The 72,089-nt window shown below is 47.3% G+C and overlaps 1 protein-coding gene across 1 annotated transcript; it reads right to left on the bottom strand.

Annotated features, from left to right (window-relative positions):
• Positions 1-16,121: 16,121 nt before the first annotated feature.
• LOC144151542 (SEC14-like protein 2) lies at positions 16,122-65,788 on the bottom strand. Its single transcript, XM_077682641.1, has 11 exons — positions 65,505-65,788; positions 57,967-58,036; positions 57,379-57,422; positions 57,243-57,305; positions 54,913-55,006; positions 35,534-35,628; positions 32,797-32,875; positions 29,374-29,454; positions 27,920-28,006; positions 25,663-26,094; positions 16,122-16,651 (listed from the first exon to the last, which is right to left on the bottom strand). The coding sequence occupies exons 1-11, from the start codon at positions 65,556-65,558 to the stop codon at positions 16,557-16,559; spliced, it is 1,194 nt and encodes a 397-aa protein (XP_077538767.1). The 5' UTR covers positions 65,559-65,788; the 3' UTR covers positions 16,122-16,556.
• Between the last annotated feature and the right edge of the window lie 6,301 nt (positions 65,789-72,089).

Below are 72,089 nucleotides of genomic sequence, written 5' to 3'. Positions count from 1 at the left end.
TTTCGGAGATTGTTTCCACCGCAAAGGAGAAGGTCCAATCCTTCCAAATTAATAAGGATGGCTCTATCATACCATTATCTCTAACATACCACTATCGCCTGTATGAGTGTCGTCTGCTACGCTGTTTCCCCCGCCACTGCATCTTAATGACTTTGTTCACGAGAAACCGGAGTTATTTGAAGCGCATGAGTATATCAAATGCGCGTTTGATTTTTTCTTTCGGGTCACTTGCCCCGCACAGCGGGAGGAATGCCGCTGAAAAGATAAGTAAAAGTAGAACAGGGCCGGTTTTATGGCCGGAATGGCCTTAGGCCGCTGCGCGTTATAATGCGATAAATGAGAAATCTGATAAAAAAAATTGTGACCCACGCTGTTTATAAGCTTCCTCTGACGGTAGCGAAACGGGCAGCAAGATAAAAAAACCGGGGGGTGTGTTGCCCTGAGAACAGCGTAGCACACGACGCTCCACACAGTAGATAGTGCTATGCGCGTGCGCGTACTCTCGCCTATTTTGCCGGTAAACACCGTGATAAGGCGCTGACATGCAGATCGGTCGTCGCTCCCGCTATATTAAAAATATGGGAGGCTGTACATCATCCCTACTAAAGGTTCACTCTGCACTAATTAAGGCAAAGAATTGCATATTCAGCGCCAATTCTGCATGGGCTCTCGAACACCGCCGAGCAAAGACTTCAAAGAATGCTGGCTGGGAGTCTGCGTGTTTGCTTAAGTGTTCCTAGACTATCATCAAGTTCTCTGGTAATTGCTGAAGCTCGTAAACCTTCCTTCCCAGTGATGCGAACCGTAGAAACGCGTGCCGGCATTTTTTTTTATATCAACCCAGCGTGATCGCCACCATCTTAAACAAGGTTTTCTAGAAAGAAAAGGTTTTGTGATGCAGAGGACGTTAAAAGGCAATAAAGGCATTTTACCTATGTATGTCCTGCGTATCCTCCGATGCTTCTTTCAAGTCCTTTAATTGAGTTGTTTGTGCAGGCTCTAATTCCGAAAAGGGGATTTATCTGCAGCCGCCGTGCAGCAACTGGCTCTGTGTCAAATGTACATTGACTACCCCGGCTTCACTCGTGTCTACACAGATGGGTCTTGCCTATTAAACTCCTCTACGCGTGAATTTTCAATACCTACATTGCATTACAAACACAAAATTAGGCTGCCTCGTTAAACCTCGTCAACCACAGTGAAACTTTACGCTGTTCTGTTAGCACTGTGGTTCATCTGCAGTGCGGCATTTTCTGAAAACCGGTTGGTTCTCTCGGTCTCCCAAGCACCGCTAGCATCTATGAAAAACACTAGCAGCGCTTTCAATGATTCATTAGTATATGGAACTTTAAAAGCATTGGCTACAGCCTCTCACATGCACCATATGTTTTTCAATAGATTCCTGGCCACTGTAATATTCCCGGCAACGCGGCGGCAGATGTGGCAGCTCGCCAAGCACATCAATTTGCAACCACGGACAACTTGCCCCTGTACATTTCAGACTTGCGACATCTTCTAACGAGAGCTTGTGATAGCCTTTTTCCACTACGTGGCTTGCCGAACAGTCACAAAGCAGCCTGCTCTTTGAGGTTGATCCTTTATTGCGGTTCAAAGTTCCAATACCCACATCCAGTACAGACGCTTCTACACCGTCTGCCTATTGGCACTGCTTATACAAAACATTTTCTGCACAAAATTGGCAAAGTTCAAGGCGTATACTTTTTATGTGGTCATCCTGATGAGACTATCGTTCATGTCTATTCAGAATGCTCCCGTCATTACGCTATGAGCTCGGCGTTTTAAAAGTGTCCTCATGTCTTTAGACAATGTAGGCCGTTTAATCTTGCGAAAGTCCTTGGTCCGTGGTCAACACCGGGTCAGTAAAGGTGTTCGTTTCTTGCCCTTAAACTGTTCCTAGAGTCTAGTCACATTGTAGGATATTATTGGTTTTGAAATGGAGCTCTATCTTATCCCTTAGAGTTTACAAACACTACTAGTTACCATTACTCTTTATTGTGTTCGTCACTGTGCAGTCTCTTTTCCTCCTCAATCCGTAATGTATATCGTATTTTATCCTGTGCGTACTTTGTAGTTTGTATCAATTTGTGATTTTTTTTGCTTTTATACGGCCTCACTCTGATCCATTTCCTCCTCTTATCATTCGAACTTTTATCCACTCACTTGCTTCAAGGGACAAATTGCTGTATTCAGTGTCCTGTGCGCACTTTGCTGTAGCTTGTCCGCCTCTCTAAGACTATTTATACCTCAATGAACTTTGTAAAGACTTTATAAGAAGCGTTCACCTTTATAGAACTGTGCAATGACTAAAGGAGCGTTGCAAACTCATCATAAGAACATTTACCTTACGTGAGAAGGAGTATCCGGCGCTCATATATGGCGTCAACCTCTCCTTTTTTCATGTAATAATGAAAAAAAGAAGGCGGCTTGCGTAGGGTGCACATCATGCTTCGCTTTTTAACCTCATGCGCGATGGTCGCTCTTTGGATGCGCGGTTGACGAATTTTAATGCCGGGGATGGCCTGTCTAATAACTTAGCACTTTGGCAGCCGCTACCCAATGCCAACCGGGATCCGAAGTTGAGCCCGCCGTGCCCGCCGCATTCGTTGGGCACTCACCGGCGACTCGGATAGGAGCGCGCTACCAAAAATATAGAAAGAGCCTGAAGGCGCATGCACAGATAGGCGTGGTGGAAAAGTTCCATTCTACGCTTTAGCGCACCAACGCAACGCAGGCGATGAGGCGCGCTGTAGTGGACGGCTCCGGATTAATTTTGACCACCTGTGGATCTTTAACGGTGGTGGAAAAATGAAACGCGTTTGCTTTCAGCTGGGATTAGTGGCCTCCGCGGTTTATAACACCATGACGAAGATACGTCGATGAAGTGCTGCGGGGCGCAGTTACGGGTATAGTATTGGGTTAGGTTGTATACGAAGCAGTCGTCAGTAAATAATCTTAACTTTGCGTTATTATCGGTGGGAAAATCAGTTCGGTGAAGAGGAGCAGCAAAGGGGATAGACATGCGCCCTGAGGGACTCCGGATGCTACGCTGTAGGTGAGTGGCGGGTGATCTTATTGCATGTGGCCATTTGGAAAGTGTTCGAACTAGATTAATAGATTAGAAGGGATATCGAGGGTAGACAGTTTAAGCGGGAGTTAGTTCTGTGGAACATGATCTTTATGGAACATGATGTGTGAAACATGATGCTTTGAGAAATGTTACAATACGGCGTCGCCCTGCATGTTATTATCCATGCAGTGATATGTGTGTACACTCAGCTAGCTGAGTCTCACATGACAACCATATACTGGTGGAAACTATGTTGATGAGGGTGAGAGAAGTTAATTGATTAAAATTACGGTATTATACCTGACGCTACCATCTCTTCGAGGAGCATATATTTTTGCATAGGATGATATTAAAATATATGGCGCAATATTTAGAGGGGACTGAATGGTTACCTAATTTACGAAGCGACAGAATTTGGGATATTTTTCATTTGTCGGCAGTGATGCTGGAAATTGAAGATTGTTACGAAGTATCTGACTAAGGCCAGTGGTGTTTTTCTAGTCGCTTGCTCTTGATTTGATTAACACCGGCACAGGATGGCATTCACCTTGGGGGCAAAGCGCTCACAAAACAGGGACGCAGGAAGAAAGACGGCATGGTGCTGACTGGCATTAATGAAAGCGCATACAAATATACAATGAGTAAACCTCACGTGATATTTTCCTCTCACCTAAGATAAGGCCACGAAAGGAATTTCAACAGCGATTATACACAGTGAGAGGCACACCTGGCAAACAAAAGAAAAGCAAAAAAAAAATTGCAAGACCTGAAAGATCACTTCACTTTTTCCCAACGCAGGAGATGATATCTTTATGACTTGAATAGGCTGGAGATTTCTTCGTCTTCTCACGTTGGCCTAATCAACATTCCAGCGTAATTACTGCGTTTATCCGTTTGCACAATTCTTTTGTGGTGTTCCTCGCCTTTATACCTAACCCAGTAGCATATGACAAGCAGCAGGCGATCACTACTGAGTTCTTACGCGTCATTTAGAAGGTTCCCAGAGCAGCGTCTGTGTAACTTTTTTTCCTGGTGTTCATCGTACATGCGTGCTTTATCAATATGGGCCAACCCGAAGATAAACATGCGGCAAGAATACTCGATAAGGAAGGTGTGCCCCCGCCAACTGCACGTCAAGGACGGGGCAGTGGCCGCAGCCAAGGCGTCGATATATCTCGCGCCGGCTGTCGACGCCTGGAGCGTGGTTAGCGTTACGCAACTTCTCCGGTTGTTTGTATTTTCATCGCTTTTCAAGGAAAGCCCAGAAGTTAAGTAACTGGTTAGTAACAGGTTATGTAGTACAAAGTGGACTGAGAAGAAAAAAATTGGCCGCGTATCTGCTCCTTTCGTTGCAAATGCCGTCAAAAGACGATAGTCTTTATCGGCTTTTGCGAAGTAAATGCCTCCCTTCGCTTTCCCGATCACCTCTCATGTTCGTCCTCTTGCGTCGCGCTCCTCCCAAGGTAAATACGCCAAATGTTTGCTTAAATCATTTTAAATTTCCCGCGTTCCACTGCTCCAAACCGGGTGTCTCGATGCGAACGCTGCCGTACGGTGAAGACGAGCGTTCATCGAGGCGCCCTACTTCAACGTTTATAGAACCGCGTTTCCCTACTCCACGTGCGTTGCAAGCAGAACGTGAAACCTATCTAGTGAAACCTTGCGTAACTGTTGCCGGTTGATTTCTTAAAATGGCGCCAGAAGCTCTAGTGGCGCGGGCGACAGCAGGCGACGGCGGAGTGAATTCTTTTTTTGCAGTTGATGAAGTATTTAATTTCGCAAAAGTCAAGCATGTTTGATTTTTTATAAAAGAACACTGCAAATATCACTTCTGTATTGATTTGTTGTCTCATATTTGCGTAGTGTCTTGTTCTTCTTCAACAATGTTGACAAGTATGAGCATTACACCGGACATAGACGGGTAGATTTAGCTCTGACTATATAAGACTATTGCGCAGGCATTGTTTTGCTTTGGCCGGGTGGCTGAATCGAGGCACAGACAGACAGATGGACAAACAGACGGACAGACATACAGACAGACCAAAATTTCTGGGTTTAAGTAGCCCAAGAAAGACTATCGTCTTTAAAAGAAATGGCCTCCATCCCGCCCTGTAAATTGGATGTCCAGCGAAGCTGTTGTAAACCGCTACACATGTGATGGGGGAGGGTATGAAATGTCCCTGTCGTCTCGGAGGGTTTGTCGCTTGCGCTCGGCTTCTCTGGCGGCAAAGCCTGACGCGTGCGGTTTCCCTCGAATGATTTCAACCCCCTTTTTTCTAGATCAGCTGCAAACCTAATCTTTACCAGGAACACATGAAGGAAGAGGAGGGGGGGAGTCCTATTGTTCACAGTCCTCTTATCATCCATCATGCGTTTTCGATGCTTGTTTTGTGTTTTTTGCACAAATTTTGAGCTGTGTGTTTTGGAACATCTTGATGGCAGCGCACATACACGCGGAAACTAAGAAAAGAGACGACAAACCTGACTCAAAACTGATTTTTTATTAGAACAGACACACATTTAAATACTACATCCTAAACCAATGTGAGCACACGTCATAAATACGTCACAATCCATCGTGTTATTTCCAAAACGTGGCAGGCGCGAACAAACTGTGTCGATGCAGGCGCGTTTTATATTTACGCTAGAGAGCCATTTAGAAACTCAAACTCACCGTCATGTAAATGAATCGAAGGCACACTAACGCACCACACCCCTTTCTTCTTATATGCCTCGGTAATCTGGCATATGAATATGTCCCTGTGCAGAGATAGTATCACTGTTTCCTGGAACGCAGGCTCGCATTTGCACTCTGAAACGTGCTGAGCAACGCAACGCGAGTAGGTGCCCCTGCTAAAGACCGTTTATGTTCTAACAGCCTAACATTAATACACCTACTTGTCTGTCCAATATACACTTGACCACATGGAAATGGTATAAGGTAGACAACAAACGTTTTGCATGGTACAAAAGGAGACACGTGCTTTACCTCGCAACCCTTCCGTGTAGGTGCACAACCATGCGTCAACCCGCAGCCCATGCTTCCGGGTGTAAGTGCGCTACCATCAAGATGTTACAAATCCACTACCGACTAGCCCGGCTGTCACTTATTCTGTAGCTCTATGTTGTATGCCTGATCAGCCTGACGCATGCGCTCTGCGTCCTGGGCGAGAAATGCTGGCTCGTGCATCGGTTTTCTGCTTACAACGACACGAATTTTACCGACTAATGAGAGGCTAACGGCTTCGCTCTAAAAAAAAAACCAGCCTTGCAAAGCGACGCACAACTGCCTTCGGGGCGTTTCAAAGTCCCAAGGCGTCACGCAGGTCAGGTTATAGCAGACCGCCAAATTACCCTTGCTACGTAATTTAATACGATTACTCATTGCCTCATTCAAAAACCTCAATAAGTTGCTCATTTGCTCTGCTTTGTACAGTGTTCAGTAGAGGATCTTATCACTAAAAAATGGAAAATGAAAATGATGGATGGACGTTTCCCAGATGACCATGTCTTAATTTAGCGAAGTATTGCGGGATCGTCCTTCCTTTCTTGGTCATATGCATTAATGCGTGGCTCAGCGCCCGTGTTCTCTTCTTGCCTTGTCCGAATTAATAACCGATGCACTGTCTAACGTGCCCGAGCTATCCAGCATGCGCGTCATTGGGTAACGAGACAGTTTGCAGGAGATGAGCCGTGAGTGCCGAATATCCCAACGATCGGGGACGGAAGAGTTGACTTTTTGCTGTAACTTCAAATAATATAACTACATTGCTATTGCTCGAAAACGTTGCTGTGAAATTGTTTTTTTTTTTTTTAGAATTCCGGCAGATAAATGCAGGTCTCCTGATAGGTGAACACCTTTAGAATTAGTGGCTGGATCTAGTACAATGTCAATTATTGCTTATTGTAACCACCGGAAACGCCTTTCTTGTAGTCATGGGGCTACTGTCGCGCGCAATACATGACAAAAAGAGAGAGAGAGAGAGAGAGCAGACAACACCGATGACGCCTATAAGCACTCATTGGTTGCGAATGACAAGGATTGAAGTCCAAATGAACGCCTGAAACTCTTTCGAGAGCCTGGGACTCTCAGACACATAGTGGGCGGCTGCGACAAGTCTACCCTAGAGCCCCCTAACATCCACCTTTCTACAGAGCTTTGTGAGAGGGCCTTGGCCGGCACAGGCCTCGAAGATCAGCTGCGCCTATTCGAAAGGGCTGCCGACACGGCCCGAGCTCAAGGCATCCTGGAATGAGGACGCCTCTCTGAAGCATTTCCTTGATTTCATTAAAGTTTACTCTCTCTCTCTCTCTCTTTCTCTCTCTTGCGCCTCTATCGGTCGAAGTGCTTCGTCCTAGTGCCGCTTGAGACACTTTGCTTCCCGATCTGCTTCCGCCTTAACGCTCCGTCTCCTACGCGTTGCGCCGCTGCTCGCTCCCGCCACCTGGTATTGGGCAGTCTTGGGCAGTAACTAGTTACTAGTAACGCGTTACAGGTATCTAGTTACATTTTTCAGTAACGTGTAACTGTAACTAGTTACTTTTCAGTTAGAGTTACTTGTAGCTGTAACACTGTTTCTTGTTTACAGAGTAACTGCAACCGGATATATCGTTACAGTTACTTTTTCACAGAAAAGTATCCATTAGGAACTCCCATTAAAGGCCGACGTACAAATTGCACTTGTTCGTTTTTCGGACTTCTTTCTCTCCACCTTTCACTTTACGACAACACGGCAGCTCTCGCAGTATGGGAGAGGAGGTGGCTACGAAGATGGATTATCTTACCTGTGGAAGACCGAGGTCGCAGGTCGGTCTTAGGAGGTGATTTCTAAAACTATTCCTCCGTCTTGAGCGAGCAAAAACAAGAAAGAAAAGAAAGTGTAAAGTAGACCTCTGAAAAGAAGGAAGCTCTCGGATGCCAACTTTGGGAATAGCTCATCCCGAGTTAGAGTGAGATTTGCAAATAAATTCCCCGACACCAAGGGTTCATAAGCTAAATAATTTGATGCAACAAAATGAGGCGTACAGAACTATTGTTGTTGTTGGGCTTGGGTGCGCCCCTTTTAGGTTCCCTTCATCCGGGGTTTTACCACGCGCACTTTTGACTCCCCGCACTCCTTCGTGCGTTAATACTAAATAAACTCGATCATCTGTTTTGCGATCCATTACTTAGTGTTATACAGTAACGAAGAAGTACCGGCATTACTTTTTTTTACAATAGCTCTAACTGTAGCAAGTTACTTTTTAAAGTTCAGTAACCGGAACTGTAACAGAGTTACTTTTCTGGCTTTGGTAAGCGTAACTGTAACATTGTTACTTTTTGCTGGCAACGTTCCCATGACTTGTATTGGGAAAGTTGACGAAATTGGACAATTCCGCTGCCTGTCTATTCACTCGTTTTACTGCCTCCTTCCGCCCCCTCACTTCATCTTCCGAAGCCTCCTGGTTGGCTTCCTAAGCTGCAGCGACGAATTCTTATTGCGGCTCAAGGTCTCAGCTGGTCAGCCGGTCTACCCGCTGCTGTATATGTAGGGTTGGGAGTAAGAAAGGCTTTTACCACTTGGTTGATGAAGGCCTGATCCCCGCAAGCATTGATAATAGCGGCGAAAAAGGTGAGTTGAAAAGAGACGTGAATGCGAACGCTCCAGTTCCTTGGCCTAGAGACACATGCCACGCCTACACTGCCTGAATATTGGGGCTCTTCCAAAAACGGGTTCAGGAAGCCTTCAAACTATGGCGTCTGTATAATATCACCCGCAAGAGAAACAACAAATAGTCAACAAAAACAGGACACCAGACAGGTTTTGCTTCTGTTTCTTGGTGCCAACGGAGCGGAAAAGAGGCGCCTAAAGCTACGCTTGGCTTTGGCGTATACAGGACGCCTCTTCCTTAATTGCACTCCACACAGTTTTAGTCGGGCCCAGTGTTTGCGTACATGTCTCCGTTTCAAACATAATTAGGCGCTAACGTAGCGAAGTGGAATACTGCCCATGCGTGTTTCTAGCTACACACTTCGCCAGACGAGAGTAAAGACATGCTAATCCGCCACGCGCCCTTTACAAACGCTCACCGCTCAGCGTCGACCAGGGTTACCAGCGCCACACACACAAAGTAATTCCCGCAAGTCGGCATCGCCACAACGCTTCAGAGCAACAAATAAAAGCGACATTTAAATGAGTGACGAAGCCCAGCATTTTGCCTTGCGTGATGTACCTGGTCCGACCTGTAAAACTGAATTCTTGGCCTCACCCTTAACCCAGTTTTCACCATCGCCCGAATGATTTGTTGTTCTGGCGCATTGTGGTGAAGTTGTCCGGCAGTGAATTATTAGAGCAAAAGCCGTGTGACGTAACTCCTCATTCTGCGCCGGCTGGGAGAAGCGAGCGCTCAAAAAGGAGGGACATAAGCGGGTCACGTGAACTGTGCTCCTCTCAGCCGCTTCTGCGCGCCTTCTTAACGGATGCTTTTTCGTGCGCAGTGTGGTCAGAAAGACAGCCGCCGTACAACTTTGTGGACCGGCGGACATATGTCTTTTCTATGAAGCTAGCTTTGCCTGTAAAGGTGGATGCTAACTTCGTATGCATAATTGGAAAACAACGCAAACGGACAAATACACGAGGCGAGGGAGGATACAAACACGGCGCCTTTGCGCATTTGGCTTTGCCGCAAATATTCCCGTGAAGGACAAGATTTTCGCGACTTACGAACTCATAAAAGCTAAAACAGCGCAGTAAAAACGCTTCGCATGTTTATCTTGTGTATCTTTGTACTGAGACAATTGGAGGCTCAACGGTAGCTTCCGGATATTTGCTGCTAAATTGGGAAAACGCATTCGTCCTCAAGTTATGTTCGCACCGGCTGAAATGTCATCGTCCGATGTGTTGGGTTCGCGCAAATTCCACACTCGACCGGTCAGCCGGTCAGCCGGCATCGCTAAGTATTGAAAAGCAAGAACGGATGAAAGGCGAATTATTCTCGTGAAGACTGTTATGGGAAGGTAAAAGGGTTGAAAGTTGGGCGAGTTGGTTCTGCATATGCATCTCAAAAAACAAACTGCGCGCAAATTAACGGGGACAAGAACACATGAAGAAAGCACAAGCGCGGACTCGCAACTAGTGTACTATTACACACATCAAGGCCTTAAATGCCCAAGCGCCCAATCGACACGACCCCCGTGCGTCACAGTTTTCGGCGCACTCAGCCGCACGTACAGAAAACAGGAACAACAAAAACAGTTTGTTGTTTTTGTTGTTTTTGAGATGTTATAGGAAGGATTATGCTATGCTAAGTAACTGTGAGCGCAAGATTTTCTGAACAGGTATCATAACCGCGCCATTTTTTTCTCTTCCATGGCAATGACTGTGGAATGCGCGCGCGTATAGGTTTGTATTCTAATCTTCGCGCCTCAACTGTCGCAGGCTCTACGCAGAGGCGGCTGTCTTCCTTTGGTTCTGCTGAGGACTATCTGTGATGCCAAGGCGTGCGACACAAGTAACTATGTGAGTCCCTTGTTCAATAGTGACGCACACCAGTGTCGTCCACCCGAACGGAACTCTAAGCTCGCAACAGTAATAACGCTAAGGCCTTATATCCTGTTTAATATCAGGGTGTATTAGACTTACTGCAAATATCCAATGTTCGAGTAATATACCGCTTAAACACACCAGCGGTCCTTTTTCAGTTGTCCTCCCTTGAGAAAAAGACAGTACTCTATGTTCGCCTGGAATAGCTTCAGTTCGGTCCATCTACGGTGAAATTAAATCATATCTGCATTCAAGACACAATTCAAAACTTCCCAGGCTAAAAGCTGCGTTACACAGATTGACAGGGCTCAGGCAGCCTTTGTACACTTCGTACAGTGGTTTGTACATGAAGTATAAATACTACTTATTTATCGTGTCGAAAGTATAGCGCTGGCTTGATACACGGCGCTATGAATAGCCAGTCGTGTGAAAACCCGTTCAGAGTTAACCGGTTCATGCTAAGCAGGCGGAGCAGACCGGAAAGCAAGGCTATACTCAATGTGGCAGCTGTGTAGCATAGCGACGTGTTTAAGTAGTTTAGCTCTTTTCCGTGCTCCCTGCACGTTGGGGTGTTGAGAATGCCGGTGTGTTTGTATCCGAAATTGCAGGAAGAACGGTGTCTTCGTGTTTCGCGAAGAAGTTGCAACCTCCCTTTCCTGTTTTTTTCGGCGTGGCCGTCGATTTGCCCAGCACCCGGTTTCTCCATCGGCGGGCGTGGGAATGTGCTCGATGGTTGCCAGAAAGTGATTCTCAAATGGACGCTCGGTGCATACTTTTGCCCCGCGTTGTGCAAAGCTTTGCAGTTACCTCGCAATGCCAAGCTCCCTGCTACGTGCACCATTTATTTATTCTTACACACTTTGCAATGATTCCGATATCGGCAAAAGTGTTGCAAGCTGGGGAAGTTGGAACGGCATTCATGAGGGGAAGCCAGCGTGACTTAGCGCAGGGGGAACCAAGAAATACAGAGAGCCAGCGCCGTTCCTGTGTTTCTTTGCTCCGTAGGAGTTTCGTGCCGCTGGTTTCTACTCAAGCATTCAGATATGAGATCGAACATTCGTAAGCACGTACCTAGAAGCTGTGCTCTCGTTTAAAATAAGTCTCGTTATTTTAACAGCGGAGCTGTCGTAGGTCGAGCCTTTTCGTAAGTCTGCTGTAGGTCTTGCGTCACGCAGGCGGCCTCGCAGATAAAAACCGCTTCCCAGACACACCGATAGATGGCGCAGTGGTCTCGCAGGTCGGGTTCCTCTCCCTCTCGCTGTAGAATTGTAGAATTTGCTCAGCAACGACACCGGTGTTCTCGGGCGAGCACCTGATGGCGTTTGGCCGACTCAAGAGAACCACACCTTCAGTTCCAGCTGATTTCGCTCTAGGTGGAACAGGGATTCTTTTTTTTCTGATACTTTAGAGCGCTCTACGAATTTCATTAGAGCTGCGTTCCTACTTCCTTTAGACTACGTTGCCTATGGTACGTGTTTTAAGCTGTTGCTTGCCTACCTTCTTCACGTTATTTGTCTCTTAAGTAGCTGAACCTGTGTTCTGTATGCGCTGTATCATGTTTGGTCGACACCCAAAATTGATTTTATCTTGAAAAGCTATAACTTCCGATTTTTCGTACTCTGAAATTGTATTTAGGCTCTCTATGACTGTAGATATCCGTTCATGACTTCGTCGATTCTGCACACTAATACAACAACAGTCACGCTGCACTTGGGCCGTGTAATAAAAATTAGTGTTAAAGTCTTCTTTACTATCTTCATTTGTTGTTCTGTTACGTAAAACAGCTTGCATTATATAGGTAGATAATAGAGTGCAGCACCGATAATATAATTATGCAACTCGCTGCAGCAGACATTTTTAACACCGGAGGTGCCGGAAGCATAAAAGCTGGCAGCGCCACCCCTTGCATTCAGCGCACTATGACTTGTGGCGTCACAAATCGTGACTCGCGAAGAGAGATTGACGGAACTGGTTTAAGGGTTTTTCTGGGTAGAACAGCAGTATTCGTGAACCACATACGCGTAAAATAAACGTATCTGGTAGCTTTCATCGTACACGTTTTTATTTTAGTCACAAATTTCAGCTGAGTTAGAATTCAAAAACAGGCAACCTTCACGACAAAGTCCATGTTCCATCGTGTCGTACAAACCTACTTCAGAATTCGTTTGTCTCCAGTGCGCATGCAAGCTGGAACCGCCTTCTTCTGTCCGTAGCTGAAATGGGCAATGGATTGCTTTTTCTGCAGCCATAACCGACCTGTTTTCGTAACAAGCTGTTATTCGTAATGTTTAGTGCTCTTGGTACTTAGAAAAAACAGCGCCAAAATAGGATAGGATAGGATAGGATAGGATAGGATAGGATAGGATAGGATATCATGCATCAGCTAGCCCGTCTCACTTCACTTGTTGAGCTATTGTTCTTCTTTCGCTGTTTTTGTCTGTATTATTGTGTATTCACACTCGCCTCTGTAACGCCCTCAGGCCCTGAGGGCAACGCAAATGAATAAATAAATGAAAAACCTCACTTCCTCACACTGGCAAGCTTTTTTTTTCACGTTCAATTTCGGTCAGATGCTTTGTCTTTGCGGGAAAGTGTATTTAAATGACTTATTAACATTGAAGTGAGTATAACCGTCTGTCTTTGCCACCGCCGTTATTATTGTGTACGAGAGGCAGCGTCAAAAGTGGGGTGGTATTTGAAGCATCAGGAAGTCGACGAGCCTGGCTGTCAGCTTACTGTTGATTCTTCCTGGGGGGGAAAATCCGACTGCCACCTGCTCGTGGTCCCCCCTGCCAGCTGGCTGGGCAAAGGCGGTTTCGGCTGCCTAGCTTTGGTCGGTTGCTAACGGCAGCGGCGGGTGAGAGCCAGGACTCACCCGGGGATGCAAAACCCCAAGGGAGTGGCAGCGACTCCCTGGAACTGTATGGGCCAGTTCCTTGCACCAGAGCCGATGCTGGACGCGGAGGCAGGCACGGACAGTCTGGGTGGCTACCGAGGTTGGCTCTGGGATTCTGGCATAAAAGCGGTGAAAAAGGATCCCTTATTAAGGGTCCGCCGCAGTCACCCCACGCGGGCACGACTGCTCGCTGCCGACACGAAGGTTCCTGGACAACAGGATCCAGGGCCTTCGATAGGTGCTCATGATGGCCAATGTCTCTGGCCTTTAGTAGCGACCAGTCTAGGAGGCGCGCACTTGCTAGGACCGAGGAAAGAGGGATTGGCTCACTTCTTAGGGAAGCTTCTCGTCCTCAGTATCGGGAGTAGGGCTGGTCGTACTCTATAAGGATTACTCCTTCCACCTGATGACTGCTGCCCGTATGGGGAGGGTTCCCTGGTGGGTGAGTGGTTGGCATAGGAGCACATTAGAGGTCCACCGAAACCCTATAAGTTACATAGGCTTTCCTATGGAGATAGGTGATTGAGGTGCACATAGGGATCGACGGATGCATACAGGGTACAGTTACCCCGTCTGTTGGACAGTTAGCTTTACCAGTATCCGAAACCGTCGAGACGAGGGGGATTAGTACCTATGTAGGCTGGGCAGGTGTCTCTTGAGTACTCGGGGGACCTGGTGGGTGTTAGCCGGGGGCTGGTTGTGAAAGGGGTCCAGAGATTAGGTGTCGTCACTCCGACGCAGGTTCTCCCTGTTCTTCGATGTCGGGGCTCAGATGGTTGGAACCTATAGTGGGGTCCGCTGAATTCCAATGGGAACCGTCTGACGCCCATCCTGAGTTTTCAGGCCTATTTTAGGAGTCAGACATCTAAGGATTAGAACAAAAACTTCGCTGTCCCCATTCCCACCCACGTTCCCATAACCCATTCCTTATTACCACCATCCGCATCCCTCATCCCAACCTTTCCTGCTACCGTCCCAGGGGAGATCAGGGGAGTGAGTCTCCCCGGGCCCGCTCTCCTGGCTGTGGTGTCGCTGTGTAGCATTTTTCCCTTTTATTTTCCACTTCGGTGGGTATTTCCTTCTCTTCAAAACTCTAGTTGACCTCGGTCCAGTTTGTTTATTTTTAATTGGCGTCACCCGTGATGCGTATGTGGTACGGGTTGGGCTTTTATTTTATATTATAGCCCTTTAGCTTTATGTTGATTCTTCCTGCACCTTTTTCTTGATGTTAGCAGCTCACTGCTTGATAAACGTGTGGGCGGCGATTGGTCTTTCAAGGTTGTGACCCGCTTATCTATCTCGTGAAACATAGAACGGAAAGGGGCGAAAGGGGGAGGGCGGAATTCTGCTTATTGATGTAAAAAACGGCAAAGTACCATTTGCCATTGAAGACAAGCTAAAAGAGCTAAAAAACATTTTATCCTTCCGTTAAAACAAAACGTCGTTTAGCCTCTACTGTCCCCTTAGCAATATTGGTGTTTGAATTCGGTCTTTGGGGACGTTTCTCGGCTCACACTACTTAGTTGTTGCCACGTTATATGGATGTTAGCACCCTTGTAAGTATCCATGAGCAAATATTTTAAAAATATTCATGAAAGTGCTTCCTTCCAAGAATCGCATTGAAGGAAAGTTCCTTCTCACGTAATCTTTTGATAGCCTAACATTCCTGCTTATGACGACCTCATCTTTTCGGCGATATAACTAAATATCTAGCACAGGCCTAACAGGTTGTTTTTTAAGATATTGTCGAGTTGCCTTTGATTTGAAGCTAGATTCTCACACCGCACCGCCTGTAGGGGAAAAAAGGCGGCATGAGAGTTTACGCGTGGAATACGCAGGAAGGGTTACCAAAAAGCCATCGCCGTTTTTTCCTTTTTACGAGCATGTTGTTGCAGTTTCGTGGCAACTCAAACAGTTCGGAACCTGTTATGAGTGTTGTCGCTACTTCTTGGGCAGACGTGCCGTAAATGAAAGATATGATTCGAATGGTAGATGCAAAAATAGCCTTAGCCTCATTGTGTTTTTAAGCCTTATCTCCTTCCCGACAAGGCCACAGGGCAGGTAAAACAGTCTTATCTCTTGTGTCTTGATGAACTCAGGCATTAACAAAACAATAGTGCGAAAGGAAAGAGTTACGAGACCTCGTTCGCGGGGCCTCGTTCACTTAGCGTTGGTCTTTTACAGGCCTCACGCTTGTATGTGTCTTCCACGGCTGCTACTAACATTTTTGTACGCATGCCTACCTCTAAAACAGTATAATGCGATCCCTTGCACACGGCGGTGTTACTCAGGATTGCAAATAGTCTACTCGGCTGAAAACGCAATTTTTGAACATAATATAAACGTGTGTGTTGGATTTTTGATAATGTCCGAGGGTGTAAATGCTATATCAAAGGTTTTCGTGCCAGCTTTGCCTTTTTTATCAGATCAGTAGATTTAATGACTGCAATGATAATGTGATTGCCTCATAAGAAAGAGAAGCAAATCTACAGTGACCGTTCTTACCGGGTATCTTCAATGGAATACGAACGAACAAAATCGTCATTGTCTATATGTTTGGCACTTTCTCTTGAATGTTACAAAACAAGTAGCAAAAAGTTTCAGAATATCGACATCATGTTCTTGCCGTTTATTTGCCAGTTTTTTACAGTTTTTTTACAGTTATTGCGCGGAAACCCTTCGCATGTTTTTTAACAAGCGAGTTCACCTCTCGGCTTATACAAATTCGACGTCGTTTACGTGGGATGTTTGCTTACCGTGCGTTTTCCTATGACCCAGAAGGAAATGCACGGGCTCTGGAACTTTCAGTGGAGTGCCGTATTCATATTTGACTTGAGCAGCATCATCTCCTGCTAGGATTTGGCCCCGGGCACTAGCACATAGAATGTCAGATGCTTAAGATGGTGGCATGCAAGCCCGAGGCTGGAAGTCCTGCGCAGTAACAAGCCGAACAGCAACAGCGGCAACAAAAATGCAACAACAGAAGCAAGCGTGTCGCCGTAGTGGCCCTCGGTCGAATTCTGTAGCTGTCACCAACTGTCCTCAGCGATCAGCTGGCCGGTGGCGGTGGCTGTTCGACGTGCGCCTCATACGCCACCTCCTTGCTGGTGACCCAGCTGTACGAGTTATCAAACTGCAGAACATCTGAAAACCGAGAGAAAAAAACATATGCTGTGGTTAAACGCGGTGAACAAAAGTTTGTCGAGCGATAGCTCGGTTTTCGAGCAAAGAACACGCAGTGAACGCGCACACAATTAATTTCACTTCAATGTAAAACGCTAACGCTATTCTGCTCAGCCGGTGGTGTAGGTGCGATCGTGCAGAGAGTTCGGATGCCGTCAACGACTCCTTGTATTATTTTCTGATTATACGTGTCCTTTCCCCCTATCCCTCTCTCCGCACCCGTCCCCTTGGAACGCACGAGCGATTAGACGCTTTCACTTCGCAACCGCACGAGGCCTGGCTGGACCTTTGTTGAGCTTGAAGGTCAGACTGACGCTACAAGTAACGAGCCGCCTTCTGGGTTTGTACCGGGAGTAATAGAGCTTTCGCTCTAAAAACGAGCAACACTCATTAGAAAAGTACACACAAGCTTACTGGTCGTCTTCCCATCTAGAAACGATGTTTCTACTGGCTATGGCTACGACATAACGCACTGCGCACGTTGCGCTTCCGCTCTTTGTTGGCTAGAGATGACGTTCCTTACTTCGCGAGAGGTCGGGAAAAATGAATAATTTTTTCGATGCATTTATAATATCCGTGTAACTTTACTAATTGACAGCATTCTCATTTCCTAATTTGGTTTTTACAGTAGCCACAGAAAACCGCAACACCGGTGTCTGGTCCGCTTACTCCGGATTGATACACTTCAACGCTGCGCTGACCGGCTCGGCCCTCAACGACCAGCTTATGCTGATCGCCAGTTCTCGAGCTACGACGCAAGACTCTGGCGCCTTGGACAAGGGCGCCACCACCTCAGGAAACAAACAAACCTTTGCTCTACAGCAATAAAAGTTATTCGTCTCTGGCTTGATGCGCAAAGAAAGGGTCTCAGTTCGCTTAACGATCCGCAGCAGCCCACACGTATTGGAAACAGTGTTAGTGGGGAAAACATGCGTACGGAAGCAACCTAGCTAAAGACTCAGGAAAATCTTGGCAACGACCACTACATCGTCGCTATTGGGGTCGAATATGGGGTAGCCAAAGGAAAGTCCGGTAAAAAACTATAGCTCATCGACCGGGATGCATTCCGCGCGCTTAGAGGTGAAGAAGGAGGCCCACTAAGTGCGGAGGGCGGTACTTCAGAGGTCGACATACCAACATTGAGAGCTGGGCAGAACAACTTCGCGCAGACGATAAATGGGCCACTAGGGTTGTATCAGCAGAAGCAGAGCTCCAACAGGCCGACGCTATGTTGCTAGTACATATAAGGGAAGCTAAACACAGCTTGCGCACACCACTCCATAGTAAAAACTTTACCCAAACCTTTGGCGACGACTAGCAGCCCTCAACCGCAATATAGAAGCGTACACACAACAACTAACCCGTCAAAGTTGGCATAGCACATGCGATCGCATGGACTACGAAATAGGTCTTCCCAAAACCTGGAACATTCTGCGCTGTCTCATTGACCCCGAAAATATTGTTCTTACTTTCGGCGCTTCATTAAGAACTTCGCCGATGTTGCCCGACCACTAACGGGCCTACTGAAACAGAACGTTCCCTTTTCCCTCGTTCCCTCGTAACCCCCCCCCCCCCCCCCCCCTGCCATCCAAAACGACCGTCCCGGTCGAGGTCACAATTAATGAACCCGTGCGGTGAAGATGAAATGAGTATAAACAGTGAAGTCCTTGCCGCCACTGCACAGGCTGATCGGTCCATGAAGATGGGCCCCAGAACACCAGAACAGCGATGCCGCCGACGCCACGAAGGAATTAACCTCAAGCTCTTGGAATCGCGCCGGAGAACTGGACAGGGGAATGTCGTCGGCTTCTGGTCTGGTCGCGGCTAGTCAGGTCGGCTGGTCTCATCGGATCACGGACAGGGGACACCGGGCTGGGGAATGCGCAGGCCAATGGCTCACCGGGGCTGGGGCGGACCGGCGCGATCCTTGATCCTTGAGGTGGTCGCTTCAGAAACCGAGACGGGCGTAGCTGGAGGTCTACGAAGGGGATCAGAACCGCAACCTCCACCAAAGATGTCACGTGACAACGCGGAGACGGGCAGTCAGGAAGGAGGTGTATTTACAAAGGACGACGTAGCCACCAGGCGAAAGACGGGTTGATGGCGCAAAGCCAACGGGAGCTCGGTCTTCGTCTACCTCCTCTTCATTCCACTGGACATCGCCCAGCGTCTTTCCACTGGAGCACATACCCCGATAGGGAGAGATTGGCCTCATGGATATGCGGTTATGCCCCGTGTACGTTTCTCGGGAATCTGTCCGAAGTCTGTGACAATATGTACAGACACAACCTCAGCATACTTCACAAATTTCAGGGAACAAACACGGAATTGCTCAAAACCATTCATGACAGATACATTGGCGGCTGCACCCGCGAGGCACTTCCTCCCTACGTGGGTAATGACAATGCTCTCCTTGACCATCCCATCACTGTAAGGGAAGTTAGGAGAGCTATCTTGGTACTGCGCACTCACTCTGCTCCTGAACTGGACGGTATTACAAATAAAATGTTGAGACACCTAGATAACGAGTCCGTTAAAGCCCTCACACGACACATGAATGTATGCTGGGAGACTGCGCGACTACAAGCTCAATGGAAAACGGCCAAGGTCGTCATTACGCCTAAACCACGCAAAAAACTGCAGATCGGAAACCTTAGACCTAATCCCTTACTTCATGCGTAGGGAAACTATTAGAACACTTTGTCCTAAATCGAATACATGGAAGAAAATGGTCTCTTTCCCCACTTTATGATCGGGTTCCGCCCAAAACTGTCAACACGGGACATCATGCTCCGTCTCAAACAAGACGTTATCGACGGGGAACTCTGTTCCACTCTAGATACCAGAGCCGTATTAAGATTCGATTTAACTAAGGCATTTTAGAACATAAATCACTGGGCAACCCTCCACAACCCGGGCCTACTTGGCCTTGGTAAACGCGTATACAACTACGTTAGCAACTTTCTCTTTGGACGCACAGCTACTCTGGCCGTAGGGGGACTCCACTCACATGTGACTGAGCTTGGGAGCAGGGGGACTCCCCAGTGTTCAGTCCTGTCCCCACTTCTCTTTAACGTAACCATGATGGGGCTTCCCGAATACTAGAACGGATCGATGGCCTCCAATACAGCCTATACGGACGATGCCACGCTTTGGGCCAGCGGAGGCAGTGACGGGCACATTCAGGAAATCTTACAACAGGGCATTGAGGCTGTCGAGCTGTACGTAGGTCCCCGTGGCCTCAGATGCCCTCGCAAAAATCAGAATTGTTGCTCTGCAGGACTACTACTTGGCGAAGACGCACAGACCCAAACTCTCAGATGTGAAGATCTTCGCGAATGAAACGCAACCCATCCCCAAATTGTCCAGTATGCGGGTTCTCGGTATCCGAATACAGGTCATTGTACGTACCTCAGAGACCATCCCCACAGTAGAAAAAAGCGTCCATCAGACTACCCGGCTCGTATTGCGAATCGCTAACCGACATCACGATATGAAGGAGCGCAATCTCGTGCAATTTAAGCCTTCGTTCTCCGTGGGATGACGTACGTCACCCCTTTCCTACTCCACAAAAAGGACGAAGAACCTGAAATTGACGCCCTCATTAGAGGGGCCTACAAGCAGGCCCTACGCATCCCGATCACTCCTCCGACCGAACGTTTCGAGGCACTGGGCTTCACAGCGCCCTCAGTGAACTAATAGAGGCTCAAAGGCTAGATCAATGGGGCCGGCTCAGCTACAGCCAGACGGGTCGGCATATTCTCGGCTCCCTGAGGATCAACTACCCTCGAACCGGCACGCACAAGGTACTCTTGGCTGCCGAAGTGCGAGAACAAATTCACATTCCACCGATCCCTAAAAACATGCACCCGTTCACAATCTGCAATGCAGACAGGCAAAGGCGAAAGCCCTGCAAAAACGATTCGAAAATTTGGAGGACGTGGTATACGTGGACGCGGCCGATTACCCGGCTCACGATGCCATGACCCTGGTGGTAGTAAATCGGTAGGGTAAATCCATAAGCTCCGGGTCCGTCCGCACGAGCGAACCGGAGGCAGACAAAAAGGCGGCCATTGTCTTCGAAATGATGGTCTCCACAAAAATCAAATACGTAGTGAGCGACTAAGACTGCTATTATAAATTACGCAAGGCGGCGCATCTCCCCATAGGCGTCCGCAATTCTCAGGATTGGACTTAATATTCAGTGGTCCGGTAAGATATATCTAATACGGGCACCTGCACTCTCCGGCTTGGGCGGGAACGGATACGCGCACACCGCAGCTCGAGGAATTTCAATGCGAGCTGGTGATGACCACAGCGCTCATTCCTTCGCTGATACGCACCCTCACCTCTTTTCCTCTCCCAACTTCCCCTTGTGTGACGCGCCGGTCACGCTCTATGACTTGCTCTGCGAATGTCCGCGCGATCCTTTCCCACCTCTACCCTCCCCCACCCTCTGGGAACAGGCTCTGGGGTGCTCGGACCGCGACCTCCAAGAACTGGTCACCGGTCGTGCCCTCAACGTCGCGGCGGCCCTATGGGCCACCGCCACTCCCCCACCCTAAAACCAGAGTTCCAATAAAGTGGATTCTCTCTCTCTCTCTCGGGCAGGGATCGGCTAGTGTTTTTTAGAGACATCACTCATCACTACAGGCTAGAGAGGGCCTGCTTCCCCCTAGCTCATCCTACCCCCAGTAAATTTCAACCCGTGGCTTGACGAACTCCAACCCCAACCTGGTAGCGTACAGTCACTGCCACCCTGGGCAGTATTCTGAAAAGTGCCACCGGTGTAAGGACAGGGCAGACCTAGCACACATGCTGTGGGCCTGTCCGCAGGCGGCAACGTTAGCTCGCAAAATCGCTAGTGTAGAGCAATGGGAGGCAGTATTGCTCACCTCCGACCCAGCAGATCAAGTGTGCGCCATTCAGCTAGCCGAAGACACTGCCAGAGTTCAAGGGCTCTTGGCCGATGTCTAGGGTAACTGGTTGTCACGCAATAAAGTTATTTCTCTCTCTCTCCCCCTCCTCTCACTTCGCGGGACTCACTGAAGAGTCACCTTGGCACTGATTTATAATATCACCCGTGGAGGGTGAACACGTAGTGCGTCGGTTCATTAAGATATTGCAGTCACGTAAACAGGCCCGCCTCACTTCTTAAGGCACTTTCCAGTTCCCCCATAACACCCGCCTCCACCGAAGTCAGGGCGTTAAGTCATGATACACGAAGGTTCCTGGCAACTGCCCGCATGTCCGACCTTGACACAAAGACCATTTATCTCGAAAGCGGAGCCCGTCGTCTCCTGGCTGAGGAAAGTATCGAGTGATACCGTGCAATCACGCATGGCACTTAGGGAACACTTGGGCTACTGCCCTTTCGTCTCCGTACCGCTGCAAGGTATACCGATTCGAGCGATGAGGCCAGAGTAAGCGAACCATGAAAGCAAGCACGGCAATTTTGGAATCGCCTAGCGCGTGGCGACTGGAGGAATGAACACAAGCCTCTTATGCATTTATATGTGTACGCCACCCGCCATCATTGCGAAAGAATACAATCTACATTTGAGTGATCCGCGTTTGGGGGATTTATATTTTCCGGCTAAAAACAAAAATCAACACCCTTCAACGCTACCCCTTCTGAGTTTTTCTTCTTTTGCATTCCTTGCTTAAAAATAAGTCCCCAGGGAACGTCGCGTTTTAGCATCTAGCTGTTTACGCCATGAAGATCAGAGCTCTTTTTTTTTAACTGCAAGACGGGTTTTTTTTCCCGCAACACGGCTATCAAAACTGCATCATTTTTAGACTATCACCCTTCGCGGGACTTGCACGCAGTAGTTTGTAGGATGCCCTTTAAGTACACGTGCTAGCCTTCCACAAAGATCCTACCATAAATGTTGTTTTCACTGCTTAAAAAAAGTGTGCGTTGAAGGGACTAAAGAGCCGTGTGGGGAAAGTAGCAAGCTTAGAAATTATTTTACAACGCTGAAGCGTAACTCAAAGAGATACGCACAAGAGAGCCGCAATAGATGCCCCAAGCTTTCGCACATATATCGTATTGCTGCGGACGACATATTCTTGCGAAGCGAGTCTGCAGAACATCTGCGAGAAATGCTTGAAGAACTAAAATCAGAAAGCATGACCGTTGGGCTGAAATAATGTGAATAAAGCTGAAGTAATGATGAATAAGCATGCCGAAAGCGCTCTGTTTAGTACGTGTAACGAAACGTCAGAACAAGTAGAAGATTAGAACTACTTCGGACAGGTTGTCTATTCTGACCTCAACCACGAGAAAGAAATCCGGCACAGAATAGGTATGGGCTGGAAAAAAGTAAGCCACCTCTGTCACTGAAAAGAAGGATATACAACCAATGCATACTGCCGGTGATGATGTACGGAGCTGAAACATGGCGCCATACTAAACAACTTGAAAGAAAACTTGGGTCCGCTCAACGGGCCATGGAACGAATAATGATAGGAGTAACATAAAGGGAAAGGAAACGGGCTTCCTGGATCAGAGAACAAACTTGAATAGGAGGAGCAAAACGAACCCGAAGGCCGAGGCGTTATCCAGGCGTAAAGCCCGAATCGCTACTCGGCACTGGGGGAGGGGATTTCTTGGGACGAAAGGGAAGGCAGGAGAAAACGGGGGGATAGTAGCGTCGACGTGTACACACTTTGGTCCTTTTTTGGGCACTATAGTCGTTCTTCTAAGCTTGGAACTTGTTCAGAAAACGTAGAAGGGCTTTTGTTGCTTTCTGCGAAGTCGATGGTACGGATCGATGCCCGAAGATGGTCTCTACTGTGAACGGTTGATTGTCCAATCGGCTAGCACGCGTGTTTCCCGTGAATAATGGGACCCCACATGCGTCCCAGTGGGATCTACTGGCATTCCGATGAGAAAGGGGTATGCTTTCGTGAAGGCCATTCCCAAACACAGACTGCAAAGTAATGTTGACTGTGATCGAGGCAGCCCTCACAGAAGACGGCGCTGAAATAGAGGGTCCTATTTGGGGAGGCGCGGATGCACAAAGTCCGGCGTATTCCATTGCTTAATGGAGGTCTTACGCACGAACTGACGAAGCACCCTAACGGCATCAGTAGAGGATATCATACTTCAAATAAAGAAAAAGAAATGGACTTGGGCTGGCCACGTAGTTAGGTGAAATGACAACCGCTTGACCACCAGGGTGACAGAGTGGTACCGGAAGATGGGTTTAGAAAGAAGGGAAGGCCAATAACTCGATCGAGGACGAAATAAGGAAATTCGGATGGATAGAATGGACTCGAGCAGCGTAGGACAGAAGCGGTTGGAGGTCGATGGCAGAGGCCTTTGTCCTGCAGTGAACCTAGTAGGCTACTGTTGTTGATGATGATGGTGATGGCGGCGACGACGACGGCGATGATGATGATGATACTGTTGCAATTTCCATTCACGGCGATGATGATGATGATACTGTTGCAATTTCCATTCAAAGTACACGGGCTCTAATTCACAATGACGCGTTTGAGGCTATAGCCTCGACTGCGTAATTGTCGTGAACCTGGCTCGGAACTAATCAGTATCAACCAGGTCGCTTATGGTTTGCCCTTCATGCCGAAATGATCTCTGAGGAGCTGAGAGTTTCGGTTGCATGAAGAGAATCCTTTTCAAAATCATCCGCAAAATAACTGCGCTGACGGGTGGCACGTCTTCAGGCAGCGGCACGTATGTACTCCGTAATTTCGATTAAAAATTGTAAATGCAGCAAAATCGATTTTCAAAATTAATTGCGAGATATTTTTTTAAGCTGACAAAGCCCTCTTGCGAACTGCATTGCTTGACTCTCTTGTCGTTTTGCTAGCAGCCGCGCCCAAGACGCAATGCTTACTCATTCTATCGGCAATTTTGTTCACCTCGCCAACGGAATTAGCAATGGTAACAGCGCAGGTAAAAAACAAAATGGTGCGCGGGGTGTTGTGTAGCGGGAGACTAGCAGAGAGCACAAACAAAGCAAGCATTAGCTTCAAGGTCTATGTCCCGTACAGAGGGTGCCGTCTTGCTTGTATCAGGGAACAAGCGCGCCTTGCCCTAGAATCCAACGTGAAATGCTCACAATTTTATCAGGTAAAGTTCTATGCTTCAAGCTGCGGTGCGGCTACAGTAACGCCGTTTAAAGCAGTGTTAGGGCAACATGACAAATGGTCTACGACACCGTGTATTTCACAAAAATGGGTTTGATCCCTCTTTCACAGGAATCGGCAAAACGCGAAAGTGAAAGGGGCCTTCACAGGAGCAGTTGAATGTTAAAGGAATTTCCTTCTTGTGCGAAGGGTTCGCGAGCCTGACCCCGCCAGACGAAGTGACACCGACACGCAAGGAACAAAAAACGGGGGAAGGTGCCTCAATTCACGCGCGTCCCCCGTACACGAAGGCGCCGGCATCGAGGCGCCAACTGTCGGCGCTCATTAGCGTCATGATGCGCTACTTCGCTTCGCCTCTCCTAGACGTCAGCACCATCTGAATAAGTCATAGGGAAGGACATAACACGCGTTCGTAGAGCTGCTCACGTCTCTGGTCATATAGCGCAGTCGGTAGAGCGCCACGTACCTTCCGTTGCGGCCAGAGAGTCGTGGGATCGAAACCACGCACCGCCGCGTCAATGGCACTTTTTTCTGGCGACGTCACTTCCGTGACGGATATCACGTCACTGGAATGTTTGAGCAGCCTGGCATAAGACACTTTCGTGTTAAAAAAGAACCGCCTGTATGCAAAGAGCGTTTGACACGTAACTACGATGTATAACAAAGATCTATCGCCTTCTTCAGTTGCTCTTTATGTACTACATTTAAATGTAATTGAGGTCCGGCTGGTAAACATAAAAAAAATAACGATGTTTAGCTGCGCGAAGTGGCAGAAGATAAGAGCTGTCCTCTATCGCAGTTTTTTTTTTCACACCTATTCGTTTAACCCGCAACTTAAGAAGCTGGCCGCTTACATGTTCCGGGTCGGGAGCAAACGAGCGATCCGTGTTCCGGCACCAGACTGCAGGAAGGCACGCGGTGCATCTCGAGCATTTGCTCCCCCGTGGCCACTCCTCCTGCGGCGACTTTGAAGGGCTCGAAGCGCACCCCGAAGGCCAGGTCTCCCTTGGCCGTCTGGAAGGACCATCGAAGCCGGGAGCCGGCCTCTTCCACTCGCAGGGGAAGCTCAAAGCGGCCCCTCCGTTCGACGCTACGCTTCTGCACACCCTCGCGGCCCCAGAGCTTCTTGGCTGCCAGCTGATCGCGGTACTCGTCCGGAACCTCGCCGCCGGGACACACCAGGTGAGGGCAGCGAGGGTCCCCGTCCGGGCCGGTTAGGGTGCCGCCCCAGTGGAGAGGCAGGCGGCTCGCGTCCATGCATTGTAGCAGAGACTCCTTCCAACCCTCTGCGAACGGGTGGCACGTGCAGAACGGCAATCAGCCCGGAGAATCACGAGATACTCGCGTGCTCGGTGTGACCTACAACTCTTACTACTAAGAAAAACAGTGCAAACGACAGGAAGAAAGGGGTGACAAAACCACAGGCGCTGACGAATAAAGCGCTCAGTTGTTCGTCAGCGTCTGTGGTTTTGTCATCCCTTTCTTAGTCCTGTCGTTTGAGCTGTTTTTCTTAGTGTTACATTGTACCAACTGCCCCGTCAGAACCGTAATACAACTCTTGTTAGTATTCAGGCGATAAAGTCGTCAAAACGATGACACTGCGCTTGAAGATATGTATCGAGTACGATACGTCAGGAGGTTATGTTTGAAATGTGTACTACCTTACCTAGTATGTCTCATATTGCTCAAGGCTAGTTCTTTTTACGCCACATTGGACGGAACGTGGATGTGCCACGTCAAAGGCTGGCCCGCCTACTTTCATCCTGGAGTTCTTCCCTTTTCTCCGTTTTAAGTGCGAATGCACTTTATAAGCGACCCCAAACCATCCACCGCCGGCGGCGGCGGCGTTGGCGTCCGCAGTGCTCCTCTATATTTAAAAAAGAAACAGCATCCGGCGGCAGGTTTCGATCCGAGGACTTTGCGGCCGCAGCGCGACGCTCTACCGACCAAGCCACGGAGGCGACGCTGATATCAGTGTCAGTGACGCGCCTTATATCTTTAACGCATTCAAACTACGTCGTCAGCGGCGTGCGTTGGCGACTCAGCGGCGTTATAGCGGCTTGATAACTGCGTTGTGTACACGTGATACTACAAACCCGATGGAAGAGATGGAAGAGAAGGCGGCGAGGCGGTGGGCTGCGGGGGCCGAGCGCAAGCGCCGCAAGCGGGCCGACAACCGTGCATTCGCAATTTCACATTCTCCCCCTCGGGGAAATGCGGGGGAATTTTTTTTATTAGTGCCGAGCGTTCCGTACAGTGATCGAAAAAAAAAATCGGGCTTGACTATTAACGACACCGGTTCATGGCGAAAAGTTGTCGTTCTCTTCTGGAAGCAAAGCTTAAACGCTAGCGGCGATGGTTAGCGTGGGTTTAACAAATTATTTGTGGCGAATAAGTATTCTGTGAATACATCCATCAGCCACTTGCTGTATACACACTCGTCAAAAGTGTTAACCACAGCAAAGAAGCGGGTGCCAGATTGGTTGCTCCAGCGCATGCGCACGACCTCCCTGACTAGCCGTCGCACTATCGTGAGTTGCCGTTCTGTGCCAAGGATGCCCCCTGGTTCTTTGCTGTTAACGCTTTTGCCAACCTTACCTTTTTTTCAACGCATAAGGCAATGTGCAGACTACCGACGCAAAAGCCGTATCGTGATCTATGGACGTAACAAACCGGCGTGCAACGCAGTCCGGTTGGCTGAGACGTGAAATGACGTCATTCTTTAAAGTTATTGCGACAGTTGTGGCAGCAGTCTGAACCCGGCCTAAGACAATGAAAGAAGAAGCTTGCCGTCCTTCACTCCTTTGCGCCATGTCCCCTCGTTTTAGTCACAGTAGAGTACTAATTTCTCGCCTCATTAGCATGCAATGTTTCAGCGAGTCCAACCTAAAGGAATCTGTAATGTTGGCAAGCGCCTGGGCCGAATCATTCGTTTCTCTTCGTTCGGATTACCGCCGTTTCTTGCTCGCGAGTGGTGTGATTGCGATTCTGCCTGTTTCGCAAAAAGACGCTCAACGCTCAGTGACTGGGCCGCCCAAAACACTACGCGTGTCTACTGCGCACCCATCCCGGAAAGCAAACATTTTAAAGGTTTTTCATGAGTGGTGATACCTTTGCCGAAGATGCCCACCTTGTCCACCGTTCGCTGCGTCAGGAGCGGACTCAGGATCTTCCACAGGATTGGAAAGAAACTGGGCACTGCGACGCGGAAACACAAAACGCAAAAAGGTTACAAACAATACCTTCACGTTCAGCACCTTACAACTGCCAACAGATACACCTGCCTACCTATGCAACTACCGATCGATTAGCTCCATGTGCTTCCTTTTTTTTCCGGATCATGTTATATGATGCACGAACCGTGACGAAAGAAACCGGTTGATTGATCACGGGGATTAACGCGCCGACGCAACGCAGGCAATGAGGCGCGCTGTAGTGGAGGGCTCCGGATTAATTTGGCCCCCTGGGGGCCTTTAACGTGCGCCGAAATCTCGACGCACCGGCGTTTTTGCTTTTCACCTCCATCAGAAAACCGGCATCCGCGACCCTGGAAATCGAACCCGCGTCCTTGCGCTCAGCAGCACAACGCCTTAGCCACTGAGCCACCGCAACGTGTATAACCAAAGAAACTCGCTCGCTTCGACGAAAAGCCAGCACTGTTTTTCTTAAGCGCACCTCACCCTGACAGCACGTGTCCGATAAGTTTTTCCACTTAACCATACTACTATTGCTTTTACTGGCTGTGATCCATGGTTTTCTGTGCGTCGTTTATTCATCCTTCTACTGACAGGAGAAGAGGACGGAAGAAGATGGCATATTATCTCCCCTTGCTCCCCGCCCCCCTCGGCAGAATTCTACTCCACAATATCCTCCTCCCCTTCCTCCTCCTCCTCTTTCTCCCACCTCTCGATGATCTTCCGAAACAGCCGACTTCTTCCGATCTTCCGACTTCACAATGCATCCTGATGCAAATTGTTATTGTCTAAGTATGGCCCAGGTAATATTTTCTCCCCTGAATTGGTAACGAGTATAAAGTTTAGACCTTGTTTTGGGGCGTGTTAACCGCACATGTTTAAAGAGGCAGACGCGAAGCGCCAACACAGAGCAGCACAGTATCGCACAGAGCAGCAGTGCGATGTTGAGCGATGCATTAGCTTGCGGCTCTCTTTTAAAATGACCGTGGCGCCAACGTTAGAGTCGGACAAAGATCTGGTCAGAACTGATGCCATCGCACGTCACGCATCTGTAATATGCCGTCGGGGCGCTTCTAGCAACCACCCGTAAATCTGAAAAAAAAAAAAAAAACAAAGGTGAAGGAAACGCACGAAGCGCTTTTCGCGCGCGAAAAAGCCGCCGTCTGCACATCGGCACTCAACCTCAGTTAACGTTCGTAGAAGGAGCTCATAATGACGCGATGTCGTTCGACTGGAAATAATGCGCCCGCAGCGTGTGCTTTACGGTAATCAACTGAATTTTTGCAGTTGCGTTCTATTATTGAACCTAGTCAGAGGAAATAGTCCGCCGGTCTCTCTCGTTTCTAAAGATTTCAATGGTGGCACATTTACCGTTGATCACGAATGCCTTCTCGAGGGACTCGGGGAAATTAGCCTCGTACATCTTGAGCAAGTCCGTCAGCAGACCGATCACTGCAAATGAGAAACAAAAATTATCACAAAAGTTGCTTACAAAAGCGTTCTGTTTGTTGGGCATTTTCAGCAACGAAATTTGAAGCCATCAATGGTGACAGCGTTCAATGAATGACGGGATATTTTTCATTGTTCCAGTCAGCCTCTGCGCTACGCACTTCGTGAGTCTCAAAATTTCTCTATACACTTAAGGCTGCTTACGTGCCTTGAAGGTACAATTGTGTCTGGGTGCCCCATGTATACACGTCCACCCGTTAACAAAGCAACCATTTTACAGTACTTAATCCCTGCTTCTGAATCCTTATTATCCATCACTAACCAATCTTAATTCATCTTAATACAACTTGCTAATTTTAACCATCAATCAATTTTTACTCATTGTACTACGGTAATCATTAATTATTTCTTTATTCACAGCTGGCCCACTCTGTCTGGCTTCTGGCCTTGGCTTTGGCTTTCTGTACCCTTCGTGACGACGCCAGGGTCGTCCAAGTTCACCTTCCAGTGAGACATGGAAGGCTTTCGGCTTAACAATTCTCCTTCAGAAGCTTATGGCGGCCCGCCACATTGGCAGTGGTCGCTTATTTGCTTTCAAATTCAAATTTTTAGGATATACATTACGTTACCAAGCTACACGTGGACTATGAGGAGGGCCATGGTGGAAGGCTACGGAATAATTTCGAACACCTGTGGACTGTCACCATGCGCCAAAACGTCATACTGTACGCCCCTCCAAGGTGATGTGCAATGATTATCACTTCCAAAAAAAATGAGATCAGCTCACACTTATTGCAATAATTATAAAGGTCGTTGCAGCAGCGAAAAGGAAGCAAATCGGCTGCAATCGTGGACTTAACCTTTGTGACGGTCGTGAAGGCTGCGTACAGCATCGCTACCTGCAAGTCTTACGCGTTAGTTTTTTCGCTTCCACCAAAAATGTAGCAGTGGCTTAGCACGGCTATGCCAGGATATACGTACGTGAGCTAAGGTTCAGCTGGTTATTCTTAGCCTTCCTGGTTGTCTAGGATTAGCCGATTATCATGCTTTACTGCTGCTAAAATGATTTTCAATCCAATCCAATCCAATCCAATCCAATCCAATCCATTCGCGGCGGTGGCGGCAGCTCCGGCGCGCCAGCTGTACGCCGTGAGACGTCACTGCTCTTCGCGCATGCGCAGCACGGCTCTCCAGGAACCAGGCGAAACTGCTCAACCTCGGCCAGTGTAGCTCACGCTACAAAAAACGACCGTCGCGTCCAGTGATCTAACCAGCATCCTTGAACTCAGCGACACAGCGCCTTCGCCCCTAAGCCACAGCGGCGGTCACTTATTTGCGTACCCACACTAGCATGGCTGGCTAATAAATCACTACCGACTATGTGAGCTTTCAATTAAAAGTGATGATACTTTGTTCGCAATTTTAGCGCGAACGCTTAATTCTCTCAAGCCTCATCAATAAAGATAGCGGCATTGTATATTCCAAGAGAAAAATCCCGTGCGTTTTCCCTCTGTGAAAAAAGGATGACCAGCGAAGCTGTGGTACCGAGCCTCACCGTGAGCGACAATATGCTTTTCCCGGGGCGTATATCAAGAAGTGCACGAAGCAAAACATGTTTATTTGTAATTCGCGATTAAGCATGCTTTTTATTTAATTACCTGAATGAAACTTGGGCGTACTAGAGCTTTATTTTTGAGACAAACATGGGACTGTTCGTTTCCCTCCCGTATAAACTCATGTATTGACAGCAGACTGGCATTCTATAATATTCACAACTTCACTATGAGCTATGTAGCTTTGAAAAATAAATGAAATGTGGCGTAATGTTTAATTCGTCTTAGCAGCTCATTGTCATATAATTTGGTTTAGAATATTTATGATAAATTAAGAGTTACATCCATTTTCTGTGACCATACTCCCTTCGTCGAAGGTTATGCATTGACATCAGACGGGAATTTCACAATATTAATAATTTCACTATGACGTAATCACGCCAAGTAAATTACACTCGGCGTAATGAAGGAGTCATATCAGTGGCTAATTTCCGTATAATTTTTTTCGAAATAGTTTCGATAAAGCAAGAGTTAAAGCCGTTTTCTGTAATTATACTTCCTCCGTAGCGGGGCATGCTTCACTGTACAACTCTTAGTGTGGAAAAGCCATCTTACAAAAACCTAGCTTACACCGATCCGCCTGAAATAGGCTGAGAAAACATATTTTAGGCGGAATTAAGCCATCACATCAAAATATGAAGGCGCTAGGACGTATTTTTATTTCTTATAAGTCCGGTATGCTAAAAATGTGGCGCACAGTTTTACGATCCCGGGGATTGGATTTGAGTGGGCGCCGCAAGGCGGCGCGACGCTCGCGTGCGATTCTAACGAAGCAGGGCAGGGAGATATGGGCTGGGCGTCGTTTGAAGTTCGAGTAGCGCAGAGTAAAATACGTTTTGAGAGGAGGCTGAGAGCAAGGGATCAACGTAAGTGGACAGCTAAGATTTTTAGGTACCTATACCTCAAAAGCGCGGACACCCAGTGGCTAAGGAAGACTAAAAACCTAACGATGAAATGCGGAAAGAACAGTGGAGAATCCAAAACAGCCAAGGTAACCAAAAAAGAGGCAAGGCAGATTGAAACAAATAAATGGAGAGAAAAACTGGAAACTAAAACGTCGTTAGAGATGTACAGGGCCGAGAAATTGAACATCAGAAAGGAAGATTTCTACGATAATTCCCAGGGCAATGCTTTGCTTTTTGAGGCTAGAGCAGGTTGCTTGCGAACTAAGAGCTTCGTGGGGAAATATTCGCAAAATGAAGGGGTATGCGTGGTCTGCGGAAAAGAAACAGAAACTACGCGGCACATAGTGCTAGAATGCGAGGTTATCCATCCAAATCTACACGAGGGAAATATTCTGCGTCCAGAAGCCCTAGAATTTAGGAGTAGCACAGAGGGAGTTAACTTCAAGGATGTCAAGGCGACGAAAAGAAGAGAGGGAAATATTGCCTAGGACAGCTACCACCTGTAACAGAAAAAATAAGTATTTTGTGCGTAATGAGTTTGTTGTGCCTGCCCTAATACATGAAAAGTACAAAACATAGGCACATTAGTTTTTTTTTTATAAGATGACACGTCATCACCCCGCTACAAAGGGGATACCAATAGCAATCATCTTAATCATCATCATCATTCTTGTCTACATCGCTCTGTAGTCGGAGACGATCTGCTGGATCCTCTCCATAGACAGCTTCGCTGTAACAGCGTCGGCCAACAATACTGAACGGGTATCTACAGCAGCAGCTGAGGTCCTAAACCTGTCTAATGACAAATTCGTCTAAGAAGCACGTACCTTGCCAGGAATAGAGCTGACGCACCGAGAAGTGTTCGAAGTCCATCACCACGTACTGTGTCTCGATCGGTCTTCCCAGCTGAAAGAGTGCATGAAATAATAACAATAAATAACAAATAACAAAGAAAAAATAACAATAAAACGCGACACGTGACATGATATCTATTCCTCACTTAGGAAACCTATTTCGCGCGGCGAAAGCCGGATTGAAGGTGCGCTAGTTTTCGTGTGTGTTTTTTTTCGTGGTTATCATAAATAACCGCCCCCTTTCGCATGATAATAAACAGTTGATAGTTTGAGCCTCACCTCGTCTGTTTCTGTACAATTCCTCTTGTTCTACGTCTACGTGTCAGGCAGCGCACCTCTGCACTTTGAGATGTTAAAACACCAACTAGCCCACTCCCAAGCCTTGCTGACCAAATATAATACAAATGCCAAGTGACCTGGCTGACGACCTTTCGAAGAAATCGTTGACTAAAATACCAGACTGGTTTCCAGTAGTTACAACTAAATGAGTAGCATCTGTTACAGATTTACGTTGGCTGTGGGGCCACCTATATTCGTACACTTTAACTACCCATAGCTAGTACTAGCGAGTACCACAATTTTTTCTTTCCTTGCGCCATGATATGAGTCCCGTCATATGCATGCACTTCACTAGTAGCGCTCACTACCAACTTGCCCCTCCGTGGCCTGTCTGCTGATATGAGCTGCAGCTACCATCACAGCAGCGACAACAAACATTTTTCGCACGAATGCGGCTGAGCTCACTCAAAATCGTTTAATGTATCGTATTATATTAACCGCTCACTCCTAACACCGAGGTTGCAGTAAGGCTTGCCAACGCGGTTTCGAGTAAGTTCAACCAGGTGCAATTGGAAAACCCAGATTGATAATAAAAAAACTTTAACCGTGTGATTACTTTACCATTGTACAGGTGACTTTCGCAACAGCGAATGATGTGCTAGTAACACCAAGCTGCTTTCTTCTCTGTCACTGTCGTTTTTTTTTTAACACGAAAGTGTTTTATTTTCGGATACACGAAGGTTTCGCTGACGTCATATCCGTCACGGAAGTGACGCCAGTACAACGAAGCGAGCGGCCTGTAAAGGGTGCATCCCTGCACACAGGGTCTTCTTGCGGGGAAGCAACCTTTACTACTAAAGATTACGTTATACTTAGGGTTATTCGTTTTCGGGTTTCGTATTTTAACACGAACGTGTTTTATGCCGCGATACCCCGAGATTTCACTGAAGCCATATTCGTCACGGAAATGACGCTAGTACACCTTTGCCGAAGCGACCCGCCAGCAGGACATCGCTCGCCAAGCACAACCACAAACAGCTTCCGACCCGTAAATCACGCTCAGCTGCGGATTTCGCTGCACATTTCACTTTCGTGTTTTACTGATACCTATGAAACATGAATAAACCACAGTTTTTTTTTTTTTTTTTTTTTTGTCAGGGAAATCTTATCGCGCTTATTGAGAACGTGTTGCTAAGAAACGGCTCGGACACGTAAAGCTCCCGTGGCCTATGCGCTACATTCCTTTCTCAACTGTGGGCTGTATACATGGGGTTAGAGACCATAAAGACACATAACAAGTTAACTAATTAAAATTGGTGTTTCATGCTATAACAACAACACCAATTTTATCGTGAACTTCACAGTAATAATCGAGTTATGGAAGAAAACATATTCAACAGTGGCGACTTCCTAGCCGCTTTCACGCAATTTTCTATGATGCCACAGAATCTTATTTGGTGCCATTGGCAGCCGCCAACCCAAGCCACCGCCTAAGAACATCACTGGGAGATCGTAGTGGGACCTCTAGTGATGTTGATCGTATCACTTAAATGTTTACTCGAAATTAACGCAATGATAAAATGTTTTTATTGCCGTTCCATAACATGCCACTGCTGCCAACATTACGTCATTGTGGCACGAAATTCGAAAGTTGTTGAATATTTCTTGCATTTTATCGTTTCAGAAAACGTCTTTCGCGGCTGGAATGGAGCTGGTTGGGCTACCAAAGTCTAGTTCTTTAAAAAAAAAAAAAGAATCCCGGGCCATCTCCACTAACTTGAAACCTGGGGAGGGGCGAAGCATGCAGTGTATAAGCGTATTCTAGGCACCTTGGCGTTTTTGCCAACGGAGATGAAACCGTTTGGGGTAGAGGTATACAGCTTTGATGTAAAGGTCTCTTGTCCTTGAAGTACGGAGCTCCAGCGCGAGGCGTGAACGAGTGTCCGGTGTTTTTTTAGTACGCGTTACGAAGAACTCCAGCGCGAGGCGTAAACGAGTGTCCAGGTGTTTTTTGTTTTGTTTTTTTTAGTACGTGGTGAGTTCTAGCGCGAGGCGTAAGCGAGTTGCCTGGTGTTTAAAACCGTGACTACATGAGATGACAATTACGACGACGACAGGATACGCCAACAGCCCAGCCCCTAAGGGGCTTCGCCCCTAATAGAACAAAGTTTTATTCTATCTCCACGGCCCCTTTAACGTTTTCCTTGAAAAGCATATAATGGGAGCCTTTTATCTCGCTAGCTAAATAGTTGTCCCTGTTCTACACTCACGAGGGCCGGGAGCTTATTGCTGAGCACCGATAAAATTGGAAACGGTGAGTTGCTAACATGACGAATACTTTCTCATCGTGTCATTCAGGCACGTGTAGGTTTCTCCGCCTTGCTAACAAATGCATCAAGTTCCGCGTGATTGTTTGCTACTCGCCGCTTACCTTGCGGGACATTTCCTTCTTCATGTGCTCCTGGTTCTCGAGCAGGTACATACAGTGGCGGTACAAGTCCGTCTGGGGCACCACCTGCAGGAACCCTGCGTGCACCACACCACCGATCCGTGCTATACACTCATACACTGGTGCAGATGAATAAGCAGATGAATGCAGATGAACTGCGGTAAAATAAACCACCGGTTAAAAACACTTCCAAGTAATCAAAAGTGAGCTACCTCTATCACTGCATAGAAGAATCTACAACCAATGCGTCCTGCCGGGGATGACATGCGGAGCAGAAACCTGGCGATTTAAGAAACAATTGGAAAGCAAACTTAGTTGGGCCCAAGTGACCTTGGAACGAATTATGATCGGGGTAACACTTGAAGGCAGCAGAAAACGAGCTGCCTAAATGAGAGAACAAACTAGAGTTGACGATATCAGAGTTCAAATAAAGAAAAAGAAATGGACTTGGGACTTGCGATGCGGTGAGATGGTGAGATAAGCCGACAACGGGTGGACAATTACGATAACAGAATGGACATCAAGAGATAGGTCTAGAATAAGGGGAATGCCAATAACACGATGGAGGGATGAGGTGAAGAAATTCGGGGGTAAACTGTGGACTCGAGCAGTGCACGACAGGAGCGGTTGGAGGTAAATGGGAGAGGCCTTCGTCCTGCAGTGGACCTCCATAGGCTGTTGGTGGTTATGAGGAGGAGAAAATAAGCTAGCGCCAATATTTAGCAATTAAATTCAGGCTTGGATGCCCATCCCCCCGCCACAATTCTGTGGCTAGAAGTCACTGCTCCTGATCTCCTAACAGTGTAATGACAAAACTTTACGTGGCGCCTTGTCATAATGGAACTGCTGTGGATGCTAATGTGTCAGTAAGCTGGCCATATTATGTTCCATGTGAATTCTATGCTGATGTTCTTTTTTTTTTTTTTTTTGAAAAACCGTTCGGGACAGTTCTAACACTAAATGCGGATCACAAATGGTACCCCATTGATGCTACTGGACAAAAAAAAAGGTTTTCATAATTTCTTAAGAACCTGCTTCAGGTTTTCTTTCATGAATCTGTAAGAGGTTTTTAATAGGGTATTCACGGCTCTGTCAGGAGCATGGTTTGGGGCTTTTAACTGCAAGCCTCAGTATACGTAAAAAGTGTATTTTCTGCCAATAAATCGTAGTGCATTCACTCACAGAAAGCAAAACCACATAAACGATTAAGCATGCTTCGGATTGTTCAGTAATAACATCCGCAGAACATTTAAACTTCCAGCGTAGACGCATGTAAAAGATTGTGACGTATTCATAAAGGACGATCGTTTTTCTCCGCAATTAAACGTGTGGACCATGGAGCGGTATTGCTACTTCTGGTCGTGCCGTCGCCGCATGTTATGAAGTTGCGTCGGTCATTATCCAATCAGATCCTAGCAAATAACGGTCACTTTTCGAGCCATTCAAAGGTCATGCTGATTACGGGACAAACCATCCCGTCAATATTCTAGTCTGCACACGCGTATATATTAGAGGAACAGTGAAGGGAATTCGTCAAAGTGTGATTTTCGGCTGCATTGTGTAGTTTGACCCATGCCATTCGTTATTTGACTATTCATCCGAAGCACAGGAATATTATTTGTCTGTAATCGGCCGCACAAAAAAATGCCGCGCGGGTTTTGCTGCAACTACGCCAATTATTACAATGACGTCCCAGTTACTTGCGATATGATTGTATGCTAACTTGTTCTTTAGAATTTCGCTTCCCCTCCAGCAAACGATTAGTATCTATCTTTTTCTTCTTCTAGTACAGGCTGTGTAGTTCACACCCGCCAAATATCGGCTGACTTTATGCTCGCAGAGTGGTGAGTGTATCGGCATATATTTGGCGTCAACACATCAGTGGAGATGGTGGGGAGAGAAAAAAGGCACTGTCGCGCGCAGTTTTCTGGTCAGAAATGCGCAGTTTTCTGGTCAGAAGTGTGCGTAAAGTATCTGAGAAAACTCTCAATATCTGCCACGCATTATATACTTTGATTAGTTTAGTTAGATAACGTTTACAATTCATCCAACTACGCCGCCGATGACCCTAATCTTCCTCCTGCAGTACAACAATTTACTATATGTACTACACTCGCCGCGGTGGCCCTTTTTCTAATGGAGGCGAAAAGCAAAAACGCCCGTGTGTACGGGATTTCGGCGCACGTTAAAGATCCCCAGGTGGTCAGAATTAATCAGGAGCCCTCCACTACGGCGCGCCTCATCGCCTGCGTTGCGTCGGCGCGTTAAACCCTACAATCAATCAATCAATCAATCAATCAATCAATCAATCAATCAATCAATCAATCAATCAATCAATCAATCAATCAATCAATCAATCAATCAATCAATCAATCAATCAATCAATCAATCAATCGATCGATCAATTGCATGTACAACACTCAACCGTCAACGCCTCAATAATCTCACTCTTCAAGGCCACCTCACCTCCTTTCCCAACCTAAACATGGCCCAAGGAATATTCCTCAAAACATTTTTCACCAACAGATCTACTGCATCAGAGACCATCCGAAAATGGTGTTACTTAAGAAGGCCATCATACACCGATCACCGCTGGCCTCAACAACCTCATCTGGCACTGCCCCAAGTTTCCTCGCTTCCGCACATTCACCCCCACCCCTTACCTCAACACCGAACCTCGCATTCATCCAATAACGCTCTATCCGCCAACACCGCATTAAAATTAACCATTTGCACGAGTCCTTTACCCGCGCTATACGCCACAAACTGCGCCTTTATTTCACCTTTCTACGAATGATTTATCAAAAGGACTACCATACTGACTGAAGCCAATGCGCACCGAAGTTCCTCCTACCTTATTTCCCTACTCCCGCTGGCCACAGGCGTCCCTTCTCATAAAGGCGTGCCACCGCCATTATTTTATTTATTGGTACCCTCAGGACCATATGGTATTACAGAGGGGAGTGGTTATAAACAGAAACAGAACAGAAGTAGTGCATTATACGATACAAAAAAATTTCTTCCTTATACAATGTTAGCTAACAAACAGAAACAAAACAGAAATAGTGCATTATAAGATACAAAAAAATTTCTAGCTTATACAATGTTAGCTAAGGCGTCCTTAAATAATTGGCGATCTTGAATGGTGGCCGTAAGAGCGGGAAGGTGGTTCCATTCAATGGATGTACGAGCTATATATACGACTGAAAGAAACTGTTGGTTCGGCCCGATGGCACTGCTACTTTATGAGCGTGATCTAAACGAGGAGATGTATACTGTGGAGGCAAAATGAGCTGGTCATGTATGATTGGATGGTGAAATATTTTATGAAAGACGCTGAGGCGAAAGATTTTGCGTCTAGATGCTAAAGATGGAAGGTTAAGACTAGATTTCATTGCTGCTATGCTGTCTGTTCGATTATAGTTAGTAAGTACAAAACGGACCGAGTTGCTTTGGATCATTTCAAGTAAATGTGTTAGGTTATGTTGGGCTGGATTCCAAACGGAGGTGGCGTATTCCAGTTTCGGACAAATTGGTGCTTTATATAAAAGGAGTTTTAATGAGGAAGGGGCTTTAGAAAAATTACGGCGCAAATAACCCAACATCTTGTTGGCGTTATTAATGGCATAATCAATGTGAAAACCCCAGGCCAGATTGGAGGTTAAATGAACACCTAAATATTTATAACTGTTAACAGTATCTAAAACAACGTTATTAAGGAAGTAACAAGGCAGAGCGTTACAAGTTCTCGCTACTCTCATGAATTTACATTTGTTAGTGTTTAGTTGCATTGACCAATTAGTACAACAGACAGAAATTGCATTAAGGTCTGCTTGGAGGGCGGCTACTTCATCATTAGAGGTTATTTCACGAAAAAGAACGCAATCGTCGGCAAACAAATGCATGTGCGAAGATATTTCAGAAGGCAGGTCATTTATATATTTAAGAAAAAGAAGAGGACCAAGCACGGAACCTTGCGGCACCCCAGAACGAACGGGTATTTGAGGTGAACAAGTATTGTGAGCAGACACGTACTGGAAACGATTGCTTAGAAATATTTCGAGAAGTTTGGGATCAAGATGTAGTTGGTGAAAATTAGATAACAATAACTTATTGCAAACTTTATCGAACGCTTTCGAAAAATCAAGAAATATGCAGTCAGCTATTGAATAACGGTCAAGGATGATGTTGAGTTTGTGCGTGAAAGATACCAGTTGTGTTTCACATGAGTACGTCTTACGGAAACCATGCTTTGTGTTCGTGAAAAATGAATTTGACTCAAGGAAATTCGCAAGATTAGAAAACAAAATGTGTTCAATATTTTGTATGGTATAATGAGATACAGGGCGGCAATTCAAAGGAGAGTGCTTGATACCTGATTTATGTAATGGAACCAGCTTCCCGACCTGCCAATCAAGAAGCAGGCAACCATATTTTCGAGGGACAGCTGAAAAATCATGGCAAGTATAATAAACGAGTAAACACAAGTACTTGTTAAAAACTTGGGATTAACGAAATCACTACCGGGGGCTGAAGGAGGTTTTAGCGACTTGATTAGGGCAGCAACGCCACTTGGTTCAATAATTATTGGGGGCATGCTAGGGTAATTAAATTGTTGTAAGGAAGGTCCAATATTACTTGAATGAACTGAGAAATTCGCTGTAAAAGCATCATTAAGTATAGTCGCACAATCATTCGGGTGGACTGTATTTCCAGCAATATCAAAAAGCGTTATAGCGTCATTTCCGGTTTACTATATATATTGCGCCATTTTTTTTAATATCAGTTGACAACATATATAGCAACGTATTCCGCAAAAAGTTATCTTTGGCAGTCTTTATTGCTGTTATATATTGATTAGAAGCCGATTTGTAGGCAGCCCATCGATAAGCGTTTCCAGATTTTTTCGCTAGTTTATATAAGCGTTTTTTCTTGTTAGAAAGAAGCCTTATGTGTGAGGTGTACCATGGTGCATTGTGGTTAGCGATAACTCTGCGCACAGGAATATATCGGCTAGATAAGTCATGAACCGTCACAAGAAACAAGTCCCAGTTAGATTGTACGCTGCGCTCATCGAAACCTTCTAAGAAACGGTCAAGGAATGAACATAGCTCGTTCTTAATCGCTGAGAAGTTTGCCTTCTTGTAATCACGAATAGCTTTTGCTTTTTAAGAGGCTTTCGGACGGGATATGTTGATGCGGAAAGATATTAATAAATGGGCGCTCTAGTCGGGCAAGAATGTCATGTCCGAAACGAAGTCAGGCCTAGATATTAGGGTGAGATCAAGAATGTTTGCCGTAATTTGTGCCAGTCTTGTTGGCTGCGTAATCACTTGGGTGAGGGAAAAAAGAGAACAAATGTTTGGAAAATCATTGCCTAGTGTTGTAAACGGATGAATAGTTGGAGGCGTGGTCGCCCATGTTATGTTTGGAATATTGAAATCACCTAGCAAAAAGAGAGGCAAGTTTGGATAGAGTAGAAAAACCGGGTTAATTGCGTCATGAAGCTCGTTGACAAAATCAGAAGATTACTAGGGGGGCGGTAATAAGCACCGATCAAAGCTTTTTGAAAACCGAGTTCGGCAATAGCCCACACGATTTCAAGTGAAGTGTTGACGTGAATACAGTGAGATTGGAAATCTTTTTTAAGCGCCAGAAGGACCTCGTTACCTCTACGTGAAGTGCGATTGCGACGATAAATCGAAAAACGGTGCGCGTGCGATCGAATTTCATGGTTGTGTATTTCAGGTTGCAGCCAAGTTTCAGTTAGCATTAGGATATCAGCGTTACAAGTGTTAATTGCCGAAGTTAGGAAATCACGCTTGTTCATTATACTTCGTATGTTAGTAAACAGGACAGACACATGAGATAAGCTTGATCCACTGCCCCTCGCGCAATCCTAGCATTGGCACTTGATCCAGAGCTCGACTGATTGTGATCCATAACCTGTATAGTGTGCTCTGTTACGCTTTCGGTTTGCGGGTCATACATGTATTGTTTTTAGATGCAAAGCATCTCTTGCTCTCGGCTCCGTCGTCCGTCGTTCGTCCGTCCGTCCGCACTCTCCAACTCTCCCCACGAGCTGTGCGATAGCGCGCGCGCTGCTCCTCCTCTCCCCTTCTCCATGTTAGCTGTGCGATAGCGCACGCGCTACCCATCACCGCAGCTGCGCGATAAGCGCGCATACGCGTCTCCTATCTCATATCCTCCTCTCCACTCCATCTGCTCTGTATAATAAGCCCGGTCCGGGCGCCGCTCCCTCAGTTGCTGCTTCGGTTGAGTCACGTTGCGCCGTCCGGAGTGCCGTCATTTTTCGTTATTTGGATACCCAATCTCGTAAACGTTTCGGAACCTCCGAGATGCTTCGCATCAACTCAGGGTTCCCTCGCCGGAAGGTGGTGTCATTTTTTTTTATTCAGGACTGGCTTATTATACTGTAGTTATACTGTAGTCTTATACTGTAGTCTTTAGTCTGTTATACAGTATAGTCTGTTATACTGTAGTCTTTCATTTTATAGGAGGCGAATTTAACTATCATTGGACGACTCTTGTCTCGGGTGTGCACTCCGAAGGCCTAACGTTGGGGTCTGGAGTGTACGGCGCGAATCGGTACCTGCTGCTTGACGTTCGATTCGGCCACGTTGAAATAGAGTAATCGAATGTACGCCGGCTTCAAAACACGATAGACCCAGGTTCGATTCCGGCAACGGGAATTTCTTTCACGTCACCTACGTGTTATTTATGATCATCACCAGAGAAAGTTGGCTTTCCTGCAGGACGTATTGGCGTACAACGGCACCAGTAAAAACACTATTATCCTCGCTTAAAAATGAAGTTAACTTCACGGCACAACTTTTGTGTTTTGCGGGAAGACATTTTAACCACCGAGGAGTGTTGTTGCACGACTGAAATAAACCGCACAGCTCGCGTCGTGCGAGATACGCACAGATTCCTTCATGTGAGTATGTACAGACCAGTAGTAGCAGTCTGCGTTATATAACCGGGATTTGGCGGTAGCCGATTACCCCAGGATGCTCGCATATTTCGTGAATAGTAGAGTTGGCAATATTAATACAGCTCCCTGTCATTGCTAAAGGTATAACGATGCAAGAGTTCTAAATTTTGGAGCGATAATCGGATACGAAAATAAAAATATGAAGGAAGCTCACATTAACGCCTAAGACTTGCAGGTAGCGTAGCTGTACGCAAGCTTCACGACCATCACGAGAATTAAGTCCACAAATGCAGTCCATTTGCTTCTTCGCTGCCGCAACGACCGTTACTTCATGATTGTTGCGAAAAGTGTGAGCTTCTTTAATTTTTTTAGCGGTTATAATTGGACATCACCTTGGAGGGGCGTACGCTATGACGTGTCTTTCTCGTTCCGTGCAAGTGTTGCCACGATTACGGCGAACACTGCAGTTTTGTGTATTTGCTTTATTTTGTTTTGTTTTGCCAATCTTGGCCAATCTTCCTAAGTGGTATGCTTCGCTTGACAAACGTGCGCAGGGGGCGCTGGGCGGTCGTCGCGGGGCGCGCACACACGAGCGCTCCGCATTTTCTTGGTATTTTTAAGTGCAGACACTAAAAATTACGATTGTCTAAACAGCGTCGCTGTTAAAAACTGAGTGCTAATGAAATCGAGCATTACCGAATGCGAATGTCTTTGCTGTAATATTGTCACGCGTTTAGACGGTACCGGATCTCAGGCAACGCTTCTGTGGCTTCTCTTGACCTTGTAGGATGGGGTCGTGGACTCGTTACGCGGCCGCATAATACAATTATTTCAGTTGCGCAAGCCCGGCTGTACCTGGAAGCGTCGAAGACAAGCCTACAACCATAGGCGCAGTCATTTTCGTTCTCTGTGCGTGGCTCGGCTGCCGCTAGAGACAAGACACCAGTGACGAGACAAACGCGACATAGATTGTCCCCCACTCACCTTCTCCGTCCCTCGATTTCTCTCTTCCTATCTTTTGAAACCCCCCCCCCCTTCCCCTCCCTGGGCTGGGTTGTATGAGGGTGAAATCCCCGTTGAGTTCAACAATATCCCCAGTTCTTTTCTCTTCCTCTTGTCCTCCGCTGCTACCCTACTTGGCTCCTCCACCTACTGAGACATTACCACCAGCGATACAGCTTCTACGTTACAAAAAGGGGAAAAAAAGACCGTCTCAAGGCCCTGACTCCAACCACCTTTTTATCCGCTCTGCCGTCGCTCCCAAGATCAGCCGAAATCTTCATAAACAAATATTTTGCCAGTGCTCGCCTTACCCCACAGACCTTCCGTAAATGGTACAACCCATCTCTGCCGCCTGAATGTCCCTTCTGCGCCTCCCCCATGCCCGCCAATCTCCAGCACCTGATTTGGCACTGTCCGAAGTTCGCGCGCTACATAACTTCAAGCCTCCTCCAAATACATCCTCTCTTTACATCGACCCTCGTACACTGGAACCCTCCATGCTGGATTTACTTGCACACTTTTCTTTAAAAAGCGGTCTAGCGCGAGTGGTTTAAAGTCGTGTGCCTGCTCTCCTCAAACGCACGAGGCTTCTCCCGCCTTCTCAAGGAGCCCAGCTGTTTTGGGTCGAAGTGTCCGCATTTAAGATGTCCTAATCTATAAACACCCCACCTTTTACTCCCACTTCCCCCACTTGACATAGAGTCTTCCTGCCACAATAAAGGCTACCTCCTCCTCCTCCCTGCTTTTTAGATGCAAAGCATCCCATGCTCAGGGCTGTTTCCCTCCCTCCCTCGTCGTTGTCCGCCGTCCGCACCCCCACTGCGCATGCCTGGCCAAGCACCGCTGATGATTATTGTAGCAGGATGCCCCTAGTGATTGGCCAACCAAAGAATCCATCACGAGATAGCTTCGCGTTCAACCACCGTCGTCATCTTCCCGTAGGGGAACCCTAAGTACCACACCCCCCCCAAATGCGCATGCCTGATCAGGCACCGCTGATGATGATTGTGGCAGGGTGCCCCTAGGGATTGGCCAACCAAACAATCCATCACGAGATAGCTTCACGTTCAACCACCGTCGTCATCATCCAGTAGGGGAACCCTGAGTAGTATGCGAGGTATTCCTCCTCTCCTCTCCGACGCTCCTCTCCTCTCCGGCATTCCTCTTCTCCTCTCCGAAGCTCCTCTCCTCTCCGGGAATGCGCAACGAATGGCAACACCTGCGGCCCCGCGCGCGATAATGCGAAGCAGCTTAGGGTTAGAGACGCGACGGTAGCCGCTGCATACTCAGCTGGGGGCGCCACTGTAGCTCCGCGGTATAAATGACGCGCGCGCGCGATCCGCTCCCCTCATTCTCTTCCCGCAACACAATCCCGCAATTATTCTCTCCATCAAACCGCTGCCTCGTCATCCATTGGTATAGTTCGTCCTCGTTTCAGTGCGCGTATTCGCGAAAACGCAGCCGCAAAAAAACTGGGCCATCGCCACGCCGTCCCCCCGTCCCAAGTGGACCTCCCAGGCGGCTGCTTGAAACGTGGATCTCGCTTCCGGTCGTCGACCGGTAACGGACCAGCGTGCTTGAAACACTCTCGCGGACTTCATCACCTGCCGCACCAACTGGCGCGCACCAACCCAAGTCGCCGAAGCAGCACCCGTCGCGGGGCGTCAGAAGGCTCGGCAGGCCACCAAAGACTCCCTTGCGGTGGGTAGTGCTCCGGCGTTTGTCCCTGGACGTTAAAGGAAGAGGTGGAAAGCCCGTTCCTTGCAGCCGGCCAACGGGACTTTTCGCTGTTGTCAAGACACGTTGAAGAGCGTCTGGGAGAGGACGAAGCCATCCATGGACGTGCGTAGGGCATCCATGGCAGTTCTAGCAGGCACCGGTTGTTCCGCCATAACCAGCGCTGCATGATTCGGGGCTGCGGCTGAAGGTGCCATGGACTATGACCACGGGCTGTCTTCGTTCCTGGTTTGGGGAATGGCGGCAGAAGCGGGCGTGTACCAGTTGTGTCGCTCAAGAGTGGGCGCTGTTCAGTGCCGAGGTCGAGCAGGTAGCGCCAGTAAGCCGCCCTGTCGTTGTTCGAACGTTGCTGTGATTCCGCGCGAGCGCTGCCCACGTATGCTATCCTAGCCTTCTTCGCGCTGCCTGTTCTCGCTCGTGGCGCGTGCTGCGGGGACCCACGCTTGACGTCGCTTCTGACAAAGCACTTATTCCTCGGGGACAGCTCGTAGCGTTGAAGCGTCCACTTTGGTTTTTGAGGTAGGCGGTAACAAAACGTTTATTTTTTTTTTCTTACGAGCCTTCTGCAGGAAATAATAATAATCGAAAGATACTGTACTACTACTAGTGATGATGATTATGAGTATATTGATACTGTTGATGATGACTTTGATGTAGACGGCTCGTACCCATAAGGAGCACTGCCCAGAGCTTCCCCGAAAAGAATATATGCATACGTACAATGGTGGTCCCCTCAGCGGGTATCTAAACGCGATATAGTGTACGGTGCATGACTGAGTGTCATTACGGAAGGGGCGCTTGGTTTAAATGCATTGGAGACCAGGAGCATCTCCAGGAGCGTGCACTAATTACCACAATGGCGTCACACCAGCTTGCGATGTGTACTGTGGCCACCTCAGCCTTCGAAATTGACATTTCGCTCAATTAAATGATTAGTATCGACTTTTACACATTAGCTGAATTAGTCTATGTTTCTTTAATATTTTCCATACCCTCACGTCAAAACTCCCGAGGTTCCGCGTGTCTTTGAAGCGCAAGGCGTTCCTTAGCGCAAGGCGTGCAATGGCACGCGCTTTAGCGTGGCTGACGAGCAGCGGCACAACGCGCAGGAGACATATCAAAGCAATTCAAAACGCGTAAGGTGACAGCGGATTGCGAAGCAAATTGTGTCACGTGACCAGAGAACAAAGCGCTTCGAGAAGGCGGGGCGGAAGCAAGACGTTTCAGGTGTTCGATTGTACATTGAGGCTTTCGTATTCTTAACCCTTAAAAAGTGCTAAGGTTTCTTCGGATTGTACTTGGACCGTGGGTGAGTTGCGATGACACTACTTCTGTGGTCCTATATACAGTAATCTCTGGTTAACTCAAAGTCGTAAAATCCGCTGAAAAGTTCGATATAGTTGCAGTTTCGATTTAAACTAAATGCCGAAAATTTATGGCCACATCACTGAAATAACAGCTAACGCCGGTAACAAAAGCTCCGCGGCACAGGAGAGCATTCGTAATTGCGGCAAAAAGTTCGCAAGAAAAACGAATTTTTATTAATGCGGAAGAAAGAACTGCGTGATGCTCGCCTGTTTTGCATTCGCATTTGGTCCCAGCAAAGCGGTCGCAAGCTGCTCTATGCATAGCATCAATTCTTGGTCGGCACCGCTACATTGCACCTTGTTGCGAAGCAGGCGCAGCATCTTTGTTGTTTCTGTCGTTGTAGGCACTTCTCGAGGCGCCTCTTCCTCCTCGTGATCGGCTGCAACGTACACAACTCTCTTCAACAATGTAGGCGTCGGGAAGCATTCCGCTAACGGGAACATCGGCCTCGTACAGCGTACATTTGCCGTTCACGACCGCGTTCGTCGCATAATGGAAGGAAAGGGCTTGAACAAAGACCCCATCAGCTGTCTGTAACGGAATTTATCTTGCGTCCACTCTGCCAGTATTCCGACTTCCGAGATACCCGCAGTCCCCTTAAAAAACGTTTCGAGATAAATGGGAGCAAAGACATGGCGCCTATGGGAGGTAAATGCGCGGCGAAAAAAAGTTTCGACTTAACCAATATTTCAAGATATCCGAGTTCGAGTTAGCAAGGAATTACCGTAGTCGGTGGTTTCAACGTATATGAGTCGGTATCCGAAGAGGGAGGGGATTAAGCGTTTCTGTTGGAGTCATTTGGCTCGCGATGGCACACCAATCCATCCAAACTGACCACCCACAGGCGTACGTGCATTGATTTGAAGTTATCCCAGAATTTGACTGCAGTTGAGAATACAGTCGAACCTCGTTATAACGAAGTAATGATTGGGGAAGTATATCAGTTCGTTATATCCCATATTCGTTGTAACAGTAGAGGAAGAAATTGGCTTAATAATGGGAAATCTGGCTCGCGGAAAAATCCTAGATACAAAATCGTATTCTTCTAAGCTTCGAACCTACTATAAACGAGGTAAGCCTTACCTGTATTCTTGTGGCACTTCAAACAAGCTGGACCGGACCATTAGAACGTGAAATTACAACAGAACAAAGTTCTTTGACAAACAGGCCTGTGAATTCTTATTTATGTGAAGAAGGATACAATCTTCCTCAGGTGGCTTTTTATACAGCACTGAGCGGGATGAACTTTTCCACAGCGTACACGAACGAAGTGGCCTTTTCTACTTCTACTTTGCTTTTTTATGCTAGCTTTTGAGCTTTGAGCCTCGCGCGAACCAGATATTTCATCGTAACAATCGATATTACGCGCGACTCTCGAGTTTCGGATTTGTTATATAGATAATAATTCTCACTGCAATGAAGCGGGGTCAACCAAAGTTCGTAATTAGTTCACTATAGCCGATAATTCGCTATATTAGTGTTCGTTATAACGAGGTTCATCTGGATGCCGATCAGTGTACAGTACACTCCCGTTAACTTGAAGTCCACGGGTACCGCAGAACATTTCACAGCATTTAGCTAAACAAAAAGCACAAAAATAGCACTTGGATTAGTCCTCAACCCGTGCTCGGCTTTCGTCGCCAAGTCAAGCACACCAGAGTTACTCGGAAGCGCACGACACGAGTTGCCCTGATAGTTTAGACTTATCGGTGAAATCAAAGCCTGAAGCGTCCATTACACAAACTGCTCGCACGGCGCTGTGTGCCATAAACAAGGTTGAGGACCTCAAGAGAGAGGTGCATACGCTGACGCGAGTCTCGACTGGCCAACCGCTTTATCACGTGTGTGCTGCTTCAGTTGCGATGGCGCCGATATCAGTAGGGAACACGGCGATGTTCTTTCGCCGCCTTCCTTATGTTCTTATTGAGAAATGACAGTCACCTCGACGCTTTTTATTCCAACTATCTTCCAATTAACCCATATAGTTTTAGCTTCGAATTATCGAGCAATTTCTCCCACTGGATTGTATGCAAAATTGGTGGGACCAGCAAATTACTTATAATTAATCAAAAAGTTCAATCCACCGAATTTTAATTATTGAGAGTCGACTGCACATCATAGCGACAACAAAGCAATGGGACCGTCGTTACTAAGTGACAATAGAGCTCCACTGGTTATCCACATTCGCTGGGCGGGAAGACCCTGAATTTCTTTTTGTTTCCTCATATTGTGCGGCTTAAATGTGCCAGAAATCCGCTAAATTTATCATTGTCAATTGGCCAGTTAGTCGGCATAGCCGAGGCCAACAAATTGACGAGGAGGGTGATCAGAGGAAAACGGCATTTTTTAGACGTATTTATCTGCATAAATTATATTAAACTAGCCGAAAAAACTTTCAGATGCACGTTACGCACTATAGCCTTCGAGTAAGGTAATTATACATTTACAACTCACCTTAAAATGAAGCTAGGTACCTTCTTTTTAGGGGAAGGAACACTAAGCAGTGTCCGTCGTAAAGAAGTAGCTTCACTGCGCAACTGAAGTCTGCTTTAAGCGTGTTTAGGCAGACGAGTAGCAGTAGCCTGCGTTAAACCTCATAAGCTGTGACGTTATATCATTATATATTCAGATATTCGCACTGCATAGAAGTAGGCCCCACTTATCGCATTTCGTTCGTTACGGCATAGACGGTTTTAGCGCAGCTTACCGTAGCCACTATATGAGCGCGACCGTTGCAAATTGAAGGCGATTAATAAAAAACGGACAGAGAATCAAGTTTTGTATTTTTGAAACTGAATATCCTTGCTGTAAAACGTATGGAGCTAATACAAATAGCTACAAAAAGAAAGACGATCGAGTGGTCGGCACTTTCATAACGTGTGTTTACGGATCACAGCTCGATAAGGAAATCATACAACAAATTACTGACAAAATAGCATGACAAGGGGACAAAGCGCAGAATAAAAACTTTGTGGACATTACCGCGAAGAAACGTGAGCTGCATAACCTTTTTTTATTTAGATACACAGGGGAAGCTTTGCCACAAGTTGCAATCCTTCCAAATAATTTTAAAAAAGGCTCTTTCTTGGTATGTCGATGCCAGATACCGCATTCAAACCAGGCTTCATGCCCGTATTGTCAACGAACATTCGTGGTTTGTAAATTTCACTGGGGAACATCGGCCCACTTTGACATTCACGAGGGTAAGCACATGCTTGTTCCGTAATAAGGCTTTCTTTCCTGGCTTTTACGTAGCGCAAGAAAAGCCACCTCGTGAATAGATTTACCGCAGTGAAACTTGAAAAAGGTACATGTCACGCGATAAAGCCGAACTGTGCTACTTTATTATTAGTAAGATTCGAACGTTAGAAAAAAAATCCAATATTTCTGAGGGCCGCTGCGAATAAGAAAGAATAAAACAGCGAACACTATTCCCAAAACAGTCGGGAAGTTCGGTATATTCGCACGGCTCTACTACTCCCGCCACGCGGGTTTTTCAGCAAACGCCGCAGTCAATGCGGCAAAGATCGCCTTTACTGAGTGACCATGAACATGAATACACCCAGCGAATGAGTGATCTACATTTTATGGCGCACCTATGGTCAACAGTTAATAGGAAGTATTTTCTCGGGGTAGATGGTATTTTTTCTTTGGCAGAAGCAATTTTTTTCAGGTAGAAGGTACTTTTCCTGCTCAAACTGAAAAAAAAAGACGATAAAGTGTGCAAACAAAATGAAAAAAGGCAGCTGGATGGGTGCTTCTCTGGGTCACTTCAGCTGTTCACACTGAACAGACGTAGTGCTGCGCAGATAGCGGCTCTCGGGCAGCTCAAGAGATGCGCCGTAGAGCAGCCCGGCCTTCAAAGCGTGTTTGAACAGCGGATGCGTGTAAGGTCGCCCTGAAGCCTGAATTAATGATAGAGTTGAATGAGCCTGTCAGATTTTGCCCTAGTAGCCTTCGCTGCTACTGACGCAGGAGCTATTCGAGCGTTATCCATCACAGTGGCTTATTCGTAGATTGGCAGTAATGCCAAGACAGCAGATGTTCATCAATAAAACCAACATCCAAGGCTGTCGTGTCCACAAGGTATGGGCTGCTGGCGTAAGGCCAGCTGTGGCCAACGATTTGTGACTGGCCTTTTAAAAATAAATTTTTCAGCGGAAAGATGGAATATAATGATCTTCCCCGTGCATAATTAGGCAAACGTAAAGACAGTGACTGAGTGAAAAGCCACACATTTTCATTTGACTCTAAATCCCTGATTAGGGGGATGAAGTCTTCAGTTTAAATCCCTTGGCACGGTTTTTCTGATTAAGGCAGTTAACGAGCACGTCGTAAATGTGCATACGAACTTGCGTATCACGTTAAAGATATCCAGGGGGACGGAGTCAGTCTGTAACCTTCGAATGCTGCGTGCCTTCTATACCCGGTGTCACGTCGGTACGTTGAGCTCCAACTGGCAGCAGTTACTGATCGTCCTAGATTATTTGAGAGACGACCCCGTGGATAAATTAAGCGATCGTAAAAATACGTTCAAGAGTTTTTAAATTTTAAAGCACTCTATGAGGCGAATGAATGGTGCGTGCCAGGGATCGCTGTGTTTTTGTTTTTCTTTTTTAACATTTTCATTCTTACCGAAGAAGGCTCAAATCTAGCGTAACATATTGAAATAGATCTACTTTTTTATTTCACAATTACACGCATGTATGTGAAAACATTTTCTTTGGAAATAGCAAATGGCATTTTGCCAATGCTTGTACTATCAGTCTACCTAGCCTGTGTACGTTAATGAACAAATGAAAGGCGTACAACAAAATGCACTAGACTCGCGGTGGCTCAAACTCGGATAATTCAAACTTTCGCTTAATTCGAACAAATTTCAAAATGTTGGTTGGCCCGCTATTTTTTTAATGTATTTTAAAGCCTCTTAATTCAAACTGCCCTATATTGCGCAAATTCAGTTGATTCGTACTTTTTGCTTGTCCTTGCCGGATAATATCTGCTGAATTTTCCGCTTCTACGTGCACATTTGCGTCATTTAAGCAAATTCTGTAGTTTTTCCTTCACCTTCTATTTCCCGCAGTGACTCCTTCCTTCCTTACGCTCCCCTAGACTTTTGACTTCACTAAACAGGTATCGGGTCATACATTCGCACTGCTCTCAGTGCAGCAGTATTTCGCTTTTATGGCAAGTGTGCTCCGCTCAACTACCATGCTCCGCTCCGCTCAATTGCCCATAATAACCTGTGCATAATGCCTGCGAGTAAAACTCCAACCACGGTGTTTGCTCCTTCACTTTGAAGTCGAAAGGCGGTGGATTAGAGATTAAAGATAACCGCGCGAATTTAGAGTTGTTGCACTACGGCGTTAAACATCCTAACACTTACGCTGCTTCTACCGTATATTGCTAAATGATACTAAATCTTGATAAGCCACTAGGCCATTGACAACTCGGTTCTAGTGCACTCGCTTCCCGCCGCTTTAAGAAAACAAGGTTTTCCTACTGATTTCAGTCGCAGTGGCGTGTGACTTGACCTCCCCAAGTCGCGTCAGAGATCGCTACAACAAGGACAAGACATTGACCTTCGAGCACCTCGTAACGACACCTAAATCGAGTTGCATTTCAATTACGGCACGGTGCCGAACGTGTTTTCGTACATCGTGTCTGATAGGAATCTACAAGCCTTCCCCGCGTCATGGCCGCCGATACGAGACGTACGACCGAAGTCCGGAACCGATAATCGCTCGTCCTGTGAAGGAACGGCACCCGGTGACGGCCAGTCTTTGCACAACGATTGCGCGCTATTTTTATTGCGTCCGCCGAAGGGACGCCAGGGGTTACCCCCACGGGAGGTGTGCTCCGTCCTTGTTTTTTCAGACTGTGGAGGTCGCGCCCCACTTAAAGCTACTGCGTGTTTATGGAAGCTTTTCTTTCAAGGCTGTGTTCGTGCTGCCATTGCAGGCTTCCGACACGTGCTTGCCTAGACTGACGTCACGATTCGGAAGCGTCCTTTTGTTGCTGCTACGCACAGTGCTGTTGGTTCAAAACGAGGCCACTGCGGCCGTTTGACAGCTGAAGGAGACAGATTAAAACGTCTGTGCAGTCGGCGAGAAGTGGAAGGGGGAAAGAATGAAAAAAAAAAAAAAAACCGGGACAGAGAAATGCCGGAACCTGTTTTCCGCACGCGTCATGTAATGACATGGCTTATAACGAAAAAGTGGGGACGTAGCCTTTCGTAAGGGTTGCAGAGCCACGTTATTACTTCATCGCATTAAAGACATGCTGCAACACTTACGATAAATGCTTTCAGCCTTGCCTTTGCGTTTGGAAGCACTGCGAAATCTATAGTTATCAACAGCACGGAGCGGCACTGCGTAATTTGCTCGTGGCAGTATTACTATCCGACTTCCTGCTTTGCTTTATGGCTTTTTTTCCAAGTGGCTATCGAATGCGTTTATGCTACAACAGAGAAGAAGCGGCAAATAGCCGCTACATTGCATGAATGACGTAATTCAAGCGCTCAAAGAACGCCAATACTCGGGACAGACAAAAATCTTTGGAGCAGGTTTTCATGTTATTTGATGGGCATAGAGCAGCAATTTTCGGCTGAGGCACTTTGTGACCCCCTATTTTAAGTACTGGATGTGTTCGTTGATTACGTTCTGAAAGCATTTGAGACCTAGAAAAATGTTGAAGAAATGTTGCAGGGTTCTTTTAACACAAGCACGGAAACGTTCGCTCTTCCTGAGCTGTTTTCATTGATAGCTTCGTTTAATAATAGTTATGTAGTTGAGCACCTGATGCGCGTTATCTTATTTTCTTTTTCTCCTTTTTTTCCACAGGAGCATAGGTGCGCAAATAATCACATTATCTTGTGCAGACCAATCTCTCGAAGAAATGACGCCGGGGCTTCAGCGGACAATGGAGAGTATACCGCATACTTCCAGTGTCTCGATAATGTCCCTGAGCTTAACGCTTAACACGAGCGTTAAGCGTTAAGCAGACGCAATGTCACCTTCACGGATAATCGATAGACGCCTGGGAAACATGGGCGTATGAGTTAAATATGCCTAATGCCCTCGGCTAAACTTCTGGCGTGGAAATGAAGAGAAGTTATCCGTCGAATCTAGTAAAGTTTGTCAACTGTGAACACGAGGCGTTCGTTCACACAACCTGTGAACACAACCTATATGACGACGGCCTTACCAGCCTTTACAGGCCTTTCGGCACCCGCAAGGGCAATTAGGATAAATTGCCCTGGCCGGTAATTTTAGGCGGCGTCAGTTCATATACAAAGTAACGACCACCACCGCACAGAAAATGCAAGTGACGGCTCAAAACGAGTACACGGCGAAAGCTATCTTATCGGCCCCAACGTTTCAGCCCCACCGGCAGTGAGCAGGCAGCCATAGCAAAGCAACGACGTGTGACATGATGCAACCCGGGCGTGCATAACTGTATTTCCTGGCGAAAACATGTTCTTAAGGAAATGAAGCCAGGTGTAGCAGTGCCGCCCACAAAGTTTAGCATAACCGAATAACAGGATGGCTGCTTCAAGGTGTAGTACAGTGAAGAGCGTAGAGAAACGGGTTCTACTGTCGTTGAAGTTGGTCGGTGGCTGGTTCTGTCTGCAATAGCGGTGGTGTTTGAAGGGGTAGAGTTTCTTACAGCGGGTGATGTAGGTGTCACATGTGTATACGTGTATATGAGCGAAATTGGGGTAATAAGTACAGCTATACTTCAAGGTTAAATCCTTTCCATCCGGCACAGGTATTTTAGATTCGCACGTTATGCCTATGAGCAGACGGCACCTATACGCCCGCCTAGGATGTACTCCTTTCGTCGTATTGTCGCGCTCACCGTTCTATTTCATTATCCCTCTCTGAGCCAATGAGGGCAAGGACATAACTTCGTATCTTCAAGGGTCTACTAATTTCCTTACTGGCCGCGGCGGCCGCTTTTCTGATGGAGGCGAAAAGCAAAAACGCCCGTGTGTACGAGATTTCGGCGCACGCTAAAGATCCCCAGGTGCTCAAAATTAATCCGGAGCCCTCCACTACGGCGCGCCTCATCGCCTGCGTTGCGTCGGCGCGTTAAACCCTACAATCAATCAATCAAATCAATTTCCTTACTGTTTTCGCGCAAGTTATTTAACACCCACGCGTGTCGTTACTGTCAACAATGAAACTAACGAAAATAAGTCTATAGACAAAAATCCGTCTGCAAAAGGACACAGTTTCACATTCATGCGAGCATACCCTGCATCCGAGGGACCATGATAAAACAATTTTGCTCTCACCTTTGATGTCAACGCATCCGATGTTGATTAGCCAGAGTGGATTTCCGTTGGGACAGCAGTTGAGAATGCCACCCGGAAAGTGTTCACGCACCACCTGCAGGGAGTCCCGTCTCTCATTTTCCGACTCAGTGACCGCATTTAGTCAAAACACGCGTGGTATCCGTCGTATACACCATACACGGCAAAGGAGTTATCAATAAACTGTGTATTCTCAATCTCGACATTGTTGTATGTCGGGATTGCCCTGACACGTGCCATATTCCGAGGCCGCGATCCCATCTTACGAGGACAAGATGAATAAAAAAGAACAAGAAACCATGTCAACAAAAAAGACGTTGGTGAATCTGTCTTGTGCTATTGCAGTAGTTCTCAGCCATGACTGCCCCGGGGAACCCTTTTGGACTTGCGAAAGTGATGGGGGACCCCACGATGGAGCACATGTTGATCGGTGTCATAATGTCAAAATAATTCGCACTTTCAGCTTACGTCGCCCACAGACATATCCAATGCCAGCCTTTTCTGCTGTACATTAATGACGATGCGCCTCATAATGTTAAACAATTTGCTCTTGAATCTAGAAGTGCTTTAAACACCTATATGCTGCCTTTTCTGTGTCTGTTGTTTTTCTTCTCATAGCTGGCGTGTTTAGCAGAAACCGGATGGTAAAATATGTGCTCCGCAGAGAAACTAAACGCACATGTAATGCGGTGAAGCCAACTTTTTTTATCGTATTGCAAGCACGTTGTGGCAAAAATTGAGAAAGGTGTAAAGAAAGAGACGGGCGTAGAGAAGCCAGAGATCGGATGCCGCCGTTCTAAGCTGCTGCTTCTTTTTTCTCTACTGCATCTTCTTCTACAAAAGGAATGGCAGGGGAAAAAGTTTTGAGGGAGGCTTCGCAGACCACTTAAATGCTCTCGCGGTCTCCCTGGGGTCCGCGGACCCCCATTTGAGAACCGCTGTGCTATTCAAATGCATAGGAAAGGTTCCAAATGAGTTTAGGGGTATTGAAAAGTGATTTTGCATCAAAATTATGGTCATATCAACTTGCTTTACGCGAGGCACACAAGGTACAACAGAGTTTCCTCGTTTTTAACCTCACAGAACTACGGGAGCTCTTTTCGGCGTCCTTTTTAAATCCCACGTTGCTTTTCGCGTCTTTGTGTGAGGCAAAGCCGCCTAGCAAGTACAAAACTGAATCGACCTTTGCTTAAAACGTGAGGCCCTCTCGGTGTGCGGTATGGTCACACACGAAGAACCGATCTATCCCTGACCGCGGTGTCTGAGACGTGTCTTCAGCGTGTCCTACATACCGTCATCGGTGAGTCGGCAACCGGTATGATATTCTTCGTAAGTCAACGGCACACGTGCCGCTGACCAACAAGTTTCTGCCACTGCACCCGTTACTTGTATGGCAATTTTCGCACACGTATTAACCTGCAGCCCGTGTCTCTACATAATTGACAGACACGCGTTTCCGTCGGTTACAAGTTCTTGCCCTCGCCTCGATAACGGGTATGCGACTGTCCGCACAATCGCAACACATATGCATGCTGCCACGCGTAACTTCCTGTCGACCAAACGCAGCCTCTGCGTCTTTGCAAATGCAGTGTGTTGTACGTTATTTTAATTTCGGGCACTGAATTGTGCCAATCAAAGGCATCGCTGTCAGGTACCATCGCCTGGTAGTGACGTACGCAGGATTTCGTTTCGCTCATACCCGCTCACACAAAGGCGGCCGTTTTCACCCGTTACAACTCTCCGCCTATGCAAAACTGATGGTCCGGCGGCCCGTGAAATTACACCGGAAAAATGCACCCTGTGAGCACAAGATTCGACTTGATTTTGGGGGTTTAACGTACCGTTGTTACACCAGGGACGAAATCCTGAGTTTGTCCGCTTCAAAAATGCCTATTTCGCTTCCGTTTCAATCGTGACGTAGGTGAACTTCCGAGTCCTCTGACCAATGACAAGCCCAGAGACCGACCCCTCGCCTTGCTTGTGCTGCGTCATACCTGATCGTCTGCTTTCAGCCAAATCAGGACTCTCTCGAAACGGACCCTTTAAAACGGACATAAAGTGGACAAAACTGATAATTTCTACCCTGAGCTATGAAGCGCTCCATGAAACGCTCCGCATTAATTTTGAAAACCTGGGGATCTTTAGCGCACACGGAAATATCGACACGCGGGCACTCACAACAGCCGGGATCGAGTTCGCGCGCTTGGATACAGCAGTACAACGCCTGGTCCATTGAGCCAACGCTCTGGTTGAGCGCATGCAACATTCGCCACGCAGTACACTGCAGGGTTTACATGAGGGTTCGAACTTGCCTTTGGCGCCTCGTACTCGGTGACGAGGTTGTCCACGTTGTTCACCTGGCGCCAGCGCATGTGCTGTTGGGGAGGAAAAGAAGTCCGCCTGGTACCGGGCCTCACACGCCGGCCGCTGGCAGTGCGTGCGTCTCACCTGTCGAAACATGGACTCTGCCCGGTCGATGTCGAACTCCCGGGCTGCGAACGGTCGAAGTGATAAAGGGAAGACCGTAGAACATTACGTGATGTCAGAAGGTAAAGTTGAATGACTACAGCTAGAGTTTAGTACTACCATTTAGCTATTACTCTGGCTTTGTCTTTCTGATCACCCTTCAAGCTTGTGTCCCGCAGAGGAGTAAAATTTAGACTCAAGCCACGGCTTGTTATCCCAGAACATCAGCGCAAGCAAGGAAAAACCGCCACTGCACACGACGGGCTTTCTACGCTTCGCAAGCTCCGCCTAAGCCGTGAATGCATCCGAGGCAAAGTACGAAAGTTGCGAATGACACTGCAAATCCAGAAAAAAAACATACAAAGGAATGAGAGCTTCCATATTTTTTCGCTACATTCCGTGCCAAATGTCAATAATTGACACGAACATTCCCTGCGATTTCATTATTCTCTTCAGAAGTCGCAAGCGCCGACCATGTACTTAAACGCTGTCGGCGGATTGAGCAACTACAACTGAAACGTGTCTCTTCGCAAGCTCTATACAGAGGTCATTCAGTGCAGCCGGTCTCACCTCGCAGCCATCGCAGGAGGTTGGCGTCAGTGTGCTCCGGCCGTCGGATGTCGTCCACTGCTTGGCGGAACTGCCAAAAACAAGCACACAGCGCATGCGCATGAAAACGGTAGAAGCTGAGGGTGAGGCCCACATTCCCGGATGTCTTATCATACTCATCAACATAATCATCATCATCAGCAGCAGCAGCACCACCACCACCACCCCCACCACCAGCAGCAGCAGCTTGTTTGTGTTTACGATAAATCTCTCACCAGATCAGCCATTACATACTTCTCTGATCGTCCGATTTGTGGTCACCGCCATTTGACATCTATCCCGGACGTACATCCAGTCGTAAACCAGCTAACTGGCATAGCTCGTACATTGCACGTGTAAAGCCGGGATAGTTGATTCATTTGCTTGGCGGAAAAGTAGTGAGGAATGGGTTACAGAAAATAACAGCGATCGCCGACACGTGCGCTGAATTGACCGGCATTGCCGGTGGTTTTCATATATGTGGCTCGATGCCAGGCGATCGGCATGGAGGTTTCGTTTTTCCTGGAGCATTGCTAATAGTTTTGTGGCTTTGAATACTGGCCGTTGGGTGTTTCTTCGCCGTGGGCATCCGTACAAAGCCGGTTGTGAAGAGTCGCCTGAGCGAGCACGGCCAAATTGCGGGGAATGATAAAACTGAATTGGAGAAACGGCAGACGATTCCCTTTTCAGCGGCCTGATTTTTTTAAATGTCAATAGCAAGTACTTTTCTGAAGGGACATAATTAGCAGGTCTTTAATTTCGCTGCAGCGTTTTTTTTTTAATAGAACATCGGAGCGACACCGGGTCAAACAAGGTACTTCACATTCTTAAAAAGATTCCCCAAAACTTTTTTTTTAAAGCAAAGCTGCATTACTTTCGTTCAGCAATTTCGCGGAGTATGTGCAAGGTGACCTTTTGACCGGGGGCACACCCACGGCGACACACCCCTTTCTTTTCTTTTGAGGTGTTGAAAGGGGGGGGGGGGGGAGGAGCGGAGAGAGGGAGGAGAAAAGTGCCCGAAACTGTCTGACGAAGCTTGTCGACACCTCATCGGTCCCAAGGGGGATGGGGAAGGGGATTAAAAGGTTGGAAAGAAGTGGAGAAAGAGAAGTGTTTGATTTGGTATTTAATTAGAGGGCGAGTGGCCGAATTGAGGGGCGGCAACCGCTATGGGTGTGCTCGCGGAAGGAAAGCGCCGTGTAAAAAGGGTGCATTTGCGGCGGCGGAGGGAACAGCGGCGACTGTAGTAAAGTGGAATGGAGGGGGGGAGGGGGGGGGGGTGGCCTCAAAGCGCATCGTGTGATTCACCGGGCCCGCTGTCGGCGCTGCGCACAAGTCATCGTTTTAAGTTGTTCTGCGGTGGCGGCCGCGATGGGAGCGGCCGCTCAGCTGATCGGCAGCCAGCCGACCAAATCATGCATGCGGCGCTGGGTTGTCTCGGGCAACGTGACTCGTCTCGCGACCGGCGAAAAGGAACGGTGCGTTCGCTGTGAATGAACGCCGCGTTCATCCCGGCAAATGCCGTGTTCGCCCGGCCTCCTTCTGTGTGCGTTGCATGCACCGAACGGCTTTGAGACATGGTCGGCAATACAGCTAAATCAAAGGGCAACTAAGCAAAAACAAGACTCAACCAGACTAAGCCGCCAAGCTTTTGCTTTGCATATTCGAAGTTAGCTGAGCCAAGCCGCAGCCATTTTTTTTTTCTTTTTGGGAGGGGGAGAATACGGAATAACCATTTGGAAGAGTTGTGGTATTGTAATTGCTCGCCAATTGAAGTGTTATTTAAGAGAGGAAAAATATTTGATACGATTGCAATGTGGTGAAATCGGTCTATATACGCTTACGTCTGTGTCACAGACAAGTGCCGCGAAGTTGGTGTGGGATGCAGAACAGGCGATAATTTCGTAGCGCTAAAATTTTTTTTAACAATGCCTTAGTAAGGACCGTTTACTCAGATTGCCGTAATACGGGAATGCGCTGTGTCGTGTGTGAAATAGAGAGGGAAATGGGAATCATTTCGAATAGCTGGGGATTGCTCAGTCGTTTTTGAATGCATACGCAGTGCATTTAAAAATAGTTTGTCATTTTATTCAATTTAACCTGCAACGACCTCCTTACCAGTGGCGGATCCAAGAACACGGAACAGGTGTGCGATCAGTTCCTCAGTAAGCAGTGAATGACAGAAGAGCGTACTTATTTAATAACAGCCCTGCGTGTCAATCTAAAACTATTGCGCGATCCGTAGGCTGGCGCGCGAGCCCGTCGTGCGTTCACGATCAGCGAGCTGCAGCAAAGTGAATGAATATTCGCTGAGTTACTCTATGTCAGCAGTGCACGTTACCCCCATTTTCATTCCCTTGGACCATAAAGTGTCCATTTCCTCCTTTAGTTTTCAACATGAAAGTGTTAAAAATGCCCGGGTACACCAAGATCTGGACGGCGTCATATCCGTCACGGAAATGGCGTCGCCAGAAATAGTTCGGTTGACGCGACTGCGCCCGGATCCGAGCCATGAACTATTTCGCCGCAACGGGTGATACACAACGCTCTGCCCACTGCAAACGAATTTTCAAGCGCAAATACGTCTACGAACGCGCCGCCTTATATCTTTCCCACTACTTTCTTCATTCAGATGCCATCTAGGAGATGCTGGCGTCTAGGAGAAGTGAAGCGAAGTAGTTCATCATGACACTAATGAGCGCCGACAGTTGGGGCCTCGATGCCAGCGTCTTCGTGTACGCGGGACGCGGGTGAATTGAGACGCCCTCCGCCACCTACCGCTTTCGGTTTCGCTTTCGGTTCCGTTTCGTTCGCACGGTTTTCAAGGGGCTGTGGTTTCAGTTGGATTTACGCAATGCTCCGGCGCGTGCAATCCAGTGTCTAACGTTGATGCGTCTAACTGTGCCATACCGACGTAATATAAATAGCGGTGTGCAAGTTATTTATGTGGATGCACAATAAAAGCTCCTGTGAAGGCACATTTCACTTTCGTGTTTTACCGATTCCTATGACAGAGGCATCAACCACATTTTTTTTTTTTTCATAAATACACGAGGTGCAGATTGAGCTTTACGAGAGATTTCATTACACTGTTTTTTTTTAAACAACAGTTTAGCGTTCGTTTGCATGATGTGAGTTTTCCCTCAGTAGGACGTCCTTATTTATTTCCACCAACACATCCGAATAAAAGATACTCTGAATGAGCTTTATGGACATGTTCATTAACGCTATTCTTTCGGGAACAAGAATCGTCCTTCGATGCCATGATGTGAGTTTCACCTTAGGCGGATGTCATTATTGATTCCACCAACACATCCTGCGCATTGTTCCTGGAGTTCTATGTGTCGCACGCCGACCGCGATTCTTCTCTACTTGTAAGAGCTCCCGCGTCGGATCTGCACGCTATTTACGAACACCACCGCCAGCCAAGAGTAGTCTCTTTCTTGCAGTTATGCAAATAGCCGATCCCTTCCTCGATAGACATGACATAATCGGTCGCGACAGCTTCGCGGATCTCGGCCCGTTAAGCCACGCGCCACAAAGACACCTGGTCCTTGTATATAGAAGCGGGTGGCCTCGCCAGATCGCGCCTCCTATTTGAACTCTCGCAGACTACGAAACACGTCTCCCTGGTCCTCGTCACTGCCGCCCATCCACGCGAGCGGAAACGCGGCGCTACTAGCGAACCACGAGAGTGCGACGAACTCTAATCTGCCGTCCTGAAATCTGTCTGCACTTGGATCTCCTCGATAAGTGTAACCCTGTAAACATGAGCGACCATCGCGCGCGCTTTACGCCACGAGGAACTGCAACCTCCATGTTCAGTTTCTTGTTGACAGCCGTGCCTCTTACTGTATGGCTACGAGAACCAAATTGATTGTCCGAGTGGCGGTTACGTACAACCGACCCTTGCTTAAATTTTTGAACACAAATTTAATTCAGGAAGTTTGTAAGCCGATGACACACATATTCTCGCAAATGAGCATTTACTACTTGCGCATGTTAAGCCAAACTAACGCGCAACTATCCCTCCGCCCTCGGATTTTTCTTGCCCTTCCCCCTTTTTTCAAGGTCGGCAACTTGCGGTGGCGTTAGGGAATTTTCGTGGCGTTGGGCCAACAAAGCGTACAGTTGGCTTCTACACCTGCGTAACCACCTCAACCAAGTGCAAAGCGGGTCTCATCATTAGCTGCCTGAACACGTGAAACCTTTCGTAACAGCTGCTTTTCGCGAAGGTTGCGGGACACAGACGTGTACTAAATTGAAAGTTAGAGATTTCAGCCAAGCTTTTCTAATGGTCCTTTAGTATTGCTTGCAGTGAGATTAACTGGTTCGAGTTCCGCGAGGACTACTGAGCTTATTTTGTTTAACACTGTCTTCATACTGTGCAGGAGTACCGAAAATTAATCGTTCATTGGGCGATATCCCGTACGTCGGCTTCACCACAATGCATCACAACAACGAATGTTACATTTCTTACATTTTTAAACATGCACCAACCAGCCCACTTGCTCCCCGTTCTAAGAATCAATACGACAGTGTGAAAATTCGGCGGATGACGAGTAGGAGTCTATTGTTTGAACCTGCTTAGAAAACATTAAAATCAACCTGATGAGAAAGTTTGAGTAAAAGTTTATGCCACCCCTTGCCGTCGATTTCGTAATCGTACCTGTGTCCTTGCACAGGAACAAAACACAAGCTGTCTCATATCCTGTCATATCTTTTTCTTGATTTGTTGCGGAAGCGCCAGAAGGCTCGAGCATGCCAAATTCGTTTGTCGTAATGGGCGACGGCGACGGAGCGGTATGTTGCGCCTGCGCAAGACTGTCTTGCGCTGGCGCGAGAGGCGTGAAACAACAAAAACAAAACATTCGCGAGAATTTTGTTGGGGATTCGTAATTGGCGCGTAAGTGTGAATTCGTTTTTTGGAGTTTTGTTGAAACACGTTGATATGTTTATGGTACTTCTTTGTGGTCTGCTTAGATACATTTGCTTGTGCTATTCTTTTATGCCCCTTCACCCAACGCGACGAACCGAGGAACGCTCTTACGCTGATGCAGGCAATAGCGATGGGAGAACGTAGGAAATGGTTGCTTTTCGCGGGTATGTCATCACTGTTATCGGCGGTACGGGATGCCATCGTTCACAGCCACATATTTCTCTTGTTTTGACCAAGAAAATGGCGACAATTGAGAGTCTTAGAGTGCAGAATAAATAAAAAGATTCAAGTTAGAATCTACACTTTGAGAATAGCGAACCAGCCCGCCCAGCAGAACGCCTGATTAAACTGTGCATACTTTTCCGACTTGCTCTATCTATCCTTTCCTACCCTACATCTCTATCCCCCCAGTGCCGAGTTGCATGCAGGTGGGCTCCTAATGGAGTTGAATAATATCCTCGTCGCATTTTTTTATGAAACGCCTCCTCACCCCTCCTGTCAGAGCGCGTCAGCCGCCACCGATGGCGTCGGGGCATCGAAGGTCGTGGCTTTTTCAGACGGTAGGTATACGGCGCACGCACGTGCTCCCTGGGGCTATTGAAGAGCGCCGTGGCCAAGGGCAGTCTTTGGGGCGTGCCCGGGCAACTTATTACTTGTGTACCGAGCAACATCTGAGTCTACTGGTGTGCATGCAGTAATTTAAGCATTTTAGTTTTATGTCGCCCTGAATAAAAGTTATCCTCACAAAGGAGCCTCGTCTGTTGCCGTTATACCTTTTTGCGGGTTCTAATCATAAAAAAACTGAAATAGCTAATTATATTGATTTTTTTGTTTTCTTACATTCCTGGTAAGAAATGTTTAGACGCCGCTTCGAATTATTATTTCACGTGAATCAATATAAAGAACTAATTGTGACTGGGTACACAGCATGATTGATATTACTGACTTATCTTTAGGGACAAAAATTCTTCTGCGTTTTTTGCGAGATTCAGGACTAGACAAAACTGTAATTCTTCCATTGTGATTGTGTGGATGGCTACGTCTCTACGCGTTTGCGTCATCATGCACGCTTTGACTCCTTTTTCTTGTTAGGCGCTCTGCGCTTCCTGGGCTCCATTCGCTCTATTATTTTTTTTTTTGCTTAACTTTATTTCGAGTTTTTTCTTTCAATTTTATTGCGTGTCATTTTTTATTTAACTTTTGTTTTCTCTCTATTGTTGCTTTCCTGATCTCTCACATTCACTTCACTGCATTGTAATCACCCCCCATCTGGCGTAGCAAGCACTGCCGCTAGCAGAGCTGACCTCTCCAGCCCACATTAAAGAGTTCTCTCTCTCTCTGATATTACTCCTTCGAATATTTGATTGATTGATTGATTGATTGATCGATTGATTTATTGGTTGATTGATTGATTGATTGATTGATTGATTGTGATTGATTGATTGATTGATTGATTGATTGATTGATTGATTGATTGATTGATTGATTGATTGATTGATTGATTGATTGATTGATTGATTGATTGATTGATTGATTGATTGATTGATTGATTGATTGTGGGGTTTAACGCGTCGACGCAACGCAGGCGATGAGGCGCGCCGTAGTGGATTGGATTAACTTTGACCACCTGGGGATCTTGAACGTGCTCCGGTATCTCGAACACATGGGCGTTTTTGCTTTTCACCTCCACCACAAAAGCGGCCGCCACGGCCAGGAAATTGAACCCGCGTCCCTGGGCTCCGCAGCACAACGCCTTAGCCACTGAGCCACCGCGGCGGGTCCTTGGAATATTTAAAGCATGCACCTCAAGAAAAGTGATTTCGTATACGACTGATCATCCACAGCGCAGCAACATAGTTTGAACAAGGCTACATATGTAAGACAGGTGAATAACAAATAACGGTATATATCCTCATCCGCTTCGCATGTTAGTGAGGAGTGGTAGCAATGCCCTCTATAGATCATCACCCGGCTCGTCCTGCAACCGCTAACTAACGCCATAAGGGGGGTGGAACATCACAGAGCAGCGATACGGAGCCCCACTGTCTTTCAATGAGCAGAAAAAATCCCTAGGTCATTCGTTACGCTACTCCGCATTAACGACTCAAGCTGCATCCGCGATATACCCTTCCCCGCCTCGCTAGTCACAAGGGCCAAAGCCGGCACAAAACAGTGGCCAATAATGGGCAGAAAACACCATTCCCTGACGAGAGTAATCATCTGAAATTAGCCACGCCAATAGCTGCCAAACTCGCATTTCTAATGAGTTCCTTTCCGAAACCATTTACAACTCTTCGGCGCATTGAGTAAAAGGGTTGAAAGTTGGGCGAGTTGGTAATGGTCCATCTTGAAAACAAACCACTGTGCGAAAATGAACGGGGACAAGAGCGCATGAGGACCACACAAACACAGTGTCCCCATGTGACCGCAGTGTGCGCTTGCGTTCTCCTCATCTGTTCTTGTCCCCGTTAATTTGCGCGCAGTTGTTTGCTTTTAGGATGCCACATTTAGTACTTGTTATCCCGTCCACGTTGATCATTGCCGAAATAGGTGGCACAGGAGAGGGGTGAAGCTTACTCACGCGACCCAGGGCGATCCGCTGGCGTTCGTCGAGATCGTGTATGTAGCCGCTCATGGCTCCAAATGTGAACTCCTCCCACCGAGTCCGCGTCCACACTGTCGGACGCCGCTGTCGCCGGCGCGGCTCTCTGGAGGCCGCAGCCTTGATTCGGCCGCCGGTTCCACGTGCTTCTCTCTCCCTCACCCCTATCGCTCCCTGCCTTTGTAATCGGGCAAATACATCGCATCTGGGAGAGGGGGAGCGCCTGTTACGCCATCGAGCCTTCTACCTTGGGTGAGGGGGGGACACGTCATTCAGTGGCGAACGGCAGCCAATACGCGTATACGCGAGGGTCGACGGGGAAGTCGCGTTCGGAGGCGGGCTCTGTTTACATACACGCTGCGAGATTCAGGGCCACGTGCGCTCAGCTGACACACAAACGCCGCCATTGAAAAATGTAGTTCGGCACTTAGCGCACTCAGACGTGGTATACGAGAAACAGGGGCGCATCGAGGCGTGTAACTCGTTGGAAAGCTTCAATGAGTAGTGAAAAGAAATGTTGAATAATAAGCGTAGGCACGTTTCCTGGCTGGTTTCCAACTAACAGAACCCATAGCGACGAGGCGTTTAAGCAAACGCAACGAAGTATGCTTGAAACCTATAAGGAAATTTAGGTTTGAACATTGCGCTTCGAACTAAATGCTCGGTGCATTACTTGCTATGCCGGCAGGATTTTGTTGGCTGCGTCTACGTTTGTATGTCTAAGAATCTGACACGGAAAACTTCATCGATATTATGTAAAATTCGGAGTAACAGCTAGAATCTTGAACGCAAGGAAAGAGAAAAAATTGGCAGAAAGATTTTTTTTTGTATGTGTGTGAGGTTCGCTCACAAGAGAACAAGACTAAATTTAGGCTAACATCCGGCTCATGAATGCGAGAACTGCGTTGTTCTAAATAAGAAAATCGGCAGTAGTCCCAATTTTTCGCCTTTTCCAACGCCGTTGAGGCGCGATTGGGGTCATCCGGTCATCCCCAGAGAAACAAAAGTTTGGTAGGAATTTCGGGTTTAAGGTTGCAGGCCTGAATCCTCGCTTTGCTTCTGTGTGCGGAAGCGGAAGTGACGTCGCCGGCAACCACAGAGCCCTGGTACCTCCGCAGTTCCTCTTCCCAAGACGCATTACTGGGCTTGCGCTCTCTTAACACTCTCTTAACAGGCGATATAACGTTTAGAGCAACAATTTAGTGCCACGAACAAATATAAAATCAAGAAGTGCTTTTTTTTTTTTTTGCGTGTTCCGTTAAGTTGTACGAGGCCTGGGCCCCCTGACGTTCTCCTATTTCGAGCAACGGCGAAACCAGAAGCGACCTTGGTTAAACCAGCCCTCGCCCATCCCTTTTTTGCCCCCTTCCGCACGCACATCCGTATTTTATCGCGTTTCCACGGCCATTCTCGCGTGAGCCTGAGGCTAGCGGTACAATCGTACCCAGAAATCTTACAGCCCACGCGCCTCTTTAGTTGACCAGTTGTGTAACCTCCTCGTATCGCCCGCTGCAACCCTTCCCTCCAATCATATCACCGCTGTCTTAACTTGGGCACTCTTACCAGTTTTCCGCGAGACAGCTCTGAGCTAAACCACAGCGCATATGTGGTCTATCCTGGCTCAATTCCAAAACTCCTGACGATAACCCTGCCGTTTCTCTGTACGGCACACTCGCTACGCCATCCTTCGGGCCTCCGGAATTTTGCCAAAGTGTAGATCGCGAGAATTGTTGTTGTTGTTGTTGTTACTGGCAGCCCTAGGTACGATCAATGGCATCCTGAATGTAGGCTGAGAATCCGAAAAGACATTAAAATTCATGTTTTACGGAAGACCACGCTTTTTTTCCTCAATTTTACTTCCGCTTTGTTCCCTTCATCTAAAGGTAACTTTTTTATTACCCTCGTATTTCAGGTCTATACAGTAAGGCCCAAGGTCATGTGGCCAGACTTGGCATACTATATTCAAAACAAACCGGCCTGCCCTAGCGCACCCCACACCGTAAACTTAATGTTATCGCATCACGAGCTACCTGGTATTTCATACATCATCATCATTATCATCATCATCATCGCGTCGACATCCTGGGTGACAAACTGGCATTTCCAGGGCAATGAAAATAGAAAGGGTTATTGTATTTACGAGAGTGCCTGCTCCCGGCATGTCCCCTTGCCAGCGCCCTTGCACGAGCACACCTTCGCGTTCGGGCGTGACCAGTTTAAGAATATGCCTGATAAACAGAGTGCCCCCATGTCTAGCACCACCTCCGCTTCCCTTATGCCCGTGTGCCAGCGTGCTGAGGGCTAGTGACAGTTCTCTGTAATTCGTAATGGTCAACTTGTGCTCAAAATAATTTGCTACGGAACATATTGTGCAGATGCAATGGTCTCCAGAAGAATGTTCAACCAGAAACGGAGCATTTGAATTCAACGCATCCCCTGTCGACAAGAAAGAAAAAATACCAGAAAGAAAAAAAAATGCTTCCCGTAGTCGGGATCGAACCTGGGTTCCACGAGTTATGAAAGCAGCGTCTATCCGATTCAGCTGTCATCACTTTTTTTCTTTATTTCCAGACAAACACCGCTGTTACAAACATAATACACAACAACAAAACAAACCCATTACACTAAGACATAAAATCACTGTTCCACTCTAGGGTACAGTGCTAACTACTAAAATATTTTCATTTTTGTTAACTCCTCCATTTGTGACAACCAGTCTGGAACACATTGGCGTGCCTTTTGAACTTCAAGAAAAAAGAATATGGCCTCTCGGAAATACTCATTTACTGGCCGGGCATCAATGTCCGAGTGGCGAACTGCCATTCGGCATCTCCATATACTGTACAGACCTAGTAACATTATTATATCTAGAGGGACGCCATCATGATTCAGCTGTCATCACATTCCGGGCGCACAGCATTTCCTTTGGGATCGTAGCGTGGGCGTTGGCTTTGGACTCGGACGAAACGATCCGGGCCTGCCAGCCATTGAGAACTTTCAGCAGCAAGTTCAGAAATAATTGTGAGGCGATGACATATAGAGCGGAAACCTGGCGCCTCAATAAACAACTTGAAAGCAAACTTAGGTCGCTTCAACGTGCCATGAAACGAATAATGATCGGAGTAACACTTAGGGACTGGAAACGAGCTTCCTGGATCAGAAAAGAAACTAGAGTAAAAGATATCATAGTTCAAATAAAGAAAAGGGAATGGGCGTGGGCTGGCCCCGTAATTAGGCCAAATGTCAATCGGTGGACAATTAGGGTGACAGGGTGGACACCGAGAGACGGCTCTGGAAAAAAGGATGGAGGGACGAATTGAGGAATTTCGGAGGCAAAGAATGGACTCTAGCGGCGCGGGACAGGAGCGGTTGGAGGTCGATGAGAGCGGCCTTCGTACTGCAGTGCTGCTGTTGTTGTTGATGACGATGACGACGACGACGACGACGACGACGATGACGACGACGACGAGGATGACGATGATGATGATGATGATGATGATGAGGAGGAGGAGGAGGAGGAGGAGGAGGAGGAGGAGGAGGAAGAGGAGGAGGAGGAGGAGGAGGAGGAGGAGGAGGAGGAGGAGGAGGAGGAGCCAGCGGGGTCTCCGATGACGGGAGAGGGGCTGCTAGCTCTGCTGTTTCTCCAGCCCTGGAACACTAGTGCAAGCGGGCCAATTTCTTTATTTTTTAAATTTAGTTCTATGAATGTGCCGGATTAGAGTCATCTTTGAGAACGTTGGTTTATTTCTAGTTTTAATAACTTTCACACGTTTTTCTTTTTCTTTCTACGATGAATGGCGGTCGCTATAATTGGCTATCAATAACGACGTTGGGCTTTTTCCCGTTTTGTTTGTGTTATATTTCTCGATGCAATTTCGTTGTTCTTATTCGTTCTTTCTTACAATGATTTCAACTTACACTATGATAACAATTAAATGTCTCCATTTCACAAACAACACATTTTTGCACGCAGACACGGAATTACACTAATCGCGTTGCGCACTCGTACTAAGAAGCGGTCGTCCACAACCAGTCGTCCACAAACTCTCATAAGTTGGCTCTCTGCCTCAGCCGAGATAGCCTCTCGCAACTGACCTGCGCCCATTGAATTCCGAAAAAAAGCCATTAACTGCGATTACGTGCTTTGAAGGCGAAAGCCAAGCAATTATCAGACTTCTTCGCTCTGCCACATCGAGTTTGCATCTTTCCTCGCTCGTCTCTTCGTCTTTCGAAGCGATTAACCCGACAGACGTGCTGGCCCCACTTCGCGCGGCACCTTCCTCACAATCGGAGCTCTCCTCCTCGTCCACCTGTTCTACCCACATGCCGTCACTTTCCCCTTTCACGGGGCACGCGCCAGGCTTATTCGTGATCCCCCTTATGCAGGGTGTCGAGTTAGCCCAGTGGCAATGCACTTGTCCCCTGTATGGAGAGTGAGTGAGTGAAACACTTTATTAAAGACGAGAGGCCATAAGGCCCTGCGGGAAAGTGAGGATGGGAAGGGGGAGGAGAAAGCGAAAGGTCACGATTCACACAATTCACACAGTTCTAGTCTTGGGGTCCAATTCACAGAAGGCACAGTTCGCTAAGTCATGAGTGGCAATGTCGCTGTTGACATCGGGCGTGGATAAGTAAGGTCAGTCCGAGAGAGTCTGTGAGACCGTTACACCAATTTGTAAAAACCGTTTTCAGGGGCGTACTGCGTTATTATTTCTAAAGTAGCGGGGTCGTCACGGACACGACTAACGGGCTCCAGTTAAGTCACAGGTGCAAGACCTACTGTTAGCAGCTGATGGCGGTTACGGGCGAATACAGGACAGAGCCACGTGTTCAAATACCACACGAGCCAAAATGTATCTTGTTTATTAAAGCGAAAGCTTTGGCGTCCTGTCAAAAAACTAATGCATTTCTCTATAGAGCGCTTGGTCGAGCGAAAAGCTCTGAGAAGATCTGCGGACAGACAATGCTTGCGCTAAACCGTGCTTCCGTTGTGTAAAAACGGTTACTCGAAAATCGCGAAAAAGGAACGGCTTTAGATAAGACAATACACGCATCAATCATGATTCATTAATAAGGATTACAATAGTGCCGCGAACCATGCATTGCGTTTGTTTATTTATGTTTTGTTTTTACCACCCTGTGTGCCAAGTGAAGCACTAGTTCTATTCTTCATTTTTATGCCGCATGTGTTATCTCTTTTGATAGGGAGAGCGTTTCGAACTAACGTGAACAGTCTAGAATAATCTTCTTTGATCTACAGTGTTCTGGATGTAATTACATGGTTCGAGAAACACTCGCGCCGAAAGATAAACGCCCGCAAGGCGGATGCTGCGGTATTCGACTCGTCGACGCTCGCCTGCACACGTCACTTTGTTGACTGCTGCTTCACCGCCTGTGTATTCTTTGAGTTATTAGGGGAGCATAAGTTCGCTCCAATAAACTTGTTTTTCCTTCAAGACAACTGCGTCGTCTTTGGCTTCGTGACAATAGCATATCTTAATCTCATAAACCGTGTATTGGTATATGTTTAGAGTGTTCGTAGATGCGCTTACCTAGTGCGCGAAAAATCGTCGCATGAGCTCGTTTTTCGTTTGCGATTTTGGTTTTTGAAGGTTTGACGATCGATTGGATGCACTTTTAGCGAAATTCCTGACGCACTTTTGACGCCGTTTTGATGTGAGAGAGCTTTTTCGCTTCTTTAAACTTTCTTTAGGAAGGAAGAGTTTTCCGTTTCCTCTTCACAGCGGGGGCCGTTTTGGTACCGTTCGTGTTGAGGACGACGCCGACGACGACGGTCGCTTTTCGCGTTTGATGCGACATCCGGGGCTTTCGCGTTAATCTAGTGAGAAACTCTATGGCACCATTCAAACAGGAGGAGCTGCTGGAAACGTCGTGGGGCAGCTGCTCCGTCCCGTCCTTTGTAGCGGCCAATCACACTCAGTGGTTCACTTCATGTTCATTTCAGGTGCAGCGATTGATATAATCCATGATCGAAAGGGTCATGGTGTTCTCTGTTACATTGGCGAAGGCGTCCAAGAACTGACAGTCGTCATGTTGTGGTAGCGCGGTGGACGAGGAGCTTGCAGGAGGGTTGCCTTCGTTCCGAACGATGCAGAGCGAAAAGCGAAGCTTAACTTGTTTTAATGTGTAGCGGGTAGAGAAAAGCGACGATACAGGAAGCAGCGCACTGGAGTGCTTACAACGTGACAGGTCGAACGGGCAGAGAAAAGTCTTCAGCGGTGGCCCACGACGCACTGCTCGGCGTTCGCGGAGGCCGTTTATTTGTAACCAGAGTTCCCGACGGTCAACAGGCGTTTGCGCACGGTACCAAAAGTACAATAACACAAAACACCCTTTACAGGTACCGTGATATAAGACCGGAGGGAGGGCGGGAAAAGAGGAGTCTACCGTACGGCGTCGATTGCAGAGATCGTTCGTTCGGGATGTTAGCTTCACCAACAGCCGTGACTCACAGGCTTCGGGCCGCTGTGCGGTCCTCAGACTCCGACTTGTCGATAGATGTTGAATGAGCTGGCTTCAACGTCACACACGGAGCTTCTCCGC

Source organism: Haemaphysalis longicornis, unplaced genomic scaffold (assembly GCF_048455015.1).
Source record: "Haemaphysalis longicornis isolate Haplotype H1 unplaced genomic scaffold, Haemaphysalis longicornis Haplotype H1 scaffold_9, whole genome shotgun sequence".
Classification (NCBI taxonomy): domain Eukaryota; kingdom Metazoa; phylum Arthropoda; class Arachnida; order Ixodida; family Ixodidae; genus Haemaphysalis; species Haemaphysalis longicornis.
The sequence above is the reverse complement of the archived record's forward strand: the minus strand, read 5'-3'. Positions and strand labels throughout refer to the sequence as shown.

Excerpts from the sequence above, each read along its gene's own strand:
- LOC144151542 (XM_077682641.1), bottom strand. The coding sequence starts at position 65,558 with ATGAGCGGCTACATACACGATCTCGACGAACGCCAGCGGATCGCCCTG. Across the intron at positions 57,306-57,378 it reads CAGAGTCCATGTTTCGACAG|CACATGCGCTGGCGCCAGGT; the intron begins GTGAGACGCACG and ends CCTCCCCAACAG. Across the intron at positions 29,455-32,796 it reads TCAGCTCTATTCCTGGCAAG|TGATCGGTCTGCTGACGGAC; the intron begins GTACGTGCTTCT and ends TCTCATTTGCAG.